Source organism: Solanum lycopersicum, chromosome 4 (genome assembly GCF_036512215.1).
Source record: "Solanum lycopersicum chromosome 4, SLM_r2.1".
Lineage (NCBI taxonomy): Eukaryota > Viridiplantae > Streptophyta > Magnoliopsida > Solanales > Solanaceae > Solanum > Solanum lycopersicum.
This window is the reverse complement of record NC_090803.1, coordinates 39,042,489-39,114,577: the sequence shown is the minus strand read 5'-3', so window position 1 is coordinate 39,114,577 and position 72,089 is coordinate 39,042,489. Positions and strand designations below refer to the sequence as shown.

General features: G+C 36.8%; 1 long non-coding RNA gene across 1 annotated transcript; it reads left to right on the top strand.

Moving 5' to 3' along the window:
* Window positions 1-29,451: 29,451 nt before the first annotated feature.
* Window positions 29,452-31,539, top strand: LOC112941274 (uncharacterized). Its single transcript, XR_003246361.2, has 2 exons — window positions 29,452-29,974; window positions 31,217-31,539. It is a non-coding gene; the product is annotated as an uncharacterized lncRNA (long non-coding RNA).
* Window positions 31,540-72,089: the final 40,550 nt, after the last annotated feature.

Genomic DNA, 72,089 nt, shown 5'->3' with positions numbered 1-72,089 from the left:
CAACCCACTTCATAAGAAAAAAGTTGATAATATGCATCAACATGGTTTCATTAGGGTTTTGACGTTAAAATCATCGAATAACACTAAAAACAATATATTTCAATCCTTAAAATATTTTCATGCAAAGACTCATGTTTATAGTCAAATACAGAAGAAGTTGGAGTTTAAAACCCTTTTTGAAATCTCTTTGGGATGGATCCTTGAATAAAAGAAGGTTCAAGGATGAACAACCATACCCCAATGTAAATAACCCACGAAATTTTGATGATGAAAACGTCCAAAAACATCACTTCTAACCCTTCCTTGAGTTCTAGCTTTTATGGAGTTTGAGAGAGATCTTTCTTGAGGGAGGGATTTTGATATTTCAAAAATGAAGTCTAACCTAGATCTAGGAGTATAAACTAACTTAATTACCCTAAAGAACCTAAAACTATAATCCATGATTCATAATAGTTTTAGGGTAAATTTACGAAAACACCCCAAGCCTAGTCTTGACCTTGACAATTTTTCAGAGGGACCATTGAAGGACCCCTAACTACGGGGCGTCGTTTGATCAACGGTCTGCCCTGCTGGGGCGTCAATTGATTCAGAGGTTGTCTCATGGGGGTTAAGATCCCACCACTAAGGGTGGTTCAATGACCTCAAGCGACGGGGCGTTAATAGGACTATAGTTCGTTGATAAGGGGTCGTAGATTGCATAGTTTTGACAGATTTTGCTTAACGTCGGGGTTCTCTTCTAGGGTCCCTTGTGGGTCATAGGTTGAGTATTACCTGGATGTTAAACCCCTATACATGGTCATCTATGTCTTATGTTCCTCCACATATATTTGGACTTAAAACAACTCACCAAAAATGCCAAGGCACATAAGAACTCACATAAGCACTTGGACTCTAGTCATCAAACGTCCCTTGACGTTTGACTTCAAAACTTAATCAAACTTTACACACTTCCTACTAACACCATATTTAACCATTTAAGGACTTTAAAACCTCATCACACAAATACTTGGTCCTAGTTTCACCTAGTTCGTTTTAGGGACGTTACAGTAATGCCCCCACAAGCTAGTATTTCTTTTTAAATTTACTAATTTCCAAAATCCTTTATTTTTCGTTATGTTACTATTGCGGTCACGCCTCAAGCTATCCTAGAGACACAGACACGGGACCTAGGACCACAAGTGATCCCAAGCCAACCCTACTGGCATGATCATGAGCATACTGAAGATAATAAACTAGATGTGGAAGCTAAATCATAATTTGAAATGATAAGATGGGGAATAACCATATTTTATAATTGATATAAATGAAATACTGATGAGGTTAATACAAAGAAGTTATTAGCTTAATAATAAGTTGAAACTAACTATGTCAGAAAATAGTCTCTAAACTGACTAGAAATGGTGGGATAGGCCCCAGCTAAGTCTGGTAAAAACTCAAACTAAAGAGTAAATACTAAAAAGAAACTCATGATTATTGTCCTCGGAGAATGAGAAACCACCACTAAATCTACAGACAGGTGATCAGAAATTGATCTAAGCGTGATCTGGATGCTTAGAACCTGAATCTACGTCACGAGAAGATGTAGCGCACACATGGGTGGGTACATGACGGTAATAAGAATGTAGGATACAGTAAACATGAAATAAAACATAACTGAACAAGAATAATAGCAAGGATAATAATAGGAACATGATATATATACTAAATTTGAGCTAATTGGATGCAATGCCATAATTTATAACATGCTGAAACTGGATACTAACTAATCTATAAATATGGTCAATGCCAGAGAGTCTGACAGAATTATGGGATCTAATAATAACCGATAATAAAACCTGATGAGCAAGAGGACCCAATATACACTGCCAGAGGTATAAAGACATGCTGGCGTGATCACTTAAATGATGCCCACAGACGTGAATTACAACCTACTTAGCTAGTAGTTTTGAGACTATGTGGGTTCGTTGAACCCTAGTCCAACTCGGTATTACTCTACTCTAAATGATTTATGTAGTTAAATTATTATGATTGAATTTCTATAAATACATGATAAGTCAAAAATAAATGTGCAAACTGAGAATGCAACAATTACTATGATAATGATACATTAATAACTCAGGATGTATGTCGGACAGCCTCATCTCATGAGAGTTAGGTGAACCTCCACCCTTCCCGAAAGAAGGCATCATATCTCATAGCTAGTCTATCGGTGCTCAGTATAAAGTTCCATTACATTCAACTCATACGTCATGGAAGTTGGCTTCTAGTATGAGGACATCATAGCTCAATAGATGATTTCCTATCTCATCATAAGTACCAAGTGTGTTAATCTTAATACTTTCATTAGAGTGTTCATAGAGACTAGTCTCTTCATTAACTTTACACTCTCATAGGTCAGTACGTTTTGGCAACATTTACTTAGACTCATTTGAGATTGCTCTCATATTTTACATTAGCCTTACATCATGTTGTCACCACATTCATTAACATTAGCACATTTTCTCTTCATAATTACTCACCCCATTTTAAGTAAATGTTCATTTCATCATATGCCAATGCACTTGGTCATTTAGTGTATTTCACACTCTTACTTAACTCTTATAAGGTTTCATCATTTCATTGTTCATTTCATCATTTCTTTGTTCATTTCATTATGTGTCAATGCACTTGGTCATTTAGAGTGTTTTACCCTCTTATGTAACCCTTCCAGGGTTACATCATTTCATTACATACATCTTAGGTTCACTTATTTTGAATGTACGCTAGACTTATGGGTCTATACATACAATCCATGAGTCTTCATTCATCATTTGTTTAAGTGATTCATATGTTCCTAAGATGATGTAGTACAAAACTTATGCATTTTGTATGTATTCCAAGATTTTGATTTCGATCTAAGTAGGCAGAATTATTCTTGAATATTTAATTCGCGTATCACTTATGTATCAATACAGAATTTGGGCAACTGAACCCAGTTTAAAATCTCTAGGACAAAACTTCACATTTTTCTTTTTATTTAATTCCAGTCCAAGTGACAGTGGGACCCTAGATCGATCCCCAACATGACCATTTCCTTTTTTAATCTATCCTTTGAAAATTCTCTTCCTTGGCCGAGGGGTTGTGGGATCAAACCCCCACAACCCCTTTTATTTTTTTATTTATTTCTCCTTGTCTATTTAGAGTTGACTATGAGGTTGTGGGATCAAACCCCCCACAACCTCTCTTTATTTTTCTTTTATTCTCCTCTTTAAATCTACCTAAGAGGTCGTGGATTCAATTTTCACATGCCTCGCCCTTTATTTTTCTTTTATTCTCCTCCATAAATCTTCCTAAGAGGTCGTGGGTTCGATTCCCACAAGCCTCCCCATTTATTTTTCTTTTATTCACCTCCTTTATCTTCCTAAAAGGTCGTGGGTTCGATTCCCACATTCCTCCCCCTTTAGTTTTCTTTTATTCTCCTCCTTAATATGCCTAAGAGGTCGTGGGTTCGATTCTCACATGCCTCCCCCTTTATTTTTCTTTTATTCTCCTCCTTATATCTGATTGAGAGGTGGTGGGTTCAAATCCCACTCCTCTCATTTTTTATTTTTTTATTCTAAGTTAAATTTTCCATCCAATACCATGGTTTGAATTCCCTTCACCATATTTCTTTATTTTCATGATTTTTAACATAGTGAGGTCACGGGTTCAATCCTCCATAACCTCACCTGTTTTAATCCATTTTTTCCAACATTTTGAAATCTCTTTGCTGACAGAAATTCATCACTAGAAGCTACAAATTTTATTTTAATTTTTCAGCATCCTTTCATCAAGTTAAACCTTAGTTCTTAGGAGAATTTCGTAGTGCATTTAGAACATTTTAGGTGTGTTTTCATGGATTCATTTAGACAAGAGAATATCCCTCAAATCAGCCACATTTCAACTCATATGAACATCACATTTCAATATGTGTACATGAAATATAAGAACTATCATGCAATTTCAAGTCCTAAACCATGAACAATAGCCACGGCAACACACGCATACACACGTAATTACATTTTCGGAAACACCAACATAATTCACATAATTCCAAAAATACATATAAACACATAATCATCACAAAACACGTTTCATCACTAGTTTTGTACCAGTAAACATAATTAACCTATGATTCTATAGGAGCTAGTAACAGGGACATGCAACGGGGAACAATTCTAGTTTTTTGGAATAGATTCTTCTGAACCTTAGTGGGTCTCTTAGGAAAGGGACTTAGAGGGAAGAGAACCCATACATTTTTTATTCTAAAATATTAACTTGATGCCAAAAAACTTCACCCAAGAACACGTCTAAGCCTCCTCAATATTAACTCGACTCGAATGAAAACCTCTCTTAGCCTAGTGTTCTATTAACGTTTGTTTTCTTGTGATTTCGTGTGAGTTCTTCAAGGGTGAAGAACTTGTTTTATCTTTATGATTTTGTATATTATTTTGGCAGAGAAAAAAACGTGAGAAATAATAAGAGAGATTAAGCGTGAGAGTGGAGAGATAAACGTGAGAGAGTCGGAGTTGTAGGAGACTTAGGAGTCTAGTTTTAGGAATTAGTCAATAAGGTTTTGTTTATTCAATAAAAATGTGATTGTTATTTTATTTTAAATCAGATAATTAATAATAATTTTTAATTAATTACATTAATTCAATAGCTTAAATAAAAAAATCACTTTAATTCATTGATTCCACCTAGGTTCGAATCCGGTGGAGCAAGACTTCACTTCAAGAGCCCGATTTCGACCCTCTCTCTCCAAAAAAACCCCTCCACCTTATTGATTAAACAATTAATTGTATATTTAAGGTAATTACGATAATACCCTTAGCCTAGAAAATGATCATTTTACCCCTAGACCCTCCAAACCTAAGATTTTCCCTTTTTAAGTCCGGTAAAGACTCCTTCAAATAAATCTTTATATTTGAAGGCCCTACATGGTTGGAACCAACCTTTCCAAGATCAAATAACTCCCCAAGTTAGCTTTCGTGGCTGTATCAAGGGTTCTGATGTTTACTTCTACGTGCATCGATCCGTGTGAACCCTAGTCTAATCATAGTCATTCTTGACACGTTAAGCATTTCTTATCTTATTCATTTTTAGGGTTGTTACAGTTTCCCCCCTCAGGAACATTCATCCCCGAATGAAGCTATTCTTTACTAACAATAAGTAAGTCATATATAGAACGTACACATGTATAGGTAATCCAATACTCCCCATTGGTGAATATCTGATTCACATATTAACATGATGGTGCACATCCCTGAAACCTACTAGTAGTTTCACATTAATAGACTAAGGAACTCTTTCCTAAACTAGTCTCATCAAAGCATACAACGTAAGGAAACATATAAATCATACAAATCAGCAACAAACATGATGTCTCAAACATACTTACCTCATACTAGTGCATACACAAAGTACAATACTTGAAGGACTAATTAAGGATACTCACCCGTGACTTCACCAAAGGTACCTTCCCCTGCATCCACACACTTTAGTGCAAAGAACAGTTTCCTCCTTGGAGACTCTTCACTTGGACCATTAGACTGAACTCTCTCCTCCCTTTGTTGTTGACTTCTCCTAATCGGACAATCCTTCACCATGTGACCTAGTTTTCCACAACTGTAACAAGCGTTAGTGCCATCATACAATCTCCTCCATGTAGCTTTCCACACTTCCTGCAAGGTGGTATCTCCTGAGTTGTAAAGTTTTACGAACTTCAGGAAGTTATCCTTGACTGACATCAAGCCCTGCTTAAGGCTGATGAATTCTTCAACCTTAGTCTCCTTCATTTATCTCGGAAATAACCGCTCTAGAAAATTCATCTTGAAAAGATCCCAAGTATTAGGACCTCCTTCTATGTCCCTGATATCCTGCCACACTTTTTTCCAGGATTGAGCTACATCCCTTAGCTAGTAGGATGCAAACTCAGACTTCTCCACTTCAATCAAACCAATAGCCTGAGCTTGTAAAGTGCTATCTTGGGCAATCTGTACCAACGTTGTCCTTACTTCTCCATCTGTCAACCCAGCTGGGTTAACATGCATCTCTATTCTAGCAGCTGGAGCCTAGGAAGGAACTTGAATTACCCCAGCAGTTGCTCCTCCAATCTCTCCTCCTACTTTTCTCCTTGTATTCATCTTTTGGGAACTTCAAGAGTTGATGTTAGATACGCTCTTAACACCGAGAAATCTTACATTAGAGAAGGCACGATAAGATTAGAAGAAGGAAAATTTTCCTACGCATCATGCATTCTCTAATCCAGGATAGTGGTGCACTTCACTAACATGACTTAGAAACTACTCAATAAGGTTGATGTGAACTTATTATCCTCAGAATTTAACCTAGTGCTCTGATACCAACTTGACGAAAAACCCTCTATTTTTCTAGCACGTTTGATTAGTTATTTGTTTATAATTTTGGAGAGATAAATGTGAGAGTGTGGGAGTTGTAGGAGGCTTAAGAGTTTAGTTTTGGGACTAAGTCAATAAGGTTTTGTTTATTTAATAAAAATTGATTTTTATTTAATTTTAGATCAGATAATTACTAATAATTATTAATTAATTACATTAATTCAATAGCTTAAATGAAAAATCACTTTAATTCATTGTCTCCACCTAGGTTCGAACCCAGGTGAAGCAATTCACTTCAAGAGCCCTATTTCGGCCCTCTCTCCCCAAACTACCCCTCCACATTATTAGTTATATAATTAATTGTATATTTAGGGTAATTACGATACTATCCTTATCCTAGAAAAAGACCATTTTACCCCTAGACCCTCCAAGCCTAAGATTTTCCCTTTTAAGTTTAGTAAAGACTCCTTAAAGTAAATCTTTGTATTCGAGAGCCATACATGGTTGTACCAAATCTTTCGAAGCTCAACTAACTCCACAAGTTGGTTTTCTTGGCTGTAGAAAGGGTTCTGAGGTCTGGTTTTATGCGCATGAATCTGTGTGACCCTAGTCTAATCATATGCATTCTTGACACACTAAGCATTTCCTATCTTATCCATTTTTAGGGTTGCTACAATAGTCTCCCTCTGATTAATTGTAGTGCACTTCAAACCAACGAAAAGGACTCTACTTAGTACGTCTTTTCAGACATCGTATGACACTTAAACCTAGTGCTCTGATACAAAGTTCGGCACGCCGCAAGCTACCTAGAGACGCGAACACGGGACCTAGGACCACAAGTGATCCCAAGCTAACCCTGTTGGCATGATCATCAGCTTAATAAATATAATAAACTGAATGTGGAAGCTAAATCATAATTTGAAATGATAAGATAGGGAATGCCCATATTCTATAACTAAAACAAATTAAATAGCGATCAGTTTAATACAAAGAAGTTATTAACTCAATACTAAGTTGAAACTACATATGTCTGGAAATGGCCTGTAAACTGACTAGAAATGCTGGGACAGGCCCTAGCTATGTCTAGAAAAAATTGAAACAAAAGGACTAAATACTGAAATGAAACTCATGATTATTGTTCTCGATGAATAAGGAAGCACCACTGAATAAGCTAACTGGAGATCAGAAATCAATTTAAGCGCGATTTGGATGCTGAGAACTTGAACGTATATCACGAGAAGATGTAGTGCATGCATGCGTCAATACTTAAAGGTACTGAGCATAAAGTTGAAATAAAACATAACTGAACAATCACAAAAGGAAGTATAATAATTGGAAAATGATATATATACTAAATTCTAAGCTAACTGGATGAAATGACCAAATTTATAACATGCTGAGACTGGATACTAAGTGATTTGTGAATATGGTCAATGCAAAAAAGTCTTAATTAACTGTGGGAGCTTCTAATAACCTATAATAAAATCACATGAGCTAAATGTGGAGTTCAATGTATACGACCCATCGAGAGGACCCAATATACCATGCTCGAGGTATGAAGACATGTTGGAGTGATCAGTAAACTGATGCCGACAGAGGGGACTTACAACCTACTTGGCTAGTAGTTCTGGGACTAAGTAGGTACGTTGAATCCTAGTCCAACTCGATATTATGCTACTTCCAATGATATATGTAGTTAACTGGTTATGACTGAATATTTATAAATACTGGATAGCGCAAAATGAATGTGCAAACTAAGAATGCAATAATTAATCTGATAATGATGCATTAATAATTGAGGCATGTATATCTGAAGTAACTGAAATACCTGACCTAGCATGTGTAACTCAAGAACTAAAGAAATACATAGCCAAGGTTCTGAAATCCATGTGATAAACTGAATAATAACTTTACAATCTAATTTGGAACATATATTTAACTAATTTATGACGGTTTGCTATAATTCTAGAAATCCTAGGTCCAATCATGATAAGAGAATCAAGAACTGACTGAAACTAGGGATCTTATGGATGAAAGGAACCCACTAGTGAAATCCCGCATACTTGGTGATGAAATTCATCGAAATATTTATATTTCGGGGCTTGAACTGATGAAACCTTTTTGCGTTCTTGAAATAGGGTTCTTGACCTTTTTCTCCTTTCTCTATTCCAATTTTGCTAAGTTTTGATTTATGATTTTGAATTAGGTAAGTTTTAGTTATGTTTCTAGGTTTAATCTTACTAAAATCTATTGATTAAGGATCAAAATGATGTATCTTAGGGTTTAAATGATGTAGGAAAAGATCAAAAGACCCCTGAGCTAATTATTGTCAAACCAAACAATGACCTAGACTGAGGGGTCGTCGTTCAATCGACGGTACGTCATTTGGGTCGGTAGGTTATGTCTCTTCGACAGACCTTTACTAATACGGACATAACATTTTACTGAGAGGTCTGATTATAGCAAACTCGGTGTCTATGGAAAGATAATTCAATTATCTATCATTTCATAGGTCATTTGACACCTAATTTATTTAGTGCGAAGGTTTCTAATCAATTAAAATTTATCCAACATAATTTCCCCCCAATTATCTACTAATTTAACCTATGGTCATACCTACGGACCGTAGGTCAAACGGCGGTCTGTGCTGGTCAATTGTGGCTCTTATCAAAGGCTGGTATAAATGGGTGTTGATCGACGGACACAGACTATGGATCGTAGTCTGACTTACGGACCGTAGGTCTATGGAACGACACTTGGTCAACTTTTTGGGGTTGCGTCATGGGAGAGTTTCAGTCACAAATGACGGATGTGCAGTATGGGCGTAGGTCAGACTACATTCCGTCGATAGGATCGTTGATTGTACCGCAGATTACTGAAAATCTTATTTTTTATTTGTTTTGGATACGGGGTGTTACATTTATAAAGAGTTGTGACTTTACAAAAGTTGCGACTTATATGAAGAATTGCGACTTTTATGAAAGGTTGTGCCCTTTCGAAAGGGTTGTAATTTTTTCAAAGAGTTGTGACCTTCCCCATAAGACACAATAATTATTTGTTCACATTATCCTTTGTTTTCTATAAATAGAGGGATTTCATCTCATTTTAAAACAATGAAAATTCTAAACTTCTTTTCTGCACAATTAATTATTATTTTTGTATCAACACACTGCTGAGTAGAATCGTTCTATCTTGAGGAAATTTATTCCTTTAAACCTCGGGTACTACAGGGAAGTAATTTCCTTAAGGGCCATTGTGAATTCAATGAGATAAATTTCTTTCTTTCTCTTATCATTATATTACATTTTATTGTATGTTTGTTTTATAGTTTATTGTTTATGTTTCTTTAAAGTTATTGTTATAAGTATTTGTTAGTACACATTAAATAACACAAACTAATTGAGTACTCCCACAGTTTTCACTACTAAAATTGCAGTTTCAAATTAAATTTCATCGCTCTGTTATGTTGATTTATAAAAGCTCCATAATAAACTTTTTTTTGCAATATTTTCCCTTTCAAGCATATATAATAAGTTGAATTATTGTCCTATATTGTACATTCTCCCGTTAATTCTTCATTTTAATAATTACTTATGATTCATTTAAATGGGAAAATTTAAAATGATATATGTAAAACAAAATGTATGGTTGAACATTCTACATGTCATAATTAGAATATTTGTTCATGTTTATCAGTCCTTTTAAATTTATTATCACTTCATTAATGATTACATATTTATTGTAAAATTTAATGACGCCGGTTGATGATCATTTGATTTCTCAAAAATAACAAATAGTAACATTTCTTGGAAGCAAAATGATAAAATATAAAATCATATTTAAGATGATTGATTGAAGTATAAATGCTAATATGTTATAATTATCATTTTGCTTAGCATTATTAATGTTTGTTAATACATAATCTTCTATGTAAGATAATATAATGTTTTAGTGTTAGTTATAGGTAGGTTTTAAGTATTATTTTATAAATTTCATGATATTAAATTTCCACGGTAGGCGGGGTTATTTTACTAGTTTCATATAAAGAAAAAGAGTTTGAGCTTCACTTAGCTCCGAACTGAAGATGTGTGTGCCACCCCTTTTCTAGTTATCCAACTTACTTCACATATTCCTTTTTTTTTATCTTTTTTTCTTTTCTAAGTTAAATCGATCATATATATTTATATAAAAGAGAACCCTAGGCTCGCTTATGTGGATCTACCACAGGCAAGAATTTTCTTTTAAATTAATTTATTTTCAAAACTAGCCTTCCTCTTTCATGAAAAAATGTGACTTTCATGAAAAATTGTGACTTTGATAAAGAGTTGCGACTTTTATTAAAAATTGTGACTTTAATGAAGAGTTGCGACTTTTATGAAAAGTTGTGACTTTTATGAAAACTTGGTACTTTAATGTAGAGTTGTGACTATATGAGATGTAATGAGTTTTACCAAAGGTTGTAAATTTCTCTAAAGGTTGCAACTTTACCATATAGTTGTAACCTTCTCGATAAACAATTCTTCACACTATCCTTTCTTGTCTATAAGTAGATTGATTTGTTTACAATAAAAGTTCTGATCTTCTTCTTCTATTGCAGCAAAATTGACTATTTTTGTACATTACTCCCGCACAGTGACTTACTGACACCATTACTTTATTATCAATAAGTTGGTGAATAAAATTGTGTCATCCTAAGAAGGTATCCCTGAAAACAAACCTCTGGCAGTGAGCATTTTCATCAGGCTACTAGCTACCACAAGGGTGTGGCCTATTGATAGAGGGGGCAAGACAAGTGGCCCATCCGAGTCTGCTATGTTATCATACCCTCTGTAGTATGCTTGGGGCTGTGGAACAGGATTTTGTCCCCTCTGTTGATGTTCACCCGGAGCATCGGGTAACATCTGACCATGAACATCAACCGGAGCTGGGATGTTCTGGTTCGGATCCTCATCATTTATTCCCAAGTTTCAATTCATATTGCGCAGTGTACGCTCTAACTCGTGATCGTAGGGAAACAAGGGGTCTCTTCCTCTCCGTGTATTTTGCATACAAGGAGGATAGTTCTGAAAAGAAATCAAAAACAATAGAACAAATAAAATCAAGAAAATATGAACTAAACTATAGTAATAAGTTCAAGTTAATCTAAAAGCTAGAATCCTCGGCAGCAGCGCCAAAATTTGATAAGCTCAAACTGACTTCTCAAATAAGAAGTAAAGCGGTCGTGTCAAGTAAATAACCCAACTAGTGAGGTTGGGATCGTTCCCATGAGGAAAATAGTCTAGACTTAACATCAACCTGTTATTACTATTGTTTGGTCAATGACTTCCTTGGAAAGTAAAAACAATAAAGGGGGGTTTCTATTTCTAAATGAGTAAAATTAATTAAAAACTTGACAGAGACACTTAACAACTTTGAATGTTGGATTTTAATCAATTAATCAAAGTAACTCGAGTTTACGTGTTCCCCACAGGTTCATAACTTGATAACTCTAACTATAACAATACTTTCCTAGTATCTTGCATGCAAAGTGATAAGCTATGTATTTCTAAATCCTTTGTCCGACATCTAGAAAATCTCACTCCGCACCTTGGTCTAGCTACGTGTGTTGCTATCCTAACCCTTATCCTTACCTCATATTAAGCATCGAATTCGATATTTGACTAAGTTATTACCTCGTACCAATTAATACTAGCCTATTAGATAGTATACACTAAATCTATGTTAATAATTCTTTTCCTATTATCTACCTCCTTGGTCCGGCAAGTAGTATTAAGGCGAGTTCTAACGTTGGTCATCCGTTAAAAAGACTTCTAAGCGAAAGAATTACTAATACATGCAAGACACTATTCTAGAATTGTTATTTTAGTTAGGGTTTATCTCATTATTTGCCTATGGTTCCCACAACCCTAGTTATGGAGTTTAGTTACTCATGGACATAAGCATAATATTCAAATATATTAAATAAGATTTCATGTACTTATTTCAATGAGAAAGAGTAAAATCCAAAAGTTTGCTTGATTAATCACCAATATTCACTTGCAAGAATCTCAAAGTAATCAATAATCTCACAAAAAGTCTAATGATTATCAAGAATCTCACAATATAATATTTACCAATAAGGAATTTTACAATCTAAGAGTCTAACCTCAATAACGAGGTCTTTCGAACTATTTATAAATTAATAAAAACCTAATTAAACAAGGACTCTGTTTGCTGGAAATCTGCCAAAATGAGGCTGGGTCGACGGACCACGCGACGGATCGTCGTGGTCACGACGGACCGTCATGGACTCCGTCGTCCCATACTTGTGCAATTTCTTCTGCTGCTCTCTTCACCACCCTCGACGGCAAGTATGACGGGCCGTCATAGGCACAACGTTCCATCGAGGGTCTTCGTTCCAAAACACTTCAACTCTTGGAATCTAGGTACTGGGATCACTTCTTTGAACTTCATGACGAACCAGCAGGACGGACCGTCATAGCCACGACGGACCGTCACATGCTTCGTAACCTCGCACTTGGTCAGACTTCCCCATCTTCCTTCAGCAGCATTACTACGCTGCCACCTACGGACCGTCACAAGCACGACGGATCGTCATAAGCTCTGTAGGTGGTCTCTTCTACATTTCTTCGCTCAAAATCTCTGAATTCAGCTTCGATCATATTTCCTGTAAAATAAAAAGAAACTTATATAAAAATTAGCACAAAAGGCTTTTGGACACACTAAACTTAAGGAAAAAGTATTAATAATACCGTGAAACCACGGTATATCACATATTTAGCATCTTCGTCTTCTACAGGATCATTGTCATTGACCGATATTTAACAACACGAGATAATATCTTCTACCTCTTCCTCAATCTTCTTTTGAGGCGAAGAAGCGTACTCATTTTGAATTGTAACATGAGATGAGGAACCTACACTTTCTTCAATTTTCTCGCGCTCTTTTGTGTAAAGCACAATATAAACCTTTGCCTTGATTTCCTCTTTACAAGAAACCTCAAGTTCCACTCATCGCCTCATCCTTGAAGGAATCAAACTTCTGAAATCCTTTCGAATCAAATGTGAAGTAGGCGTTGTAACTTTTAAATAACTTCTCAGGTTCTTGCTAATCTTCTTCAGAGGACCTAACCTATCAAACAGCGAAATTTTTGTTATCGCTTCACCAAGTCAATCAAAGACGGAAGGCCTTTTATTGGGAGCAGTGACGTCATCTTCAAAAGTTATATGATTATTACAGGCCTTTTTTATGGAAATGAGAATTGGTGGCGGTTGTCTATAATGTAGGCCTTCACGCGCTTTCCTAGTTGTATCTTTTGATGGGAGTTTCCCTAGCGCTGATGGCTCACTAGGGTTTTATCCTGCCTTCACAAATAACTTGTAGGCATTGGGATCAAAACCTTCGTTTGTGCGTTTTGTAGGGAGAGCCATATCTAGCACTTGATCTTGAGCGACTGACTTTTCTGGCAACTTTGAAGACAAGTTTATTGCATCAATCTATATGATAGGAAGAGTCAGCCCTCTCAATGCATTTTCTTTAAGGATAGATGGGTTGATCTTGTTCTTTCTTCTGTTTTGGAACATAACAAAGCCTAAAAGTCAGCTTCTTCTTTTAAGACATGATCTTCCCTTCATTAAGAATGGGACAAGAGTCTTTAATGTCAATTTTCACCTTTTAGATATCCGCATCAATTCTTTTGCTTATAATCTTATCAATCTTTATTGATTTGACGTCATTGGATTTGACCCCTTTAACAACATAACTTTTCAAATAAAATTTCGCATCTGCAAAGTATGTCTCCACTTCGGTGAAAGGATTATCATCTGCAACTATCTTTCTTTCAATTCCACCTTCTAGATATTTCAAACATAGATAGTAAGAAGATGAGATAATTCTACTCTCATGTACCCAATGCCTTCCAAGTAATATATTGTATGATGTCTTTGCGTCAATCAAATGCATCCATGCACTTGATCGCAAATCTTCCATGTGGACCTCTAATTTAATAGAGCCTATGGACATCTGCCCTCCTTGATTAAATCCTTGTATCAACATACGACTTTCACTAAGTTCCCAAGTCGTGAGGCCAAGTTCCTTCAATGTGTGGATAGGCAAATTGTTGACTCTAGATCCTTCATCTATTAATAGTGTGTTTGGTATAAAGGAAAATATTTTCTGGAAAATGTTTTCTAATTTTCTCATTTTTGGTTGGGGCAAAAGTTTTGGAAAATATTTTCCAAATCAACTCATTTTCCTCAAAATTAAGGAAAATAACTTCCCTTCAAAAATTAAGCAAAACATGTTCCAAAGCTCTCCTCCAATTTCAAATTATATTTTTTTTGGGAAAAACACAATTTTTAAAAAAATATTTTCAATTTCAAAATATTATTTTTTTAACCGATCCTAACCCTCCCTCCCCCAACCCCACCCCCTCCACAAAAAATTAATTTTGCTTTTTGAAAATATTTTCAACTTCAAAGTTTTTTTTTAAAACTCCTATCTCCCCCCTACACACCCCTACATGTCCCCCACCCCACCTCCAACCCCCCAAAAAAATAATTTTGCTTTTTAAAAATACTATGAACTACCAATTTTTATTTTTTCACTCCAACTCCCTCTCACTGCCCCCAACCCCCCAAACTCCCCCCCCCCAAAAAAAAATTGTTTTTAAAAAATATTTTTAATATCATAAATTATTTTTTACTCTATTAAAAATAAAAGATGTTCATCAAAAACATTTTCATTCATAAATCAAACACTAAAAATTATTTTCAGAAAATATTTTCTACTCACAATCCAAACATGAGAAAATAAGTCCAAAATCTACTTGTTTTCCAAGAAAACATTTTCTAGGAAAACATTTTCCATGAAAATTTTTTTCCTTCATACCAAATACACCCTAAGATTCTATTTATCTTCTTCTCTAGCACATGAGCCACCATATACAAAGGACGATCACGTAGTGTTTCACCAAATAGAAGATCGGTATCTGTAAATGTAATTTTAGTATCACAGACATGTGCTTCTTGGGAAGAAATTTCAATAGATTTTTCAAAAGATGAAAGAGACATCATTTCTGAGATTTCCCTTGTTTCTTTTTCTTCTTCCCTAGGAGATCCTTTTGTTGAGGATTCACTCGTTGTTCCTTCTTTTACAGTAGATGGAACCTTTATTGTTTGTTCTTTATCCGCATTGAAACATGATGGCTCGACATTGCCTTGAGTAGACTTTGTGTTGAACGAGCTTGTCAAGAATTCCTCTAGAGTCATAATTCGTTGAGGTTTTTGGTTTTATGATGCACTTCAACCTTTCCCCTTTTGGGGCGCTTGATTGATTTTTACTTCTCTGATTTCTTCACCATTTTTCCTCTAACCGGTTGCTCGGATAATTCTTTTTGTAAGCTTGACTTGTTGTGTCTTCACCTAGTTACAAAAATCTAACCCTAATCACCATCTATGTCAACGCCCTGGTCATCTGACTCTTCTTCATGCTTTTCAGAGATATATATTTGGACCGGATCTAGTGACCCAAAGATGATAGAGATCATGTTAGAACTAGACTTCTTATCATAAGGATAATTTTATTTTCGTTAGCTAATTGCATCACTCTATCCTTAAAGACAAATCATTTTTCAAGAGGATGACTCACAAGTCTGTGATACTTGCAATAATTTGGGTCATCAGTTTTTCCAGCTTCATCGGGTCGCTTCATCTCTGGCAAGTCAATGAGATTTAACTCAAGCAATTCATCAAAAATTTCAGAAACGTAAGAATCCAAGAAGGAATAATTTTTTCCTTGCATCTCCCTTAGCGTCGACTTTTGATTTGAACGAGCTTGGAAAGTCGTTCTCATATTTTGTTTTACGCCCTCGTTTGTGGTGAACTTTGCGGGTGACCCATTTACACTCATGGATTCTTTGTTATCATTTCTGGGCAGTGGCTTGCTCCATCTCTTGGGTTCCTTCTTGTCCCTTCCTTTGGGAGGATCATGGACAATAGTCATATCTTTTCTGGCAGATAACATTCTCAACTCCAAATCATGAGCGCTAGTAGCTAAATCCTCGAAAGATTTTGGTTTTATTTCTTGCAAGATGTAAAGAAGCTCCCAGTGCATTCCTTTTAATAAACATTTCGATTGCAGAAGCTTTACTAAGCCTGTCCTTGCAATTTAGGCTCGTATTCCTCCATCGATTTATGAAATCTATGAACGGTTCATCCTTCCTTTGGCGAGAATTCGTGAGTTCTACCATGCTCACCGTGCGCCTTGTGCTATAGAAGTGATTGAGAAACTAATGTTCTGGTTGCTCCCAACGATCAATAGAGTTAGGTTCGCGATTCGTGTACCAATTAAAGACATTTCCTTTTAGAGAGCCGCACAAACTGTTTAACAAGATAGTCTCTATACGTTCCAGCATTATTACATGTCTCCACGAAGTGCGCAACATGTTGTTTAGGATTTCCTTTTCCCTTAAATTGTTGAAATATGGGAGATTGATAACCAACAGACATTTTAAAGTTATTAATCCTAGCAGTGTATATCTTAGCATACATATGAGAAGACTTGGTGGAGATTTCATACTTATATTTGATAGTGCATTCAATAAACTTCTTCAAGCGATCGAGCGGGATCATTCCTTCAGAGAAAACTAGCATCTCTTTAATAAACGGGGCTTTCTTAGCAGGATCTTCGATTTTTTGAACTTCAATGCCCTTTCTAGATGCATGGCTCGCATCTCCATCTAAAAGTCCTTCTATTTTGTCCATCAACTTGTCAATTCGAGATTCTTGGTGTTGTACATGCTTCGTCAATCCTTCAACCAACTTCGTCAGATTTGCGAGTTGTTCCTCAAGAGAGGAAGCAACAGTCACCATCGTTTGCATGATCATCAAAGATGCGAGAGAGTAACATGGATTGCCGCGTAAGTTAATATTTTCAGTGGACTCACGTTACGCGATATATGTGGAGATGATTCATAAGTTGAATCACAGTTCTCCCTTGTGGTAGAGTTCTTGGAACCAGATTGCTCAAGTATAGCCAATGTCTTTTTGATCTTTTCAGCAACACTACTTCCTCCTTCTAGAGCATTTGTGGAGAAACTTGCTCCTTTTGGAGTAGAAGACCAAAAAACAGGAGTTGATGCAGACGACACTTGAAGCGTTTGTTGTCCTAGTGTAGCAGCTTTGCTTCTCGTAACAACTCCAAAACATCCAAAGGTAACACCTAGGATGTCTTCACCTTCAGTAGAGAATTTGGAGCTAGTGACCTTAGAGTTGGTTGATCAAGAGTTATTGTTCATGGAAGTCATATCGATATTCTTTGATGTTTGAAAAGTTGAGATGAGAGGTAGAGAAAATCCCACTGGACGTGCCAGAATTTGTAGACAATAAAACTCGTGTCGAGAAAAATAATAAACAAGAAAGGAAAATTATAGCAACAATCAATTTTATTATTTCAAATGCGAGTGTTACAATCTCTATAATTCCTCTGAATTCGCCTTTTCAAATGTATATTCAAGGGATTTAAAGCTTGTTCTTGAATCTATGATGAACTAGAACTTGAACTTTATCTTGATCTTGACTTTTATTTGAATTCAAGGGCTTCAATCTTGTTCTTGAATTCGGTGGTGTTGATCTTGATCGTTCTTGAACTTGAATGCTTGAATTCTTAAACTTGTATCTTTGTAGAGAATTAAATGGCGTTTGTACCACATTGTTTCTCTAGCTTCTTGTTTAGAATTTTCTGTCTCTTTTCTGAATTATGAGGACCCCTATTTATAGTTTTAGAATAGAGGAGTTGCGATTGTAATAGGATTCCGTTCAGCCAATCAGATTTTAGTGACATGACATATGGGCTTTATGGAGCGGCCTTGTCATCTTTGACACATGTCATGATTCTATTGGTTTTCTTATTTGACTTGGCATGCAAAATCATTTGCTCACGTGACGCCAAGATGGGCTCTAGAATGAAATGAAATTGAGTTTGACAAATTGAGTTCATCCAATGTAACCCAAATCAATTAATTTAGAATTTAATTATATTCGTATTTATTGGACTTAAATATATAAGTCAATTATATCAATCGACAATATTTATTTAAATTAATATATTTAGGAATTCAATATAATCCGAATTATTTTATAAATTTATATTTTATAAATTTTAAATGATTAACAATGACAATTCAAAATTTGATAAAGAGGTATAAAACTAAGGAAGTAATATAAAAGAGTACGACTGTGCCTTGATCGTATAGTAAGACTTATATGCACACATTTCAATAATTCCATCTTTCTTTCTTCCTTTTTGCTTTACTTTAAATGGCCATGGGTCAATTTATTGAATAAAAAGAAATGTAAGCAAAAAGTTGGAGGAAAAACATCAGGTCTTAGAAAATAATAAAAAGCAGAATGAAAAATTAAAAATATTAGATGTAGATTGTGGAAGGAGACCAAATATGCACAAATTAAAGTTTATTTTTGAAATTTAGACAGTGAGCTTCCACTGTAGATCGTTGCCGGTCAGAGCTATCACCGTCATCTCTAAGATCCTGTTTTATTTTCATCTCACTTAGAGTAATTTTAATTTGTTTTCTTTATATTCTTTTGTTACCCTTTCTCAATTGGGTTCATTGTTATTGTTAATTTTTTCAGATGTTGCCTTGTTAAGTATCTTGTAATAACGAAATCTCTAATTTTAATCTCATCACCATAACATTGGCAAAAAAAATCATTTCAACATTCGAAGATCCAAATTAGAACGAAGCCTAAGAAAGGTATCACACTGGAAATAAGATTTGTATTAAAATTGTATATAGATCTTCAGTCGTTAAAGCAACAATCGTATGTTTTTGTTGAATGGTGTGTTCATTTTTTTCTATATTTTCTTGAATTAACCTTTGCTTAATAAGAAATTTGCTTGAAGAGTATTAGCAAGAATCATCTTCTTGTCATTTTAGTACATGCATGCTATAACATAATTGAAATAAGCTTATATTGAAGCAGATTTTGTTATTTTGCTAGGTGATTGAAAGTTTATTCTGTGGTCGTATTAGTTTTTACGTTCTTTGCAATGTTTGGTTAGATCTCTATAATATTTTTTATGCTTAACATGTTATTGTAGATTGCGATTAATTATTGCTTCTTGCGGAAGCAGGAAACCTAATTATTTATTACGTCCTTCGTCCCTTTTTATGTGACATCATTTCTTTTTTGATCAGTCCCAAAATAAATGTCATATTTCTTTTTATGTTAAGTATTTAAATGTATAATTTATTTTTTATGCTTGTTGATCCCACTTATATTTTAAAATAGTACTTAAATACATTTATGAACAGAGAGAAAAGTGAATCTAATTTTGAAGGGCACTTTGATAAATATTTCAAAGTGTTTATTTATTTCTTAAACTTCGTGTCCGGTCAAATATTGCCACATAAAATGAGACGAAGGAAGTATTAAAAATTCGATAAGATGTTTAACATTTACAAATATTTAGTTAAGCTTTTATTTTCCACTCAATTTGTTTCTTTCTTTTTACATTAGTATCTATAATTTATTCTGATTTATATTGATATTTTCTGTACGTTCAATGTGCTTCTACCTATATTATGATTCATGATTCAGATGAAGAGCTTAATGATCTATAATTCATATGCTTGATAATTATAATTTAGTTTACTAAAATTAACATAATAAATATAATTGTGTGTTTACTTGTTTTAACTTATTGAAGTCAATTTTTAATGTGCTGTTTCTTTTGAATATCTGTAAGCATTTATGAACTCCTTTAAATACTTGGTACAGGATATCAACATTAAATCTAAAGTTAAAAGAGACTCTAGAACAAAGCCCTCCATGACAACATTGTCTAAAGCAATTTCTGTAGGACTTTCCTCATCCATTTTCTGTATTAGTGTTTCTAAAGTTGTAACGACCTGTTTAGTCGTTTTGAGCAGCAGATTTTATTTCTGGAAAACTGGCTGAGACGACGGACCCCACGACGGACCGTCATGGGCACGACGGACCGTCGCAGGGTCTCGTTTCAAAACACTTAGAAAATCTGAAATTGGGTACTGAAAATCGACTCTCTGAACTTCGTAACGAAATGACAGGACGGACCGTCACATGTGTGACGGACCGTCACAGACTCTTTGGTGGAAATTGAGTCTCTGAACCTTGCGACGACCTGCAGGACGGACCGTCGCAGGCACTACGGGCCGTCGCAGGTTGCGTAATCCCAGTCTGGGTCGGATTTCTTTATACGTTTTAAGGGACGTTTTGGACTATTCCTACTTTAATTATAAAGTAAAAGGGCTAAGGTTAATAAGTCCAATTACTTGGGGGTTAAAAGAGGTAACCTTAAGTTAATTAGTGGGTTATTATTGCCATCTTTTATTCTTAATTATATACTAATTAGGGTAAAAGAAAGAGGGTTGGAATAAAGAAAATAGAAAGAACAAAGAGAAGGAAAGAGAAACGATAGAGAGAGGATCGAACGAGAGGGAAAACACAAAGCTTGGGAAATTGCTTGCTTGATCACGAATCTTCGGTGGAGGTAGGTTATGGTTTTTCTCTTACGATATTCGTAGTAAACTCTTAATAGCGAATGATATGTATTGATAATATTGTAAACCCTGCTATGTGCTTAATTGTATGCTTGCATGAATGTAATTATATAATTGTTCTTATATAAGCATGATGAAGTTATTGAATCCCAAATCTTGCAAAACCCTAATCTCTTGTTAATGATGATGCCTTGGTATAAAAGAAGGCGTGATGAACTAAAATAATGAGATTGATGGTGCCTTGGTAAAAGAAAGAAGGCTTGATGAATTAATAGAAGGAGATTAGGGGATCGGGTGTCACAAACCGACATGTAGATTTAGGGAATCGGGTGTCACGAACCGACACGTAGATTTAGGGGATCGGGTGTCACGAACCGACACGTATATTTAGGGGATCGGGTGTCACGAACAGACACGTAGATTTAGGGGATCGGAGTGTCACGTTCCGACACATAGTAGTAGGGGATCGGAGTGTCACGTACCGGCACAAGAGGATTAATGAATATGAGGGAGCGGAGTGTCACGTACCGACACAAGAGAAATAAAGATAATGAATGTTGAAAGATGTTAATATACTCAATCTAATGAACATAACTCCCAAATGAGTATGGTATTTAGGCCTGAGTCCTCATGTATGAACTTGACGGTAATTGTTAATGATATAGTACTTACTGTTGCTACATGTTGAGTATCATAGTTGATTTTATGATATTACTTGGTATATATTGGTTTCTATTTTGAGTTGGCCGATGATATCTACTCAGTACCCGTGTTTTGTACTGACCCCTACTTTTATGTTTTCTTCTTGTTTATTTATGAAGTGCAGCAAACGTGCCGTCATCTTCGACTCAACAGTAATTCTAGCCAGTCTTCAATTATACCGGATTTCAGGGTGAGCTAAAGCTTCTAGCTTGGACTGGATCTTCTTCTTCATGTCTTGATGCCTTGAAGTTCCGACATGGACTAACTTTCTATTTATGTTTAGTTTCTTAGATACTCTTAGATTTAGTAATTTGAGATAGATGTTCTTGTGATGATGACTTCCAGATTTTGGGGATAATAATAGTTATTGGTTTTTATTAATGAGTTTAAGTCTTCCGCATTACTTTATGTTGATATTACATTGAAATGTTAAGGTTTAGATTGGTTGGTTCGCTCACATAGGAGGGTAAGTGTGGGTGCCAGTCGCGGCCCGGTTTTGGGTCGTGACAAACTTGGTATCAGAGCATTAGGTTCGTTGGTCTCATCACACAGGAACGAGTCTAGTAGAGTCTTAAGGAACGGTAGGGAGACGCCTTTACTTTTCTTTGAGAAGCTATAAGACTTTAGGAAAATTCCATTCTGTCATTCTTTCTTTCGTGCTATTACTTGGATCCAATTGGTATCTAGGTGATACAAATTGGTATCTGACCATCTTTACTCTATTTCGCAGATGGTTAGAACTAGAGCAACGACTGCGCCAACATCAACATCGGCAAGACAAGAAGCGTCTGAGCCAGCCACTGGGGCTGTGGCTCGAGGAAGAGTAACGGCAAGAGGCCGTGGTAGAGGTCGTGGGAGGGCGTCCTCTAGAGGAAGAGGACAAGCACCTAGCCCACCTGATGCTAGGGCGGTGACTCCTCCACCGACTCAGGAAGTAGTAAGAGAGGGTGAGGAAGGGGAGAATGAACAAGTGCAAAATGAGGAATTGCCACCCTAACCTACCCCAGAGATGATCAATCAGGTTCTCGCTTATCTTAGTGGGTTGTCTGATCAGGGTCAGGCACCTCCAGTGTTTTCTGCACCAACACCTCCGGTTTCAGAGGTACAACATGCAGTCACTATGGCTCCTCGTATGGATGCCTCATTGGACATAGGCACGTTTCCACGTCTGACTACTGGGCCTATAATGACAAATGATCAGCATGAACTTTTCAGTAAGTTCTTGAAATTGAAACCTCCAGTCTTCAAAGGTGCTGAATCTGAGGATGCTTACGATTTTCTAGTTGACTGTCATGTTTGGTGTTGAGTTCGTGAGTTATCAGTTTCAAGGGAACGCTAAAATGTGGTGGCGGTCACATGTTGAGTGTCAACCAACAGAGGCACCACCTATGACTTGGGCCTCGTTCTGTAGCTTGTTTATGGAGAAGTATATCCCCCGGACTTTGAGGGATAGGAAAAGGGATGAGTTCTTGAGCCTAGAGCAAGGTAGGATGTCGTTCAATGCATATGAGGCTAAGTTTCGTGCACTATCCAGATATGCCACCCAACTTTGTTTCAGTCCACAAGAGCGGATTCGTCATTTTGTGAAGGGGTTGAGGTCAGAGTTGCGGATTTCAGCCTTACAGGTAGCGGCTACGGCAAAATCCTTCCAAGAAGTGGTAGATTTCGTGGTAGAGGTGGAAGGAGTGAAGCCAGATGAATTCACCATGGCATCGACATCAAGGAGGTTTCGAAAGGGAGGTGAGTTCAACGGTTCTTACTCTAGAAGACAGGGTTCCGGAGGTTACTCAGTTCGACCTATTCAGTCTTCACTACAGACTGTAGTTGGGGGTCCACCTCAGACCGGTCAAAACTTCTCTGAGAGACCTATGCTTGACTCTAGAGAGTGTTGTGGATGTGGGGAGACTGGACATATTAGGAGGAATTGTCCCAAACAGAGTTATAGACCCCCAATAGCTAGAGGTAGAGGTGGTCATGGTAGAGGCCGTTATTCTGGAGGACGTGGTGGTCGAGGTAATGGTGGTCACCAAAACGGCCGAGGTGATGGGCAAACTGGAGCCACTACATCACAACATGGTAGGGGCAACGGACAAACAAACGAAAGGGCCCATTGTTATTCTTTCCCTGGGAGATCAGAGGCGGAGACATCTGATGCTGTCATCACAGGTAATCTTCTGGTTTGTGATTGCATGGCTTCTGTATTGTTTGATCCTGGATCCATATTTTCTTATGTATCTTCCTCATTTGCTAATGGTCTAAATTTACATTGTGAATTACTTGATATGCCTATTCGTGTTTCTACTCTGGTGGGTGAGTCTGTGGTAGTTGAAAAGGTATATAGGTCTTGTTTGGTGAACTTTGTGGGGAGAAACACTTATGTAGATTTGGTTATCTTAGAAATGGTTGATTTTGATGTAATTCTGGGTATGACTTGGCTTTCTCCGCATTTTGCGATCTTGGATTGTAATGCTAAAACGGTGACGTTAGCCAAGCCTGGGACAGATCCATTAGTGTGGGAGGGTGACTACACTTCCAATCCGGTGCGTATCATCTCCTTTCTTCGTGCTAAGAAAATGGTTAGTAAAGGGTGTTTAGCTTTCTTGGCACATCTCAAGGATGACACTACCCAAGTACCTTCAATTGAGTCGGTTTCGGTGGTCCGTGAGTTTCTGGATGTGTTCCCTGCAGATCTTCCTGGTATGCCACCAGATAGGGATATTGACTTCTGTATTGATCTTGAACCGGGTACTCGCCCCATTTCTATACCCTCTTATAGAATGGCTCCCGCGGAGTTAAGACAGTTAAAAGTCCAACTTCAAGAGTTGTTGAGCAAAGACTTCATTAGACCAAGTGCATCTCCTTGGGGTGCTCCGGTTTTGTTTGTGAAGAAGAAGGAAGGGAGTTTTCGGATGTGCATAGACTACCGGCAGTTGAACAAGGTAACCATAAAGAACAAGTATCCTCTTCCTCGCATTGATGACTTGTTCGATCAGTTACAAGGTGCTTGTGTCTTCTCTAAGATTGACTTGAGATCCGGTTATCATCAATTGAAAATACGGGCAACGAATGTGCCAAAGACTGCTTTTCGAACAAGGTATGGGCATTACGAATTTGTAGTGATGTCTTTTGGTCTTACGAATGCCCCTGCTGCGTTCATGAGTTTGATGAAAAGGATTTTTAAGCCATATTTGGATCTCTTTGTGATCGTATTTATTGATAATATACTGATATACTCTAAAAGTAAGAAGGAACATGAGGAGCATTTGAGAATTGTATTGGAAATGTTGAGGGAGAAAAAGCTTTATGCCAAGTTCTCTAAGTGTGAGTTTTGGCTAGATGCAGTGTCCTTCTTGGGGCACGTGGTTTCTAAGGATGGAGTGATGGTGGATCCTTCTAAGATTGAGACAGTGAAGAATTGGGTAAGACCTACTAATGTGTCAAAAATAAGGAGCTTTGTTGGGTTAGCTAGCTACTACCGCCGATTTGTCAAGGGATTCTCTTCTATTGCTTCCCAATTGACGAACTTGACTAAGCAAAATTTTCCATTTGTATGGTCGGACGAGTGTGAAGAAAGCTTTCAGAAGCTCAAGACTTTGTTGACTACCGCACCCATTCTCACCTTGCCCGTAGAGGGTAAGAACTTCATTGTTTATTGTGATGCATCCTATTCTGGTTTGGGTGCAATACTAATGCAAGAGAAGAATGTGATTGCTTATGCTTCGAGGCAATTGAAAGTGCATGAACGTAACTATCCAACTCATGATTTGGAATTGGCTGCGGTAGTTTTTGCATTAAAGCAATGGAGACACTATTTATATGGGGTTAAGTGTGAGGTCTACACGGATCATCGTAGCCTTCAGTATGTCTTTACTCAGAAAGATTTGAACTTGAGACAGAGGAGATGGATGGAGCTACTAAAGGACTACGATATCACTATCTTGTATCATCCGGGAAAGGCTAATGTTGTGGCAGACGCCTTAAGTAGAAAGGCAGGGAGCATGGGGAGCCTAGCTCACTTGCAAGTCTCCAGGCGTCCATTGGCTAGAGAGGTTCAGACTCTAGCTAACGACTTGATGAGATTAGAAGTAAATGAAAAGGGAGGATTGTTGGCTTGTGTGGAGGCAAGATCTTCCTTTCTTGACAAGATTAAGGGAAGACAGTTTGATGATGAGAAACTGCACAGAATCCAAGATAAGGTATTGCAAGGAGAGGCTAAGGAAGCACAAATCGATGAGGAAGGTGTTTTGAGGATCAAGGGAAGGGTATATGTACCCCGCGTCGATGATTTGATCAACACTATTCTGAAAGAGGCTCATAGTTCAAGGTATTTGATACATCCGGGTGCAACCAAGATGTACCGTGACCTAAAGCAACACTTTTGGTGGAGTAGAATGAAGCGTGATATTGTGGATTTTATTGCCAAATGTCCAAACTGTCAAGAAGTAAAGTATGAACACCAAAGGCCCGGAGGAACACTTCAGAGAATGCCCATTCCTGAATGGAAGTGGGAAAGGATTGCAATGGATTTCGTGGTTGGTCTTCCAAAGACATTGGGAAAGTTTGATTCCATTTGGGTAATTGTTGATAGGTTAACAAAGTCTGCTCACTTCATTCCGGTCAAGGTGACTTACAATGCAGAGAAGTTAGCCAAACTTTACATCTCGGAAGTGGTGCGATTGCATGGGGTTCCACTCTCCATTATATCAGATAGAGGTACGCAGTTTACTTCTATGTTTTGGAAAACAGTGCATGCCGAATTGGGTACTAGGTTGGACCTTAGTACTGCGTTCCATCCTCAGACCGATGGTCAGTCTGAGCGAACGATTCAAGTGTTGGAGGATATGCTTCGTGCATGTGTGATAGAATTTGGTGGCCATTGGGATAGCTTCTTACCCTTAGCAGAGTTCTCCTACAACAATAGCTATCACTCAAGCATTGATATGTCTCCATTTGAGGCACTGTATGGGAGAAAATGTAGGTCTCCCATTGGGTGGTTTGATGCATTTGAAGTTAGACCTTGGGGTACTGACCTTTTGAGGGATTCATTAGAGAAAGTGAAATCTATTCAAGAAAAGCTTCTAGCGGCGTAAAGTAGGCAAAAAGAATATGCAGATCGAAAGGTTAGAGACTTAGAGTTCATGGAGGGTGAACAAGTCTTGTTGAAAGTTTCGCCAATGAAAGGGGTGATGCGGTTTAGTAAAAGAGGTAAACTAAGCCAAAGGTATATTGGTTCCTTTGAAGTGCTTAAGCGAGTAGGGGAGGTGGCTTACGAATTAGCCTTGCCTCCAGGTCTGTCCGCAGTACATCCGGTATTTCATGTGTATATGTTGTAAAGATACCATGGGGATGGGAACTACATTATCCGTTGGGATTCAGTTTTGCTTGACGAAAATTTGTCTTATGAGGAGGAGCCTGTTGCTATTTTAGAGAGAGAAGTTCGCAAGTTGAGGTCAAGGGAGATTGCATCCATCAAGGTGCAATGGAAGAATCGGCCGGTTAAAGAAGCCACTTGGGAGAAGGAGGCCGATATGCGAGAAAGATACCCACACCTGTTTACAGATTCAGGTACTCCTTTTCGCCCTTTTTTCCTTCTTCTTGATCGTTCGAGGACGAACGATGGGTAAATTGGTATCTATTGTAACGACTGTTTAGTCGTTTTGAGCAGCAGATTTTATTTCTGGAAAATTGGCTGAGACGACGGACCCCACGACGGACCGTCATGGGCACGACAGACCATCGCAGGGTCTCGTTTCAAAACACTTAGAAAATCTGAAATTGGGTACTGAAAATCGACTCTCTGAACTTCGTAACAAAATGGCAGGACAGACCGTCACAGACTCTTTGGTGGAAATTGAGTCTCTGAACCTTGCGACGACCTGCAGGACGGACCATCGAAGGCACGACGGGCCGTCGCAGGTTGCGTAATCCCAGTCTGGGATGGATTTCTTTACACGTTTTGGACTATTCCTACTTTAATTATAAAGTTAGCGGGCTAAGGTTAATAAGTCCAATTACTTGGGGGTTAAAAGAGGTAACCTTAAGTTAATTAGTGGGTTATTATTGCCATATTTTATTCTTAATTATATACTAATTAAGGTAAAAGAAAGAGGGTTGAAATAAAGAAAATAGAAAGAACAAAGAGAAGGAAAGAGAAATGAAAGAGAGAGGATAGAACGAGAGGAAAAACACAAAGCTTGGGAAATTGCTTGCTTGATCACGAATCTTCGGTGGAGGTAGGTTATGGTTTTTCTCTTACGATATTCGTAGTAAACTCTTAATAGCGAATGATATGTATTGATAATATTGTAAACCCTGCTATGTGCTTAATTGTATGCTTGCATGAATGTAATTATATAATTGTTATTATATAAGCATGATGAAGTTATTGAATCCCTAATCTTGTAAACCCCTAATCTCTTGTTAATGATGATGCCTTGGTATAAAAGAAGGCGTGATGAACTAAAATAATGAGATTGATGGTGCCTTGGTAAAAGAAAGAAGGCTTGATGAATTGATAGAAGGAGATTAGGGGATCGGGTGTCACGAACCGACACGTAGATTTAGGGGAGCGGGTGTCACGAACCGACACGTAGATTTAGGGGATCGGGTGTCACGAACCAACACGTAGATTTAGGGAATCGGGTGTCACGAACCGACACGTAGATTTAGGGGATCGAGTGTCACGAACCGACATGTAGATTTAGGGGATCGGGTGTCACGAACCGACACGTAGATTTAGGGGATCGGAGTGTCACGTTCCGACACATAGTAGTAGGGGATCGGAGTGTCACGTACCGACACAAGAGGATTAATGAATATGAGGGAGTGGAGTGTCACGTACCGACACAAGAGAAATAAAGATAATGAATCTTGAAAGATGTTAATATACTCAATCTAATGAATATAATTCCCAAATGAGTATGGTATTGAGGCTTGAGTCCTCATGTGTGAACTTGACGGTAATTGTTAATGATATAGTACTTGCTGTTGCTACATGTTGAGTATCATAGTTGATTTTATGATATTACTTGGTATATATTGATTTCTATTTTGAGTTGGCCGATGATATCTACTCAGTACCCGTGATTTGTACTGACCCCTACTTTTATGTTTTCTTCTTGTTTATTTGTGGAGTGCAGCAAACGTGCTGTCATCTTTGACTCAACAGTAATTCTAGCCAGTCTTCAATTATACCGGATTTCAGGGTGAGCTAAAGCTTCTAGCTTGGACTGAATCTTCTTCTTCATGTTTTGATGCCTTGAAGTTCCGGCATGGACTAGCTTTCTATTTATGTTTAGTTTCTTAGATACTCTTAGATTTAGTAATTTGAGATAGATGTTCTTGTGATGATGACTTCCAGATTTTGGGGATAATAATAGTTATTGGTTTTTATTAATGAGTTTAAGTCTTCCGCATTACTTTATGTTGATATTACATTGAAATGTTAAGGTTTAGATTGGTTGGTTCGCTCACATAGGAGGGTAAGTGTAGGTGCCAGTCGCGGCCCGGTTTTGGGTCGTGACAAAAGTAGTTGAGGTAACTTGATTTGAGTTCTCTGGAACAATAGGTTCTCCTTTTGGGTCCTTTTCTACCTTATCGACTTAATTCACTTTATCATTTTCACTAACGGCCTCAATATCTTCAGGTCTTATATTTTCAGTAGCTTCCATTAGCTTTTCCTTTACAATGTAAACAGGTTTTGAAGCTTCTTCCTTGTGTTCTGCTTTTGGAAATTCTGCCGCTAGATCAACTTGCTCCTTCTTGTCCTGAACAGCCTTAATTGATGGTTCCTCGATGTCAACTAATGTTGGCTGCTGGTCATGTTTTTACTCCACACGGTCTATTTAAGATTCTTTGCTTAAAGTATAAATATTTTTCAGCCTCTGCTTGGACCTCTGGTTAACTTTTGGTAATAGCGACAACTTGATCAGGAATAATCTGAGTCAGGGGTTCCTTGGTTAGTTCTGCAATATATATGCTAGTGACATCCAATGCAGGTGTATCATCTTGTTTCTTAACTTCTTCAAACAGTAAGAGGCTCAATTTCCTTGATGCTATATTTTCTTCAGTTTCTGCTGAAGTTTCAGGTATGCTTTGCAGTTCCTCAGATTTTTGCTTTTATCTATCGTAAGTTGTGGCTGGTGAAGCAGGTGGTTCATCAACTTCTTTTACCTTTAACTTTTATGTGAGAACAATTACTTTAAAAATTTCATTATTTAATTAATTGTCTTTTATGCTTTGTAGATTACTTAGACACTGTTTATTTGAAGAAATATTTCCTACAAGTATATGTTTTGGGAGGATAACTGCTTTATATGGAATACTTAAGGTTAAGGTTAGTATGTAATTACTATTTCTTGCATCAGTCATAATATTATCTGTATTCAACACATTCTTATTTGAAGTTATTTGATAGATTTTGCTATTTGAAACTTGAGAAATTAACTTAATATATCACACAAAGAATGATACATCTTAAAAAGTGAAAAGACATGATAAGCATATATAGAAAGTAAAATAACAACAATCAGTAGTACTTAAAAAATTCAATACATTCTTAAAACTGAAGTAGATAGTTTAATATTCTAAAATAAGCTATCTTGAATAATTAAAACCTATCATTCTGACAAACTTATGTCTTCTTCTCATTCTTAGTAACATTCTGTAACTTGTTACGTGATAATTTGACATTTATTCTCTCATCATTTGCATTTGTTGACCGAACTCCAACGTTTTTGCCATTATTTGGATATTACTTTCCAGTAAAATCAATCACATCTTTTACAAAATCTTTTGTTTGTAAGGAACCATAATCTGAAATGCTATTGTGTAAACAATTTAAATGCATATAGAAAAATTTAATTTATGTGTGTTGCATAGTTAAACCCATAATTTAAGATAACATTCTATGTTTTATAATCTGAAAAGTTAAAATACGAAATATAGGTTGAATAAAATTATATACCTCAATTAGTTTATCTTCATCAATGATCTGTTCACAATCAAGGGATGCATCCTGTTTCAAAAATTATACTTATTTGATTTTTATGAAAATTAGAGTTAAATTAATTTTAATGCTTTGACACTTAACAGTCAAACTGTTTATAATAGAAGGATGACAATATTCCTTTAGTAATGCTTCATCATCAATGAACTTAACTACATTATAGACATTATCATTCTTGTTAATATTATAATCCTTAATCTAGACTTTAAGCATGAGCCTTGTCTCTAAAATACTTTATTGTGTAATTTTCAATAAATGCATGTATTCGATCATCCTATAGGCAAATAAAATTTTGTAAAACCATTAATCATTATCATCAATATATAATAAAATTTGAGGATAAAATTAAATTTAAAATCTGATTTAAATCGTACCTTTTCATTTTGCAAAATCAGCACCATCGGAATATCTGGCTTGTATTTGTTAGGCGTTGTCCGAAAATGAACAACGCCAACTTTTAAATTCCATTTCATTTTGTTTTTGGTAATTTCAGATATTGTGTTACATTGTAAAGCCATATTTTTTTGAAACTCGACAAAAACATTTGACACATATGATATCTTTATATAGGTATATTGCAAGTGAGTTAGGAAGCAGCTTAATAGGGCCAAGGATCTTTTTCTCAACGGTGCTTTTTGAGGCAAGTTTAAGAATTGTGGATAAGAAAGTGGGGAGATATGGAACCTCTTTATTAAAAAAACTGCTCTTAATTAAAATTGATTTTGATTTATTTTTATTACAGAATCACAATTTAATTCAGATGGAAACATATTGCTATTTGGTACTTGAGCAGATGACACATAATTATTTATTACGCAAATCATAGTAGTAAATTGTAATATTAATGTCTTCTATAGGGTTGTGGATATATCTATAGTCAAAGTTAACTTTTATATACATATATATATATATAAAATTAATTGTTAAAAATGTATTTGATTTTTTTTTATTATAGAATAACAGATTATATATTAGGCTACTGAACGATAGTAAATTAATATTTATGTCGAATACAGAAGTTACTTGAATAAATTTATGTCAGATACTTTAAACTTTAAGTAGTTGACATGTACATATATCCAAATCCTAACAAATGATAATATTTATTTTTTAATTAATTATTATTTTAAATATAAAAAATAGTGTATACCTAAGAAGATGACACATGTATATTTAGCAGTAACATGATTTTTTTTTTACGAAATTGAAATTTCTTTACGGATTGCTGTATATATAATTAATTATTAGTTGACTTTTAAAAGCATAAATGTGAGATTAATTGTGGCGCTGACACCTAAGCACTATCACCTTTCACTATTATATATATTGAGAGAGGGTCGATTTATTTTTACCAAACGTCATCCTACGCAGTCCTGCAAACGATTGCAACACTCAGCCTATCTTACTCACACAGATTTGACTAAGTATAGAATTACTTAAGCAACAAAGTTAAACAGCAAACAGAATATACAGGAATTCGTCCCAACCTTTATTAATCTTATAATTAATACAAAGGGAAGGCTTTACAAATTTATCTAAGGCCAGAATCACATCCATAGCCTTAAACGAAATTTTCAACCTAGGCCTAACCCTCAGAGTGCAGCAGCAGCCGAGCCTTTCAAGAGGAACATATTCTATGTTCTGAAGGGAAGGGAGGAGCAGAAGAAGTCCGCTGATGTGGTCACAGGTTTGCTGCAAGTATTCTCAACTTCTATATATGCTCTACTTCATCAAGGGTCTATGCTTTCCTTTCCGACTCTTCTGCTTGCCCTTACTTTTTAAATACTACCTGAAGTTCTGCGTGATCCTATAGTGGTTAATACGCCTTTAGGAGATAATGTAAGAACTGATAGGGTATACAAGGATTGCCCAATAGTTGTAAGTGGTAAGACTATGTGTGCAAACTTGATTGAGTTACCCATGCATGATTGATATTATTCTTGGCATGGACTTGCTTTACAGTTGTTATGCTCTCTTGGACTGTCGTAGTAGAGTGGTGAGATTTTGTTTCCCTGATGAAGAAGAGTTAGTCTGGGATGGGTACAATTCGAGTCGTCCTAATCCCTTGATTTCAAATCTTACAGATAATAAAATGATTTCCAAGGGGTTATTATGTCATCTTGTAAGTGTTAATGATTTATATCATGACATTCCTTCCATAGAATCAGTGCCCGTAGTGAATGAGTTCTTAGATGCATTTCCTGAAGATTTGCCTGAATTCCCTCCCTTTCGAGAGATTGACTTTTGTATCGACTTAGAACCCAACACTAAACCAATCTCAATTCCTCCTTATCGAATAACTCCAGTAGAATTCAAAGAGTTGAAGTTGCAGTAAAAAGATCTCACTGATAAGGGTTTCATTCAGCCGAGCATATCCCTTTGGGGCTCTCTAGTGTTGTTTGTAAAGAAGAAAGATGGGACCCTTCGAATGTGTATCGATTATTGGCAGCTCAACAAAGTCACTTTAAAGAATAAGTATCCCCTCCCCAGAATAGATGATTTGTTCGATCAACTTCAAGGGTCTAGTTTCTTCTCTAAGATTGATCTTCATTCAGCATACCATCAACTTAGGGTTAGGGATGGAGATATCCCAAAAATAGCCTTCCTTACCCTCTATGGTCACTATTAGTTTCTACTCATGTCATTTGATCTCACGAATGCACCTGCATCATTTATGGATCTCATGAACAGAGTTTTCCATGAATACCTTGACTCTTTTGTCATAGTATTCATTGATGACATTCTCATCTACTCTAAGATCAAGGAAGAGTATGAACATCAATTGAGACTAACCTTGCATGTATTTAGACAACATCAGTTGTATGTTAAATTCAGCAAGTGTGAATTCTGGCTGAGATCAGTGACCTTCCTGGGTCATGTTGTGTTTGATCAAGGTGTAGAGGTGGACCCCAGGAAGACTGAAGCTATTAAGAACCGGCAAAAGCCTCTTACTCCCACCGATATACCTAGATTTCTAGGATTGGCTGGTTACTACCACAGGTTTGTGGAGGGATTTTCTTCCATCGCTGCCCCACTTACAACTTTGACGAAGAAGAAAGCCAAGTTCGAATGGACGGAGACTTGTGAGAAGAGTTTGTAGGAGCTCAAGGATAGACTCACTTCAGCCCCGGTGCTTAATCTATCTAAGTGTGGTGAGAATTACACGGTTTATTGTTATTCATGTAGGGTTGGTCAGGAATCTGTTCTTATGCAGGCTAGTGAGGTGATAGCCTATGCTTCCAGACAGCTCAAGGTTCATGAAAAGAATTATCCCACTCATGACTTGGAGTTGACAGCTTTGGTGTTTGCATTGAAGCTGTGGAGGCATTATCTGTATGGAGTGCATGTGAATGCGTTCACAGATCATAAAAGTCTCCAGTATGTGTTCACACAAAGGGAGTTGAATCTACGTCAACACAGCTGGTTAGAGCTATTGAAGGATTATGACATGAATGTGCACTACCATCCAGGTAAGGCTAATGTTGTGGCTGATGCTTTGAGTAGGATGAGCATTCAGAGTACAATCCACATTGAGGACGATAAGAAGGAGTTAGCAAAAAAGGTACACAGACTGACCAAACTGGGTATGCTGTTTGTTGATTCTACTAGTGGGGGTGTTTCAGTTCACCCTAATTCTGAATCATACCTGATAGTTGAAGTAAAAAAGGGCCAGCATCTTGATCCTATGTTGATGGAGCTGAAGGACTCAGTGTTATTAAAAATGATTGAGTCTTTCACTTTGGGAGATGATGACATACTTAGATACAAGGACAAGTTGTGTGTACCAGATGTGGATGATTTACGGACAAGGATTGTGGCAGAGGCCCATGATTTCACATATTCCATACATCTAGGTTCCACCTAAATGTATCATGATCTTATGCAGATTTATAGGTGGGATGCCATGAAGAAGTACATTTCAGAATATGTGGCTAACTGTGCTAATCGTAAGTAGGTTAAGGCAGAGCATTTTAAGCCTGGTGGTCTGACTCAAATTATTGAGGTTTCGACTTGGAAGTGGGAGGCGATTAATATGGACTTCGTGGTTGGTCTTCCAAGGACTAGGAGACAACATGACTCTATATGGGTTATTGTGGACATATTGATTAAAAGTACCCATTTTTTCTCTGTGAAGTCTACTTACACAGCCAAGGATTATGCAATACTCTACATTGATGATATTGTGAGATAGCATGGGATTCCTTTGTCTATCGTTTAAGATAGAGGAGTTCAGTTTACTTCACATTTGTGGAGATCTTTCCAGAAAAGCTTGGGCATGCAGGTGAAACTTAGTACTGCCTTTCATCCTTAGCAAATGGGCAAGAAGAGTGCACCATTTAGACATTGGAGGCATGATGAGAGCATGTGTGTTTGACTTCAAAGTTAACTGGGATGACCATCTCCTTTGATAGATTTCTCGTATAATAATAACTATCACTTCACCATTAGGACGACACCATTTCAGGCATTGTATGGTAGGAGATGTAGATCTCCAGTTGGGTTGTTCGAGGTTAGAGAGTAATCCATTTTGGGTCCAGAGATCATTCATGAGGCCTTGGATAAAGCTAGAGTGATTAGAGACAAGTTGGGTACTACTTACAGCAGACAGAAATCATATGCCGATAATAGAAAGTGGTTCTTAGAATTTAATGTTGGTGACCAGGTTTACTTGAAGATATCACCTATGAAAAGGGTGATGATATTTGGTAAAAGAGGGAAGCTTAGTCCGAGGTATGTGGGGCCATATGAGATCTTACAACGTGTGGGTGAGGTTGCCTATGAGTTAGCATTGCCTGCGGAGCTAGCATCTATTCATCCAATCTTTCATGTCTCTATGTTGAAGAAGTGCCTAGGTGATCCAACATCAATCCTACCTGTTGAAGGTTTGGGGGTTGGTGAAGAATTGTCTTATGAGGAGGTACTGGTTGAGATTTTAGAAAGACAGGTCAAGTGGCTGAGGAACAAGGATATTGCCACAGTGAGGGTATTGTGGGGAAATCATCATGTTGAGGGTGCTATGTTAGAGGCTGAGGCCGACATGAGATCCCCTCTATCCTCCTCTTTTCAGCTATTGAGGTTAGACTTCCCACTCTTAAGCCTATGTTTCCTTATTTCTTCAAGTTTGTTGCTATTGGTTGACTATGCATAGCGACTAAGTTATGATCTAGTTGGCATTACTATATGTAATGGTAGTGTCATTCGGGGATGAATGTTCCTAAAGGGGAGGGGATAATGTAACAATCCTAAAAAAATTGAATAGATAAATACTTAAGGTGATCTAATTATTATTTGAAAATCTAAAATTTTAAGGGCATAATGGTCCTTTCACGTATTAATTAAAATAAATCAGATTTTTATAAGTTAATTAAAACCTACTTTGACTAAGTCTTGAATTTAGTCTCCTAATCCTAATAACTCTCTCTCCCTCACATTTCTCAACTCTCTCTCACGTTGTCAATCTCTCTCTCTCACCTTATTCTGCCAAACACAACAAAAACTAGAAAAACATCTCAAGAGTTTTTCACACTTGAAGAACTCACAAGATTTTTTAAGTAAAAGACAAAGTAATCAAAACGTCAAGGCTAAGAGAGGTTCGACAAGTGGGGTGTACGTTGAAGTGAATTGGGTGTAGTTTGGAGGAGATTCCGGGCAATAGCTTCACACTAGAACAACATCAAAAGGTATGGGTTTCTCTCCTTGAATGCTTTCTCCAAGCGTACTTTCCTTCGAACGTTTCTTAAGTTCTTGAAAACTAAATTTGTTCGCCTTTGTATGTCCTTGTCCTTAGCTCCCAAACAAATTCATAGGATGGGTATTTTGTGCTGCTAGACTTAGGCATGATTGATGTATTATATTAAGTGTGAAAATATTTTATGTGAGGAAAATTACGAAAACGTTATTCGAAGTGTACCAAAAAAATTGGTGTTGTGTGTGCATTGTGGGCAGTGGCTTTAGCCACTGTTTTGGGGTCGAATATTCATGTGTTTTTGGTGTATTTTGTGTGTGTAATGTGGTGTTCATTTTAATGAAAAATTTTGGGTTTAATAACACCCTTTTATCTAAGTAAACTCATAAAAGAGGGGATTAAAATGAGTGAAGAATGATAAGAAAAAAATTAAAAGTTTCCAGATTTCATACTCTCCCGTAAGGTTAAGTTCTGGGTTTTTAAAAAACGGAAATAAATAAGTGAGGTCAATGGGAATTGAACCCAAGACCTCACATGTTGAGAAGGCTGAAAATAAGAAAAAAAAGGGGGCTAAAGGGAATTGAACCCCTTAGCTGCTGGTTGTCTGGAGAGAGGAAGAAAAAAAAAGGGGGCATCGAACCCCTAGGCACTGTTTTCGCGAGAAAGGGGAGAAGAAAATGGGGCTGGAGGGGGGGGGGGGGAAATTGAACTCGTGACCTGGGGGAAAGAGGAGGAGGAAATTAATTTAGCAAATAAATGGTAGGCATGGTATTCGAACCCACGACATTCAAGTATGCGTGAGAGAAAGTAAAAATAATAAGAAAGAAAACGCGAGGCGTGGGAATCGAACCCACGACCTCAAGGGCTGAAGCAGCGAGCGAATTTAAAAAAATAAAAAATAAGGGGGGTGTGGGGGTTCGAACCCACAACCTCCCTTCCCCAGTGAAAATTAAAGGAAAAATGAAGAGGCTGTGGGGGTTTGAACCCACAACCTCTTGGTTTATGCAAGAATGGGCAACAAGAAACTAATAAAAAAACATAAAAAGGGATTGAGGAGGTTCGAACCCCCAACCCTTCGGTTAACTAAGAGTAAAATTAAAATTGAAAATTTATCCTTCCATAAAAATGTTGAGATTTAATTTAGAGTTCTAATTGAAATAGAAATTAATTCTTTCATGTAAATATTGAGATTGACTTTATAGTTCCAATTAAAATAGAAAATTAATCCTTTGATGCAAATGTTGAGATTTAATTTAGAGTTCTAATTAAAATAGAAAATTAATCCTTCAATGTAAAAGTTGAGATTTAATTAAGAGTTTTAATGATATGAATATTAGATATAAAATTAATGAAAAATATAAATGATATCCAAGTGATAAAAGATTTGGGTTCCCGTGCCCAAACTTCCGTATTGATTCATAAGTCTTACGTGAGTAAAATATCCAAGAGTAATGCCATCTTCTTAGATAAAAAATAAAGATCTTGGCATATATATACAAGATACATAAGAGTTGTGATACAGAATCTTAGGAAACTAAGAATCACTTAGCGAACTATGAATGAAGCCCCATGACTTGTATGTATAGACACATAAGTCTAACATACATTCAAAAGTAAGTGAACCTAAGAGGTACGTAATGAAATGCTGAAACCAAGGAGGGTTAACACTAACTGGCCAAGTGCATTGACATATTATTAGATGAACTATGAAATGAAGAAATGAACATTCACGTAATAAGAGGTGAGTAACTATGAAAAGCAAAGGTGCCAATAATGAAGAATGTGGTGACAACATGATATGAGGGTAATGTGTAAGATGAGAACAATCTCAAATGAGCCTAAATAAATGTTACCAACACGTAATCACCAATGAGAGTGTAAGATAATGAATAGACCAGTCTCTATTAACACTCTAATGAAAGTATTGAGTTTAACACACTTAATACTAATGATGAAATGTGAAATCATCTAATGAACTATGATGTCCTCATACTAGAAGCCAGCTTCCATGACGAATGAGTTGAATGTAATGGAACTTTATATTTATCACCAATAGGCTAGCTATGAGCAGTGATGCCTTCTTTCGAGAAGGGCGAAGGTTCACGTAACTCTCATTACATGAGATTGTCCGGCTTGCCGGGTATGTGTCTCCATACATCTCCTAGTCTTTGAACTTATGCTGTCAATATAGGGATCTGGTGGGGTTAAATTCCCATATACGCTAGCATGTTATTGAGTCACTTTTATCGGTGATTCCACCTCTTTTCGGTGTGGGAGAGACATTGGATTTCATGACGCTCACATGATCTATGTCGGTTAAAGTTAAAGTTCCCAATGAATGAATGAGGCCATCCTCAAATGAAGTATATAAAGAAATGAATAATACCGAATATGTTAGGATATGATAATCAAGAGGTGATCTAGACTCAGGTAATGACATTAGGTTACATGATCATTGCACACCAAACCCGATGATAGTCTAAAACTACATCCTAGGTACATATGGTGTTCACACTAGCCTATGAATGAAATGAAATAAAGTATGAATGGATGAAGCAAACTCTGTGTTTGCTAATGAAGACTCCGTAATTAAGGTCCCATGTGTTGAGCCCTCATTTTGGAATGTCTTAATGTCGAGTCCATGATTCCAATACCTCATGGCATATGAATGAATGATATAAAAGAAACTATCTATTATATGATGTATGCTATGATATGTACTATATGAAGATGTTATGTTCTGTGTGCAATACGATATTTATAATGATGCATGTTATTCTCATGGCATGACCTTCCTAACTCAATTTGAAAAGTTCACTAAATTTCCTAACCTCAATTTGGCAAGTCTACTGACTTGACTTCCAAAAATCATGTCATTGGGAAAGAGTTGTTCTTTCTCATGCAGGTCCTTTGTGTGTGCTTGCATACACCATACTTAGTACAAGTGTTTACTAACCCTATACATTTATACTAGTTTAGGTGCAGGCACATGTGGGAGATAGAGATACAAGTTCATTGTTGAAGCTATCCAGACGTCAGCATTCATCCGGAGTGTTGTAGGTCCTCATGCTTTCGAGGATGCTACTGTTTTACATTCTAGCGCAGTTTTAGAGTTGAGAATAGTGGAGCATGTTGCACTAGCGTTTCTTTCCTGTTCTGGTTTAGACTTTTTATTGATTCTATTTTGACAATTATACAATTACTACTTAATGAATTATTTCTTTCAGTTTCTTATCTCTTTAATGTAAGAGGTTTGACGATGAACGATTATGAAATGTTAAGAATTTTTAGCAAGTATGTTTAAAGAATCAAAAGTTTCAAATTTTCCGCTAAAATTAACCTATGTAAAGTAAGGATGACATAAGTAGGCTTGTTTGCGACCTCTGAGAGGTCAATGCCGTCGGTATCGTCTGGGGTCTAAATTCCAGTCGTATCACTCAAGTTGTTGAAAATCTAATCGAAAATCGAGTTCAACTAACCACCTTTGTAGAAAAATCAGCTAGTTGCTCTGTCATCAAATTTCTAGTGGAAATCTTTATTTCATGAATCTTGTCATCAATAAAGTGGCAATTACCTTCAATATTTTTATTTATTGCATGATACACTGAGTTTAAGGTAATATTAACACAATCTTGATTATCAAACTAAATTTTTTTTAGCGTATGTTGCTTCAACCCCATTTTAGTTAAAAGATGATAAATCCAAACAATTTCACATATCGACTATGGCATAACTTTATACTCAAATTCTGCATTGGATCGAGATACAAAAAATTGCTTTTTACTCAGCATGAGTAAAAGTGTCCACCAACTAAGATACAATATCATGAAGTGGATCTTTTGTTAATTATGGAACCAACCCAATCAATATTAACAAAACACTTAATACGAGCACAGTTGTAATTTCTATATAACATTCCAAGTCCACAAGCTCCTTTCATGTACCATTGAATGTGTTCCAACGTTACCCGATATTTGGACCGTAGGTGTAAGTATAAACTAACTTACAACACGACAAAGGAAAAATCTGGACGAGTCCTTATGAGGTAGTTTAACTAACTAACTATCCTCTTATACCTCTCTGTTTTAGCAAAAAGCCTCCATGATCTTTCATACGAAGCACATTGGGAACCACTGGAGTACGAAAAGGTTTGGCCACAAATTTTTTCTAGTTTCTACAAGTAGGTAATGAGTATACTTTATCTAAGTCAGAAGAAGAGTTTCCTTCTTGATTTATTAATTGCATTCTTGATTTCAACTAGCCGATGTCATTCGAATGAAGATGAGCATCCAAGTCCTACTTAAGGGAAGAGATCCTCGAAGAATCACCCCCTCTAATGACTGTGTAATCAACATATACAACAAGAAGGGTAGTGTCCATTTCATATTGTTGGTAGAAGACAGAGTGATCACATTTACTCATGTCAGTCCCAGCACTTAAACTACCTCGCTGAACTTTTGAAACCAAGCATGTTGACTCTTCTTCAAGCTATACACGAACTTTTTCAAATGATAAACATTCCTATTCTCTTCTAAATAAAAAAATCAGATGGTTGCTTCATATACACTTTCTCTTGAAGATCACTCTGTTGAAATGAATTCTTAATATCCAACTGATGTAAAGTAAGATTCCTAAAAGCAACTAGAGAAATGAACAAGAGTATATAAGTGAGTTTTGAAACTGTGGAGAAGTGTCCGAATATTCCACTCTGTTAGTCTAAGCATAGTAGCTACAATCCTGAACTTACTTTAACTGTAAGCACCCACTTACATCCTACTAGTTTCTTTATGTTGGGTAAATCCACCATATACCATATGTGGTTTTCATGCATTGCATGCATTGCCTGACGAATCGTGTTTGACAATCGAAGATGATGCGACATCTCCTAACTATTTTGGATACAAAAATATTCTAGATATGCAACCAAGGATTTAGATATAAGAGACAATCAATCATTGGAAACAAAATTAGAAATAGTACATATGGATTTAAGACCTTGTAGATTAACAAAGAGCAATAGAGAGGTTACAATTTTTTAGAGGATGAGCTGGTGCAGGGCATGTATGATGACTCTATCATCTCCTCGAATAAACATTAAAATTGGTGATCTTGTTGGAACAGATGCATAGATTCATTAGGAGAATGAGGAATAATATTACTTACATCCCCAACATTCAACAACAGAAGTAGGATTTAGGGGCAATTATTTAGCCGCAATAATATAATTGCCGCCAAATAGCCGCTGATTTAACATTAAAGTGATTAAAAATATAATATAATTGCCGCCAAATAGTAGCCGATTTAACATTAAAGTGATTAAAAATAGCCCTAATAACAATTACTTTTAAAAAGCCAATAGAAAGAAATATTCTCTTTTATCCCAAAGACCCAAACATTCTGTTCCTCAAATTTTATTTCATTCTCCAATTTTCAAAATACTCGATCTATCTTTTCCACTCCATCTGTGGATTGAGTTGATATGATGAATCCTTCCATGGCTAAAATTGATCTGAGCTGAAGCATATATCAGTTGTTTTTGCTAGAATTGAAGAATAATAAGCAATAATCTCCCTGTGTTTCTTTTCACTCTATGTCTCTTTCTCGATCTCTCAATATCTAAATCCAGTATGTAATCCTTCCTTTCTTAGTGTTTTTTCTTATAATGATTACATGCATATGGCAACAAGTTATGATTATGTTTTTTTTTAGTTTTCTTATAATTTTCATTAATTAACTTGGTAGAACTTTGAGGAAAACATAGCTGCAAAAACTATTTTTTGATACTTCAGGTTGTTATGGGAGTAATTGTCCCTTTTAGTATATAGCTATACGATAATTGTATAATCTGGCTCACTTTCCTAGATTTCGATCAATTATGAAATTATTAATTCATGCTTGATTTCTTCATGTCTATTGATTCAAAAAGATGCAAATGTAATTCATTTAGCACGATTTTACAGTTAAACCTAAATTAATCCAATAAGGTGCTCTGCACAACTAGAAATTTTGCTTGTTGTAATGAACTAAATTCATCAAAGTTACTGTAATAGTGGATGACGAGTCAAATTAAACATTTTTTGTACTGGAAGGTATCTGGTGGATTAATCGAGGTGCAAAAGCTGACACAGACACCATGGTCATAAAACATTAATCATTTTTGTTTATTTGACATGAGAAGGGGTAGTTTTGTAAAGGCCTTTTTGTGCGAGTGACATACTATCATGGCAAGGTATAGTTGGAAAGAAGTAGTTTGTTAGTTACTAAACTTATTTCTAAATTCGAGTGCATATACGCTTCTTATATAAATGTGGTTGGAGATGGAACTCTCTCTCTCTCTCCCTCATTTTAGTTATACGAGAAGTTAGTTGTAAAAAACATCAGGTATGAGAGGATTAATGTTAGGAAACTGTTGTTATGTTAATATATTTTTATATGAAGCAAAAAAATCTCCATATTAAATAAAACAAATGGTTTCTTATAAATTGTTTCAAAACATAACAAGAGCACTTGGTTGTAAGAAATAGTCAAAAGAATTTTGCCATCATATAACACTTGACTTTGTCATTGTCAGGTTTTTGAATTCTACTTTCAATAAGGATTGTATTTGTTCCCTGAATCTTTTCGACAAATCTATCATCTTGATTTACTTCTACAAGTTTCAAGAAAATAGATAAGTAGAATGAAAATGCAAAATATAGTTGGAAGTAAACCTCACAGATACTCCTACAAAACAATTGTGGAAGCAAATAGGTGAGTATCAAACCACACGGTACTTAGCAAGTAAACCTCTAAACAAGTTAAGGGGATGAAATACGGATAACCCTACCACCCTAACCGAACCTCCACAACTACAACCTGTATAAGAATCAGCCAAACCTAACAACTCACAGTTTACAGAGCACATAGCTCAACAACAACACTTATACAAATTGCATATCCTAAAAAACACTTAGAAAAAATATCCTTTACAACAACACTTTGACAAATTACATATCCTCAACAAAAACGCTTTAACAAATTACATATTCTCAACAACAGCACTTCAACATATTACATATCCTTAACATTAATCTTAGTATTCATCAATCACTAGTTCCATAGAAAGGCATTCACAAGATGACCAAAATACAATATCAAGTACCCTAGTGATAAGTATGTGCAACGCAAGGATTGCAATGTCAAGTATAATGATGCATTTCTTACCTAGTGATACACGCCCGCAGCCTCTCAGTCTGGAACCCATGGGGGACATATCTGTCCATGCATTCATCCCGGCGTGTGATATGACCCTCGATAATAGTAACCACTGCAGCGCACAATATGTTCCTCGATATATAGTATCCATCACGGATCCTTTTTAATTTTTCATTCGTTCTCAATGCGCATAACACTTGTCAAAACAATATTTATCAGAACAATGCAAATGACATGCTAATAAAAAAAACGATGAGATGACCATTTTCAAAACATTTCACAGTTCACAACATCAACAATGATTCAACAAGACTTTCAAACCATCTCCATTATAAAAACATCACACACAAGAAAGTATTCACATTGCCTTTTAGTACCATTTTTTTCCATCATTATAATAAAGCAATGAAAAGTCAACCTATCACCGTGTCCCATTACTCCAAAACGTATACCGCAAGGAAATACATGCATTTTATACACTTAACAAGGGTTCACAAATCTACTTGCCTCAAAAAGTCAAAAATAACTCCAGGACTTGAGTCTTCCTCGTTCACTGCATTTCCAAATAAATCCATTATATTCAAATAATTAAACACAATAAGGTTTCAAAGTTAACAACACACATATTACTTTGTGCCTACTTTAGACTCAATAACTCACTTCGAATTTATGATAAAATTCTTAAGTTTCAAACTTAGGGTTAAGTTTCAATTTTTTCGAATAACATATATTTAATAGTATCATATAATGTAATGCCTTAAATATTTAATTATCTATCTCAACATGCCAAAACTTGATTCAAAATATGAGATCTTAAGAATTCAAACCAAGCAAAACTAGTACGTCAGCAACAAACCTAACAGAAAACTTAACTAAATATGTGCCTCCATTATCCTACAATTTTTAATCACTGACAATCATTGTCTAAGAAAATGATTGGTCTAGCATTCAGTTTCTCCTCATCACCTTAATTATTAAAATAAACATAACATCACTCAAAATTCAACTACACATTCCTTATTTTCAAACTCCATAACATTATTATACTAATGTTACTTTTCAGTAAAAAAAATAAATTGTTGCCAATAGAAAAAAACAAAAGCTTGGCTACTAATTTTATTTACTTGACGACCGTGTCCATCTCTTTGGCTGTTACATGCCGAGTTTCAATCAGCGAGCCTTATTGTTACGATGAAAACTTAAAGAAACTTCTTTTAATCTCATACCATACATGAGTCAAGTGGTATAGGGTTTTAGTGATTTATAGATTTGGTCCATTAACCCTCAGTTAAATTAATTAGTTAATTAATTAATATCTTTTAATTAAACAAATATAGTTATTAAATTGTTAAAAATTATCAAATCAACTTCACCGACTGACCAAAAAAAATTCAGGGCACCTACAAAGATGGGTAAAATAGTAATTTTGTGAATATTTCTAAAAACCTATATTTCGGGTCATTACAAATTATTTTATCATCTTGTTTGCACGAAAAAAATACGAAAGGGATATACAGAAGCATGAAGATATTACCTAGTATTGGATGATCATTTACGAGACTTTAACATGTTCAAGAGATCTATTATTATAATTTATTTGTAAGGATATGTATTTTGACTCTTGAATTATGAAATTATTATTTATATTATTATTTTATACAACTTGAATGTTTTTAATGATGATTAATACATTACATTTATCATTTCTATTATATATATATACACACATATATACATACATACATATATACACACACACGAAATTATGTTGTTTATACTTGTTATCATGACCGGGGAGCAATCCCTAGAAGTAACATGTCGTACTTGACCTCTTGGAGGTATTGTACAAGCCCATGCCTATCATTCATCGCATTCTCATTGGTAAATTTAGCAAAAAATTTAAAACTTTCATAACAAATCATATGCTAGAACATTACTTCCAGTGAATATAAAATATCATATTTACATATTTAAAGACTCTAGTCTCTTTTTTCTATCCTAGACTCAACATCATTGCAGTATAATAGGGACACGACCCTTACAATACAAATCATAAGTAAACATATTACATAACTTCATAGTAAAATATGACTTAGGAAATCCTTGAACTTAATGATTCCTTTCCTTGAGCTTGGGAATCACATAACAAGCTCCTCACCATTAAAGACATCCTTTAAGCATACATAACCTACACTTTGTGTTAAAAGGAATGAAGCATGGAGTTAGTACAAGAATGCACGAAGTATGGCAACCATGCAAAAACATGCCTTTACTTGAAACCATACATCATTGCCTTTTTGTGAAAACTTTATAAAGCTTGATACATTAAGCATTATAAAATTTACATACTTTATTTACAACATGACATAGTCATAATATCACATAAAATTACACATATCATTTAAGGAATTTTAGGGACACTTTATAGTAACCTACACTGACCTATTGTCCACTTTACAGTGAACTCCTTTTTCTTTAACCCCTTTACGTCATAACTTCCCAAGTAACCCTTTAGTGATACTTGGTGCTATGCATCATCTTAAGGTCACAAGGTACTCACACGTTAACCCTACTAATCCAATACATATATTTATAGAAGTGTAACATACAATAAGATACATTTAGTCAAGACTTACAATACCATTACAGTAAGCTCTAGTCATCATGCATATATACTAACTTTACTTCACATAGAACATTATAAGACCTTACTCACAATCTCAATCTAAGTCTAGTAGTGCAATGTACATGTGAAGCCCCATAACCTCACACATACTTAGTAAACCTATCATGAGACCACAAGCCTTAACAATCACTCCATACATTATCATGTGAAGCATAGACAACTTCATTCATGCCAAGCAATACATTCATCATAAGCCACCAAAGACTAACATTATGCACATAAGAAGATACCACATCACATAGACCAATTTGGACTCATAGCAAGGCATATCATCACAACAAGTAGAGGACATTATAACTTCATGCATAATAACTATAAAAATAGTCATATACATTAGAACACCTTCCTTGGACTTTTTTAATAGATACTTGTGTATTTCATGGATGAAGTCCCTACGTCACCTACACTAAGAAACTACCCTTAGGTTATCCTAGTTAAGGTCCTTACTTTACTTTCATTGTCCACTTTACATTAGGGAAATTTTAGCCTTAACCGACACTAAGACCATGGGTTCTAAACATGGAATTTGGTGTTGTAGAGCCTTACACCAATGAAAGGTGATCTACCTAGCCAAGGTAGAACATTAACACATGCTAGCATACTAAGTGATATCCCTTGCTAGATCCTATGGGGAAGCATAATTTATGGAACTTTGAGGTATATATGGAAACCCTTTATTATGCCAAATGGGCATTGTAGTTATTCACTTATGGAAACATTCTTTATTCCTATTTAATCATTGTAGTTATCCATCTCGTGAGGACTATGGTGAAAAAGCCTTCCCACATTGGAAAAGGGCAACACTCATCTAAGTTCACTCGGTGCTACGCTAAGTTCACTTTATTGAAAAGTCGTTATTATCTTTACTTTATAAAATGTAGGCTTAAGAGAGTTAACTCCTCATATGCTTAGCTCATAGGTCATAGATGGGATCTCATCAAGCTATATCATGTGAGTAACCTTTTCACATGGACATAATATATGACAAGCACCATCTAGTTAGGGAACATTTAGGAACACCTTCCAAGCCCCCCTCTATTGAATAGATCATCATACATGTGTGTGTATATACATGTATGTGAACAACCCTTTCACATAACATATTCTAAACATACATGTTCATACATTCACATAATCATGCATTCATATTCATGTAATAGAAAATCAAACATAGGAACTATCCTATCAAGGCACACATGTGCAATGTATAGACAAGGTCCATACCCTTGACAATACTATTACACCTATCAAGTCATTCTAGTTAATGATACATCACATACATCATAGATACATATATGTAACAGGCATAGTAGTAGACATTAGTGCATATGGGAAAACCATTTCATTTAACACCATGAATCTATACTACTTTAAAGCATGCATGAAGTGTGAGTGTGTTTACAAAGGTCAACATGATCACCTAATGTCTATCAACAACACATTGAGGCAACCACCCTCTTAGGATCACAATGCAAAAACAAGCATAGGCCACACAACACATAATAATGTAGGAGACACGCTAACTTCATATTACACTTAAGACTACTAACCTTAGTTATTCACACATTCATATAGGAGTACATAGGTAAGGGTCACCAACCATTAGTACTTTATCAGATAAAGCACCTATATATAACCCTAGCATAACTATTCACATGCTCATCATATTAACATTACAACCTAGATCATAGCTAGAATAACAACTAGGCATAGGCTTCACATAAAGTGATCATCATAACCACATACTCATATAACATCAAGTTTCCTTGAAGTCCATAATCAACAAATATTTTTATTGAAAAGAAGTAAACACCGCGACCATAAGTGGACCATACAAGAGAATGCCATCCAAGGACTATTCTATCCACAATACTATAGAAAAGTAACTAAAGTAGGCAATCTTACCAATTCCTCAACCTTTGATCATCATTGATACATACTCATTTTCATCAACAATTCAAGTATAGGGACGTAGATAAATGTACTTTAACATAAAATAAACCATGCATAAGCCACTACAAGATCATGCTGCTAACAAGTACACTATATCACCAATTTAGTAGAAAGTAGAGAGACATAGATAACTCAACAATTTCCTTTGCCTTGATCATAAATCATAATTCATCAACAATATGCATGCCGGTCAGTAGCTTAAGAGATAACAACCTAAACTAAGCCATGATTCAACCACCGTAGAATTGAGATCACATCATGTACATTACATTATCAATCGATTGTATCTATTCACATTGGATAAATTACACCTAATTTTCATCACGTTACAATTTAGGAAGTAGTTAAGACAATTCACCATAATTAAATCTCATAACAATCATTCTATATTCAAGATCACAAGACACTACATACACTAATCTTATTCAAACCTTCAAACCATTATCAACATGGATCACTCATAAACAATTCACCGTCATTACAAATACTAGGTAGTAGATATAAGAATTTTAACATAATTGAATCACAGTTCGATATACATAAGATCAAGATCACAAAACCCATACTAGGCTAAATCATGTTTGAGAGAGATCATGGGTTCAACATGGAATTTGATTGAAAATTACATTCAAATCAGTAGCTAATCATCAATTATTAACATTATTTTTTTAAAATCAATTTGATAAAGAACCCATGGCTAGATTGAAGAAGAAGAACTTTGATCATGAATTCTCTTTGAAAATATTGCAAGGAACTCTACTTAGAGATGAAGGATCAACATACCTCATTGTAGAATAAAACCACTGAAACTTGATGAATAACCCATGGGAGTCCAAGCTCCAAGCTATTCTTGAGTTTCATCTCCAATGGAGGTTTCTATAGAAGTTTCTTTTTGAGACGGAAAAGTCTAATTTGAAGAATAAATTGGGAATGGGGTTTTAATGTTTACAACTAACTTAATATACCCAAAAATAGGTAAACACACCATCTAGGCTCAGGTTAGGATGAAGGGTTAATTTTCCATTCATTCCATGAATGAAACAGCGTGCATGGCAGTTGACACAACCTGCATCGACGGCCACCAAACGACTCCCCTTAGTCCCATCGATGGACCGTTAGTAGCCACCGTCGTTTGGGTCTGAGGCTGTTATTGGATGAGCCTTCATAAGGATAAGTTCCGATTAACGCCTAACCATCTACAGGGTGTAGGTGAACCTACTGGCCATCGATTTAGGGTCTTAGGTAGACACTGCCAAGGCAGTGTGTAGGCAGACTTTGGTTCCTCCTTGAAGGCCTTTTGCGGGCTCTTGGGAAATCCTACCCAGACATTTACAAAGTAAATACACATATTAAAATTTCAAGGACCTTCCATAAAAGATTAACCCAAAACAAACACTCGCAACACATCCAAACGTGCTAGGTACACTCAAGTTAAACATGCACGTCTCAAGGGCAAAGTTTAGAATGTCTTGATTAGAAACCCACTTCTTAAACTTAGGCTTGTCTTGTATCTCAAGCTTATTCCTTGAAGAACCACCATAAAAAGATCTTTCCCTCTTGGCATCTTTACTCTTCCTCTTAGAACTTGCCTCTTCTACATGTTGGGCTTACACCATAAGACGAGAAATTTTCATGTTGTAATGTAGCATAGCCGAATAACACTCCTCTTGCAAATAATCCAACACCCCCGTCACAAAATGGATTATTTTATCTCTAGGATCAGAAACTAAGGAAGGAGCATATTTTGAGAATTTAGTGAATTTCAAGGAGTATTCATGAACACTCATGCCTCCTTGGAGAAGGTTAATGAACTCCACCACTTTATATTCCCTCTTCTCCCTAGGAAAGAACCGAACTATAAAAGCCTTCTTGAACACTTCCCACATAATGGGTCCACCTCTAAAAGGCCTATTGTCCCTCCATTGGACATACCATGCTTGAGCCACATCGTTGAGTTAATAGGTGGCTAAAGCAGCCTTCTTACCAGTAGACAACCCCATAGCATAGAGGATCTTATTGATTTCATTGATGAACTCTTGAGGGTCTTCTTCAACCTTGGACTCATAGAAAGTAGGAGGATTCATCCTAGTGAAATCCCTTAGACGGAAGGACATGGTAGCAACTTGTTGATGAACTAAGGGTACAACCTCCTGATTAGCTTGAGCCGTCATGGCTTGGGCCTGAGTAGTGGCACCTTGTGCTTAGGTACTAATGGCTTCGGCCATTTGGAGGAGAGCGGCCATTATGTTCTCACTCATCAAAGGAAGAGGATTTATCAAAGCTTGGTCATCATTCACGTCTTCCTCAAGAGGATGAACTTGATCACCACGGGGAGGAACTCCCATATTTGCAATCTATTCTTCAAGTATTCGTGTCGCATTCCTTCGAGTATTCATTGCCTATAATCTCAATAAGAGGATTATATGTAAAGAACTTAAAGTTAACACTCTAAAGTCACGATATTTGACTTCCAAGAAAGTGAAAGTTTCCTAAGTATCTCATAGATTCCTATTCATAAGTGTGGCGCACTTCACAATTATGAATATGAACCTACATAGACATGGTTGAGAGAGACATCGCCTCAAAGATATTTAATCTTATGCTCTAATACCAAGTTTGTCACATCCGGGTTTGCCCCTAGACATAACCGGCGTCGTGTCCTCTTTGAATACTAAGACTAGCCTCTTAGTTTACATCATTACATTTATAGGTCAAATTTAGGAGAAAATTTATAACTTCTTACTACTACTACATGGAGGTATACATCGACCTCATCATACACCTAAAAGATATATAAATAGTATAGATAGACCCTTTGTATAGGAAAATTACTAATGCTTCTACTTTTATTGCCTGTAAATACATAGAAAATAAAATAGTCATAATAGTCGTCTAATCTCATAACGATCTACTAAGAGTATATAAAATTTTGTCCTAGCCCATACATCAATTCAACAAGACCACACAAAGGTCATACAAATTTTTAGTACTCAATTGAAAGGAAAGAAATATAAGAATCTTAAATCTTATAACAACTCCATTATCTAGATAGTGGCATCATCCTCGGAAAGTGAGGACCTACCCTATTTGGATGATCAAGAGATTCAAGTATTCTTCAAGTCGTCTTCAAAGCACTTTAATGACCGGAACCTAAAATGTTGGGTAAAAGGAAGAAATGGGGTTAGTATGCCACTTGTAGTAAGTATGGGACCATATAAACACATATTATCAAATCATGCTAAAAAGGGACCTTTGTTTAAAACATGCAATTTTACCCTTTTGAAAACCTTACGCATATTTAAGTAGACCATACTAAATCAATAAGAATATAGTAATTAAGTCATAAGCATGTACATCACAAGACCAACAACATCAAAACTAGTCAAGTCAACATGCATATACTATAATTGAACACATAGTAAAGTAACTCTATCATCAAGTCCTAATTGTAACTTGCATGAGTGAGAGTACATTTTAACATGACTAAAGTAAGACATCTACCCATAACCCATACTATGTAAACAAGTGCAATGAACAAGCAAAGACCCATAATCTTACTCAATCAAGTAACCTAATAAGAATCATGACCAATATCCCACTTCACATATCATAACATTTAAGATGTAGATAGCATCATACTTTAACAATATAGACCATCACATATTCATAAGTGAAACAACCAAACATATAGTATTAACAATGTTCAAGTTCATCATAAACATGTCATATAAGTATATTCATACATAAGAACATCCTCCTATGACTCCCTTTAGGTCTAACTAGTGCAATGTTTAGGTAGAGTCTCATACCCCTACCTAGACTAAGCTAAACCCCTTAGGTCATCTTAGTTAAAGTTCAATCCTTTAGTTCATTATATATTTTGGGAACATCTTTCCCTAACCGACATAGACCACATGAGGTAATGTGGAATCCGATTTCATAGAGCCCTACACCGAAAGAAGGCGGACTAGTTCCCAAGGTAGTACCAAAGCATAAACATAGCAACTACGTGGATCCATTAGCTAGTATTCCTATGGGGGCAACATAGTTCAAGAACTAGGAGGTATATTTGGGACCCTATTTATGCTACATGCATTGTAGTCATCAATTTCAATAGTACATTAGTGAGCCTACCTTCCCTATGTTGTAAGGGACACTCCTCACTCTAGTTCACTCGGTGCTGAGCTAGAGTCTCTTTTGAAATGTCTTTAATGTTTTTATTTATCGTCATAGATTAATGAAGGTCATAGGGTATAATCCTTGTATATTCATCATCATCATACCTCAATAAGAATTGTATGCGCATTGTTCTTTCATTACAATTCATATAGGTGAGGTTAGCGCATTAACATCTTCATATCATGATAAGACACATTGGTAAATCATTTACCATTCTTAAAACATTTAAATCTTAAGCAAACACCTCACAATCAATAATCAAGACATTTCAATTCAACATCATACCACCCTATTAATCCCAATACATGGCATACTCTAATGCAGAATCATGACTTAATTACAATTAACCACAATTTGAAGTAAAGAATAGGGAACATAAGACTTACCAAGTCTCCTTCATAGTTCATCATCAAGTTATTACACTACACTCTCAATTTAACCCAAATTTGATATACATTATCATAAATCAATAACTAACATGATAACAAGGGTAGAATAATCAATACATCATTATTCAATACTAGATCAAAGCTTAAAAAAGATTCTTAGGTCAATTCACAACATACTTCGTAACCTCGATCATCTTCTCTCAAGAAATCAGCATGAGCATACTAAAATTAACCATAATTAATTAATAATTAGTATAAAAACATCATCTAGTTGTAATTCAACCAATAAATCAGTCAATTGAACCAATATAACCTAACTCATATTAAGATCAAAACCTACGATTAAGGGGTAACGATCATCATCTACAAAACTAAATCAAAACATCAAGATATATCATAATTAGGATATATTAAATGTTAATATATTCATAATATCCAAAAGAAATCATAAACAAATCAATTCATAACATCAATCTCGTGTTGGATGAAAATCCACTTAAAAACTCAACTTTGTAAATCAATTTTGAAGTAACCCTTCGAGGAAAGAGGTCTCCAAGGTGAATTGGATCCCATACCTCACTAATTGATGAATATTTATGGATAAACCATTTTAATTTCTTCCCTATAACCCTCCCCTAGATTTTCCTTTAATGGAGTTTTCACTAGAGAGGGAAAGAAGAGACAAACAACAGAGTTTGGGTTTTGTGAGTTGTGATTAGTCTAATGGGGTTTGGGTCTGTATATGGGGGTTTAATTAACTTGATTAAACTTCCATTCACCACTAATTAATGACTTAACCCCGTAATTAATTTATTTGAGACATTTAAGAATGTGAAGAATATTGGACCCCTCACAGACGAGACCCTGATCGACGGTCCGTTTGTGAGTCGACCAGCCCTGCCTCCTTCCGTGCTGCACTTCGTCGATGAGTTCGATATAGTCAACCTACATATATTAATAGGATAATCATCATCATATATAGATATTTATCTTATAGCGTCAACAATTACCATCATATACATCATTATCACATTCTTACAAAATATCAACCTCCTAGAGATTCCATAAAGGTCAACTAGTGCAAAGCATAGGTAAAGTCCCATCCACATACCAAGGATAACTTTAACCTCTCAAGTCACATTAGTTAGTATATACTTCATTACTTTATATTAATTTAGGGAACACTTCCCTTAACCGACATACACCACATGAGCTAAGTGTGGAATCCAGTTTTGTAATCCCCTACACCGATAGAAGGTTGTCTACCAGCCAAAGTAGAACCAAACACAAAAGTAGATTTTTAGGTGGATCCACTAGCTAGTATTCCTATGGGGGCAACATATTTCAAGAACGAAGAGATAGTATACTCCCTCTTGATACCACTTGTTAGTTGGGGCCTTCTCTCATGGAAATTCATTGGATGAATATTCTTCTTTGGAAAGTCAAAATGTCATGTAGAACTATAGGGCGAACCTTTCTCTTTAGGAAGTCATCACCTTACATTGTCATGTTCACTATGTGCGAAGCTAAGTCCCTTTATCGAAATTTTTATAAATCTTTAATTATAGATCATAATCATAATCATCAATCGCTCAATAAGAATTAAATGGCCATAATTTCTTTCATCACAATTCATATAAATGAGGTTAACACATAAGCATTTCATAGCATATCAAGGCACATTGATAGGTTTCACCATCCTTATATCACATACACCCTAATCAACCTCACAACAGTAAAAAAATTTCAATTCAACATTGTACCACCCTATGATCCTAGTATAAGGCACAATCCAATATAATATCATGACTTAACAACAAATAATCACAATTCGAAATAAAAAGATTCTAAGACTTACCAAGTCTTTCTCATAGTATATCATCACAGTCTTACCATCAACCCATCACTCAACCCAAATTGGGGAGTAACATCGTCACACAATGATACCAATAGAATAACAAGGACAATTGAATCTCTATAACACAATTCATGTAACGACCCGTTTAGTCGTTTTGAGCAACAGACTTCAATTCTGGAAAAACTGGCAGAAGCGACGGACCCCACGACGGAACGTCATGGGCACGACGGACCGTCGCAGGGTCTCATTTCAAAACACTTAGAAAATCTGAAATTGGGTACTAAAAATCGACTCTCTGAACTTTGTGACGGAATGGCAGGACGGACCGTCACAGGTGTGACGGACCGTCACAGACCCTTGGTGGAAATTTGGGTCTCTGAACTCTGCGACGACCTGCAGGACGGACCGTCGCAGGCACGACGGCCCGTCACAGGTTGCGCAAATCCCAGGTAGAATCGGATTTCCTTACACGTTTTAAGGGATGTTTGGGACTATTTTTTCCTTAATTATAGATTTCGTGGGTTTATATTAATAACTCAAATTCTTGGGGGTTAAAAGAGGTAACCCTAAGTTAATTAGTGGGGTATTATTGCCAACTTTTATTCTTAATTATATGTTAATTTGGGGGTAAAAGAAAGAGGGTTTTGAATAAGAAAAGAGAAAATAAAAGCGAGAGATAGATTGATCGATTGAGAGAGAGAGAGTCGAACGAGGAAGAAGAATATCAAAGCTTGGGAGATTGCTTGTTGATTCCAATTCTTCGGTGGAGGTAGGTTATGGTTTTCATGCTTTCATAGTAAACTCTTAATAGAGAATGATATGTATTGGTAGTATTGTAAACCCTACTATAAGCTTAATTGTATGTTTGCGTGAATATGATTATGTGATTGTGATAAGATAAGCATGATGAAAATATTGAATCCCAAATCTTGAAAGGAAACTTTAATATACATTATTAATGATGATGCCTTGGTATAGAAGAAGGCTTGATGAATTAAAGTAATGGGATTGATGATGCCTTGGTATAGAGAAGGCCTGATGATTTACAGAATGATGTAGGGGATCGGGTGTCACGAACCGACACGTAGAATTAGGGGATCGGGTGTCACAAACCGACACGTCGAATTAGGGGATCGGGTGTCACGAACCGACACGTAGAATTAGGGGATCGGGTGTCACGAATCGACACGTAGAATTAGTGGATCGGGTGTCACGAACCGTTACGTAGAATTAGGGGATCGGGTGTCACGAACCGACACGTAGAATTAGGGGATCGGGTGTCACGAACTGACACGTAGAATTAGGGGATCGGGTGAAACGAACCGATACGTAAAATTAGAGGATCGGGTGTCACGAACCGACACGTAGAATTAGGGGATCGGGTGTCACGAACCGACATGTAGATATAGGGGATCGGGTGTCACGAACCGACACGTAGATATAGGGGATGAGAGTGTCACGTACCGACACAAGAGGAATAATGAATATGAGGGATCAGAGTGTCACGTACCGACACAAGAGAATTAAAGATAATGAATCTTGAAAGATGTTAATATACTCAATCTAACGAACATAATTCCCAAATGAGTATGGTGTTGAGGCTTGAGCCCTCATGGATGAACTTGATGGTACTTATTGATGATTATAATACTTGTTGTTGCTACATGTTGAGTTTTATAGTTGATTTACGATAATATTGATATATACTGTTCCCTATTTTGAGTTGGCCGATGATATCTACTCAGTACCCGTGTTTTGTACTGACCCTTACTTTTATGTTTTCTTCTTGTTTATTTGTGGAGTGCAGCAAACGTGCCATCGTCTTTAACTCAACAATAATTCAAGCCAGTCTTACTACATCGGAAATTCAGGGTGAGCTAATGCTTCTAGCTTGGACTGGATCTTCTTCTTCAAGTCTTGATGCCTTGAACTTCCGGCATGGACTAGTTTCTTATGTATTTTTAGCTTTTAGAATACTCTTAGTTTAGTCATTTGGTCGTAGATGTTCTTGTGATGATGACTTCCAGGTTTTGGGAATAATAGATGTTGATTATTGATAGTTATTGAATTTGTTATATTAATGAGTTAAGTCTTCCGCATTATTTTCTGTTGTTATTACATTGAAATGTTAAGGTTTATATTGGTTGGTTCGCTCACATAGGAGGGTAAGTATGGGTGCCAGTCGCAACCCAGTTTGGGTCGTGACAAACTTGGTATCAGAGCATTAGGTTCGTTGGTCTCATCACACAAGAACAGGTCTAGTAGAGTCATAAGGAACGGTAGGGGGACGCCTTTACTTTTCCTTGAGAGGCTATAAGACTTTAGGAAAAATTTTACTCTTTCATTCTTTCTTTCGTGCTACTACTTGAGTCCAATTGGTATCTAGGCGATACGAATTGGTACCTGACCATCTTCACTCTCTTTCGCAGATGGTTAGAACTAGAGCAACGACTACGCCAACACCAACATCGGCCAGATAAGAAACAACTGAGCCAGCCACTGGGCTGTAGCTCGAGGAAGAACAGCGGCAAGGGGCCGTGGAAGAGGTCGTGGGAGGACGTCCTCTAGAGGGAGAGGAGAAGCACCTAGCCCATCTAATACTAGGGCAGTGACTCCTCCACCGACCGAGGAAGTAATAAGAGAAGGGGAGGATGGGGAAACTGAACAAGTGCAAAATGAGGAAATGCCACCCCAACCTACCCCAGAGATGATCAATCAGATTCTGGCTTATCTTAGCGGGTTATCTGATCAAGGTCAGGCACCTCCAGTGTTTTCTGCGCCAATACCTCCGGTTTCAGAAGTACAACATGCGGCTACTATGGCTCCCCGCATGGATGTTCCATTGGACATAGGCACATTTCCACGTCTGACTACTGGGCCTATAATGACAAATGATCAGCATGAACTTTTCAGTAAGTTCTTGAAATTGAAACCTCCGGTCTTCAAGGGTGCTGAATCGGAGGATGCCTATGATTTTCTGGTTGACTGTCACGAGTTACTACACAAGATGGGTATAGTAGAACGGTTTGGTGTGGAGTTTGTGACTTATTAGTTTCAAGGGAACGCCAAAATGTGGTGGCGGTCACATATCGAGTGTCAACCAATAGAGGCACCACCTATGACTTGGGCCTCATTCTCTAGTTTGTTTATGGAGAAGTATATCCCCCGGACTTTGAGGGATAGGAAAAGGGATGAGTTCTTGAGCCTAGAGCAAGGTAGGATGTCGGTTAATGCTTATGAGGCTAAGTTTCGTGCACTATCCAGATATGCCACTCAACTCTGTTTCAGTCCTCAAGAGCGGATTCGCCGGTTTGTGAAGGGGTTGAGGTCAGAATTGCGGATCTCGGCCTTACAGATAGCGGCAACGGCAAAATCCTTCCAAGAGGTGGTAGACTTTGTGATAGAAGTGGAAGGAGTGAAGCCAGACGACTTCACCACAACATCGACATCAAAAAGTCTTCGAAAGGGAGGTGAGTTTAATGGTTCTTACACTAGAGGACAGGGTTCGGGAAGTTACTCAGTCCGACCAATTCAGCCTTCACTACAGACTGTAGTTGGGGGACCACCTCAGACCGGTCAACACTTCTCTGAGGGGCATATGATCGACTCCAAAGAATGTTATGGATGTGGGGAGATTGGACATATTAGGAGAAATTGTCCCAGATCAAGTTACAGACCCCCAATAGCTAGAGGTAGAGGTGGTCATGGTAGAGGCCGTTTTTTTGGAGGGCGTGGTGGTCGAGGTAATAGTGGTCACCAAAACGGCAGAGGTAATGGGAAAACTGGGGCCACTACATCACAACATGGTAGGGGCAACGGACAGAAGAACGATAGGGCCCATTGTTACGCTTTCCCTGGGCGGTCTGAAGCGGAGGCATCTGATGCTGTCATCACAGGTAATCTTCTGGTTTGTGATTGCATGGCTTCTGTATTGTTTGATCCTGGATCCACGTTTTCTTATGTATCTTCCTCATTTGCTAATGGTCTAAATTTACTTTGTGAATTACTTGATATGCCTATTCGTGTCTCTACTCCGGTGGGTGAGTCTGTGGTAGTTGAAAAGGTATATAGGTCTTGTTTGGTAAAATTTGTGGGGAGCAACACTTATGTATATTTGGTTATCTTAGAAATGGATGATTTTGACGTGATTCTAGGTATGACTTGGCTTTCTCTGCAATTTGCAATCTTGGATTGTAATGCTAAAATGGTGACGTTAGCCAAGCCTGGGACAGACCCGTTAGTATGGGAGGGTGACTACACTTCCAATCCAGTCCGCATCGTCTCCTTTCTTCGTGCTAAGAAAATGATTAGTAAAGGGTGTTTAGCTTTCTTGGCACATCTCAAGGATGACACTACCCAAGTACCTTCAATTGTGTCAGTTTTGGTAGTTCGTGAGTTTCTGGATGTGTTCCCAGCAGATCTTCCTGGTATGCCACCGGATAGGGATATTGACTTCTGTATTGATCTTGAACCCGATACTAGCCCCATTTCTATATCCCCTTATAGAATGGCTCCCGCGGAGTTAAGAGAGTTAAAAGCACAACTTCAAGAGTTATTGAACAAAGGCTTTATTAGACCAAGTGCATCTCCTTGGGGTGCTCCGGTTTTGTTTGTAAAGAAGAAGGATGAGAGTTTTCGAATGTGTATAGACTACAGACAACTAAACAAGGTAACCATAAAGAACAAGTATCCTCTTCCCCGCATTGATGATTTGTTCGATCAGTTACAAGGTGCTTGTGTCTTCTCTAAGATTGACTTGAGATCCGGTTATCATTAATTGAAAATACGGGAAACGGATGTGCCAAAGACTGCTTTTCGAACGAGGTATGGGCATTACGAATTTGTAGTGATGTCCTTTGGTCTTACGAATGCCCCTGCTGCGTTCATGAGCTTGATGAACGGGATTTTTAAGCCATATTTGGACCTCTTCGTGATCGTATTTATTGATGATATATTGGTATACTCAAAGAGCAAGAAGGAACATGAAGAGCATTTGAGAATGGTATTGAAAATGTTGAGGGAGAAAAAGCTTTATGCCAAGTTCTCTAAGTGTGAGTTTTGGCTAGATGCGGTGTCCTTCTTGGGGCACGTGGTTTCTAAGGATGGAGTGATGGTGGATCCTTCCAAGATTGAGACAGTGAAGAATTGGGAAAGACCCACTAATGTGTCAGAAATAAGGAGCTTTGTTGGGTTAGCTATGTACTACCGCCGATTTGGTAAGGGATTCTCTTCTATTGCTTCCCAATTGACGAACTTGACTAAGCAGAATGTCCCATTTGTATGGTCGGATGAATGTGAGGAAGGCTTTCAGAAGCTCAAAACTTTGTTGACTACCGCACCTATCCTTACCTTGCCAGTAGAGGGTAAGAACTTCATTGTTTATTGTGATGCATCCTATTCTGGTTTGGGTGCAGTACTAATGCAAGAGAAGAGTGTGATTGCTTATGCTTCAAGACAATTAAAAGTGCATGAACGTAACTATCCCACTCATGATTTGGAATTGGCCGCGGTAGTGTTTGCATTAAAACAATGGAGACACTATTTATATGGGGTTAAGTGTGAGATCTATACGGATCATCGTAGCCTTCAGTATGTCTTTACTCAGAAAGATTTGAACTTAAGACAGAGGAGATGGATGGAGTTACTAAAGGACTACGATATCACTATCTTGTATCATCCGGGGAAGCGAATGTTGTAGCGGATGCTTTAAGTAGGAAGGAAGGAAGCATGGGAAGTCTAGCTCACTTGCAAGCTTCTAGACGCCCATTGGCTAGAGAGGTTCAGACTCTAGCTAATGACTTGATGAGATTAGAAGTAAATGAGAGGGGAGGATTGTGGGCTTCTGTGGAGGCAAGATCTTCCTTTCTTGACAAGATTAAGAGAAGACAGTCTGATGATGAGAAACTGCGCAGAATTTAAGATAAAGTATTGCGAGGAGAGGCTAAGGAAGAACAAATCGATGAGGAAGGTGTTTTGAGAATCAAGGGAAGGGTATGTGTACCCCGCGTCGATGATTTGATCAATACTATTCTGACAGAGGCTCATAGTTCAAGGTATTCTATACATCCGGGCGCAACCAAGATGTATCGTGACCTAAAGCAACACTTTTGGTGGATTAGAATGAAGCGTGACATTGTGGATTTTATTGCCAAATGTCCAAACTGTCAACAAGTAAAGTATGAACACCAAAGGCCCGGAGGAACACTTCAGAGAATGCCCATTCCGGAATGGAAGTGGGAAAGAATTGCAATGGATTTTGTGGTTGGTCTTCCGAAGACAATGGGTAAGTATGACTTCATTTGGGTGATTGTTGATAGGTTAACTAAATCTGCTCATTTCATTCCGGTCAAGGTGACTAACAATGCAGAAAAGTTAGCCAAACTTTACATCTCGGAAGTGGTGCGATTGCATGGGGTTCCACTATCCATCATATCAGATAGAGGTACGCAGTTTACTTCTAAGTTTTGGAAAACATTGCATGCAGAATTGGGTACTAGGTTGGACCTTAGTACTGCGTTCAATCCCCAGACCGATGGTCAGTCTGAGCGAACGATTCAAGTATTGGAGGATATGCTTCGTGCGTGTGTGATAGAGTTTGGTGGTCATTGGGATAGCTTCTTACCCTTAGCGGAGTTTTCATACAATAATAGCTATCACTCAAGCATTGATATGGCCCCATTTGAAGCATTGTATGGTAGGAGATGTAGGTCTCCCATTGGTTGGTTTGATGCGTTCGAGGTCAGACCTTGGGGTACTGATCTCTTGAGGGATTCGATGGAAAAAGTGAGGTCTATTCAAGAAAAGCTTCTAGCGGCGCAAAGTAGACAAAAAGAATATGCAGATCGAAAGGTTAGAGACTTAGAGTTCATGGAAGGTGAACAAGTCTTGTTGAAAGTTTCACCAATGAAAGGGGTGACGCGGTTTGGAAAAAGGGGTAAACTAAGTCCAAGGTACATTGGACCATTTGAAGTACTTAAGCGAGTAGGAGAGGTGGCTTATGAGTTAGCCTTGCCTCCAGGGCTGTCCGGAGTACATCCGGTATTCCATGTGTCGATGTTGAAAAGATACCATGGGGATGGAAACTACATTATCCGTTGGGATTCAGTTTTGCTTGATGAGAACATGTCTTATGAAGAGGAGCCTGTTGCTATTTTAGATAGAGAAGTTCGCAAGTTGAGGTCAAGAGAGATTGCATCCATCAAGGTGCAATGGAAGAATCGACCGGTTGAAAAAGCCACTTGGGAGAAGGAGGCGGATATGCGAGAAAGATACCCACATCTGTTTAAAGATTCAGGTACTCCTTTTCGCCCTTGTTTTCCTTCTTTTGATCATTCGGGGACGAACGATGGGTAAATTGGTATCTAATGTAACGACCCGTTTAGTCATTTTGAGCAACAGACTTCAATTCTGGAAAAACTGGCAGAAGCGACGGACCCCACGACGGAACGTCATGGGCACGACGGACCGTCATGGGCACGACGGACCGTCGCAGGGTCTCGTTTCAAAACACTTAGAAAATCTGAAATTGGGTACTAAAAATCGACTCTCTGAACTTTGTGATGGAATGGCAGGACGGACCGTCACAGACCCTTGGTGGAAATTTGGGTCTCTGAACTCTGCGACGACCTGCAGGACGGACCATCGCAGGCACGACGACCCGTCACAGGTTGCGCAAATCCCAGGTAGAATCGGATTTCCTTACACGTTTTAAGGGACGTTTGGGACTATTCTTTCCTTAATTATAGATTTCGTGGGTTTATATTAATAACTCAAATTCTTGGGGGTTAAAAGAGGTAACCCTAAGTTAATTAGTGGGGTATTATTGCCAACTTTTATTCTTAATTATATTTTAACTTGGGGTAAAAGAAAGAGGGTTTTGAATAAGAAAAGAGAAAAGAAAAGCGAGAGATAGATTGATCGATTGAGAGAGAGAGAGTCGAACGAGGAAGAAGAATATCAAAGCTTGGGAGATTGCTTGTTGATTCCAATTCTTCGGTGGAGGTAGGTTATGGTTTTCATGCTTTCATAGTAAACTCTTAATCGAGAATGATATGTATTGGTAGTATTATAAAATCTACTATAAGCTTAATTGTATGTTTGCGTGAATATGATTATGTGATTGTGATAAGATAAGCATGATGACAATATTGAATCCCAAATCTTGAAAGGAAACTTTAATATACATTATTAATGATGATGCCTTGGTATAGAAGAAGGCTTGATGAATTAAAGTAATGGGATTGATGGTGCCTTGGTATAGAGAAGGCCTGATGATTTACAAAATGATGTAGGGGATCGGGTGTCACGAACCGACACGTAAAATTAGGGGATCGGGTGTCACGAACCGACACGTAGAATTAGGGGATCGGGTGTCACGAACCGACACGTAGAATTAGGGGATCGGGTGTCACGAACCGACACGTAGAATTAGGGGATCGGGTGTCACGAACCGACACGTAGAACTAGGGGATCGGGTGTCACGAACCGACACGTAAAATTAGGGGATCGGGTGTCACGAACCGACACGTAGAATTAGGCGATCGGGTGTCACGAATCGACACGTAGAATTAGGGGATCGGGTGTCACGAACCGACACGTAGATATAGGGGATCGGGGGTCACGAACCGACACGTAGATATAGGAGATCAGAGTGTCACGTACCGACACAAGAGGAATAATGAATATGAGGGATCGGAGTGTCACGTACCGACACAAGAGAATTAAAGATAATGAATCTTGAAAGATGTTAATATACTCAATATAACGAACATAATTCCCAAATGAGTATGGTGTTGAGGCTTGAGCCCTCATGGATGAACTTGATGGTACTTATTGATGATTATAATACTTGTTGTGGCTACATGTTGAGTTTTATAGTCGATTTACAATAATATTGATATATATTGTTCCCTATTTTGAGTTGGCCGATGATATCTACTCAGTACCCATGTTTTGTACTGACCCCTACTTTTATGTTTTCTTCTTGTTTATTTGTGGAGTGCATCAAACGTGCCATCGTCTTCAACTCAACAGTAATTCAAGCCAGTCTTACTACATCGGAAATTTAGGGTGAGCTAATGCTTCTAGCTTGGACTTGATCTTCTTCTTCAAGTCTTGATGCCTTGAACTTCCGGCATGGACTAGCTTCTTATGTATTTTAGCTTTTAGAATACTCTTAGTTTAGTCATTTGATCGTAGATGTTCTTGTGATGATGACTTCCTGGTTTTGGGAATAATAGATGTTGATTATTGATAGTTATTGAATTGGTTTTATTAATGAGTTAAGTCTTCCGCATTATTTTCTGTTGTTATTACATTGAAATGTTAAGGTTTAGATTGGTTGGTTCGCTCACATAGGAGGGTAAGTGTGGGTGTCAGTCGCAACCCGGTTTGGGTCGTGACAATTCAACTCTAGATCACAACTAGAGAGAAGCTACATAGGCTAATTTCACCTTTTCAATTCATAACCTAAACCACATCTCAAGAAATAGCATGATAGGACTATAATTTATTTTTATTTAATCACAATAAAACCATAGATTAGTAGTCTAATCAATAACCAACTCAACTGATTGATCACAACTTAGGGATAGGGACTGAGGATAATTCTTCAATTTAGACAAAACCATCAACAATTACCATAAACAAGTTGAATTACATGGTAATATACTCAATAGAACCTGAAGATATCATCAACAACTCCATAACTTCAATTTTTTAATTGGATGAAATCCATAATAAAACTCAACTTTTGAAATCTATTTTGTAGGAACCCTTTGAGGAAAGAGTCTCAAAGGTGAATAGAATTTATACCTTAATATTTTTCAACAATTTGATAGTGAATTCGTCCCTTTCAATTTCCCAAACCCTAATCCTTTCTAGTATTCAATGGTGAGTTAATGTATAGACTGTAGTAAGAGAGTTTATTTGTGAGTTATGTTTAGGTTAATGAGGGTTGACGGTATTTAAAGTGGGACTTTATAAACATAATTAGTCTCCCTTTAATCCCCAAAAAACCTCTAAACCATCTATTATTTAAATAAACTGAATTAATCCCCTTAATGTCCTATTATCCCTCCATTGCACATACAAAGTTTGAGCCACATCCTTGAGTAGGTATGTGGCCAACCCGGCCTTCTCACTTGAATACACACCCATTGTATATAGTATCTTATAGACCTTATCAATAAATCCTCGGGGGTCTTTATCAACTTTAGACCCATAAAAAGTAGGAGGTTCAATTTGAGTGAAGTCCTTTAGGAGGGAAACCATATTAGAGACTTGTTGGAGAGGACGGTGAGCAATCTACCAATTGGCTTGGGCCGTCATAGCTTGGGCTTGAACCATTGTGTCTTGTCCTTAAGTAGTAATGGTTTGGCTCATCTGATCCAGAATTTCCCTCATGTCAGCCTCCGTCATAGGTTGAGGTTTAGCCGCGGATTGATCAACATTAGCATTTTCCTCAAGTGGAGGAACTTTGCCACCATGGGGAGGATCTCCAGCATTAGCATCTTCTTCCTTAAGTCTTCGAGACGCATTCCTTCTACTATTCATACTTTCTTTAATTACGACAATAGGCTTCGATGTAAAAGCACACCATAAGAATACTCTATTGGCACGATATAAGATTTCCAAGAAAGAGAGTGATTCCTAAGACTCATACAGGTTCCTACTCATAAGTTTCTAGTGCTTCTCAATTATGAATACAAACCCACATCGACGTGGTTGATAGAGACACATAACTCAACGATATTCAACCTCATGCTCTGATATAAAGTTTGTCACATCTGTGTTACCCCCTATACATAAGCGTCATCGTTGTCCTTTTTAAGGACTAATACTAGCCTCTTAGTCTCATCTCATTACATTCATAGGTTGAAAAATGCGAAAAAATATAAAACTTCCATTATCACTAATTGAAGTATTACATAGACCTCTACATATACATAATATGTATTCCTATAGAGTATACTTAGGCCCTTCGTATAGAAAGGTTACGAAGCCTTCTTCTTTTATTGCACATACATATACGTAAATTATAGAAATAGTCTCAATGATTATCTCATCTCATACCATCTCAATGATATTCACAATATGGGCATAGCCCTTACATCAATCCGACAAAACCATGTATAGGTCATACAAAAGTAAATACTTAATTAAAAAGGAAAGGAATGAAAGAGTCAATAAGCTAATAACAAAAATTCTTAAGCTAGATGTAATGCTCCAATATGAACTAAGGTGAACTAGTCTTGAGTTGATTTTAAGTTAAAATGAATTACTTTTGTATTATTAGGAAGCATATAAATTATGGTTATGTTTGGAGGTCAAACGCCCGAAAACATCAATGAGTCCGGAGGGCATGCCTTAGATTGTACTTGTGTGTCTTGACGTCTTTGAGTGAGTTTTACGTATTCGTTTTGCTTGAAAATAAGTTAAGATGTTCCTATGACCTAGTAAACTTAATTTATAGGTTTAACTTACAGGAACGACCCTTCCTAGGACAAACAAGGGACCCTAGATGAAGTGCCCAAGAATTGGGCAAACGCTGCCAAGGACATTGCTCAATCGACGGAGAAGTCTACAGGGCATAAGCCAATCGACGCCCCGTCAATTGGGGGGAAGTTGTTCCATACTTTGTGAGAGTTTCATCCACTCCCTTATCCATTCTATGATGCAATCTAAGCCCAGTAGCATGGGCCATCGATCAATCGACACCAATAGCTTGGATCGTCGATTGGCACCTTCTAAGACTATTGCACGTGGCTGCCTACTTAGGACGTTTTATGTAAATTCACACCAAGTCTTTTAAAATCCTATGCTGATATTTTTAGTGATTTTAGGTTATATTAAGTTAATTTTAACCCTAGACCTAGACAAGAAACCCCACTTCAACTATTAAAACTCCTTCTCTAAAAAAAACTCTCCTAAAGTCACCACTGAAGATATGACTAAAGGAGGTAAAGAAGGGATTTTTTGTAAGTGTGTCTTAGTAAAAAATAAGTGGGTTTGCCTTCTCGAAATCTTTTGGAAATGACTCCTTCAATGGAAGGGTTCTCAAGGATGGATACCACATATAAAAGATAGGGAAAACCCTTATCTATGTGTCCACATAAGTGTATCCATTAAGAAAGCCATGTAAAATCTAAGAAGCATGACCTTACGCTAGGCAAGTGAGGATCCCTCATCCGATATGGGTTAATATCAGGATTTCATATCTAGATCTCATGGTCTATGTCCGTTAAGCTAATCCCACACAAAGAATTGATTGACCTAAGTCTTCTAAAAGAACGTACTACTTAGGGTAGGTGGTGGTATGGGATGCAATCTACTCATTTCACTATGTAGGACCTTCCAAAAGGGAAGACTTGGTGCCAAACCTTCTAAAAGAATGTACTACTTAGGGTAAGTGGTGTGTATGGGACTCTATATAGTCATTGCACTAAGTAGGCATTTCGAAAGGGAAGACTTTGGTGGCTTATTGGATGTCTTTTGATATCTTTCCATTGATTGAGGAGCTTGTTTCTCCCGAGTTGAGTAAGCCGAAAGGGGTAGTCTGGAGGATTTTTTTGGGTGTGTTTGAAGGAGGCATATGAATACTTACTTCATGTCTTACCTTAGTAAGTCTTAGGATAATTCTGAGGTAGGAAAACTCTTACGGAAAATGAGTTCACTTGTTCTTTCTCTGGCCTTGTAAGATCACTCATTCAAAATAGGATTGTTCATTGTAATTTCTCAAGTTGATTTCATTTTGAATGATTTTAATGATTCCTTTTTATTGTTCAAATGGATTTATTGTAAATCCTAAGGAGTTTCAGTGTATATGTCAAGTGAGTTTATTGTAATGTTTTGGTAAGTTTTCTGTAAATGTCCCTTTGGATAAAAATTATGGAATCTCTTATCTAAATATCGAACGATTGTTAGTATGATGTTTTTCCTTTGCATTCATGAATGTTTTACTTAAATTGCATGAAAATCTATTTTACTAAAATGTCCATTTTTGCATGTTTTTGCACATGCTATACTTAGTACATTGTTTTGTTCTAATCCCATACTTTTATATACTATATATGTATAAGTTGGAAAATTTTAAAGGTTTGAATGCTAGAAGGAAGAGCTTGGCAAAGTTTCTCTAAATCCAGAGTACGGTTTCATATATCCGAGGGCATAGTCCTTTTCTTATTTTTATCAAAAGACATATTATGTATTTGATTTCAATGTAAAGGTTCGTGTCTCTAAGATATTATATCTCGTGTCTTTAGTTTTTTCTTTTAACTATGAGATTTCTTAAGTATTTATGAAAGATTTACTTTTAATTAAATTATTCATGAAAAGTTTTAATTTCACACTACTTTTCATGTCATATGTAATGAATTCTATCTAAAGGGATTGTACAGGACCCCAAAGGGGTAAGTACACCTGGTCATGAAACGAGGGTTCCTCCTAATTTCTAGGGGGTACTTTCAGGTCGTGACACTAGAAGATGGCATTTCCCTCGAAGTTGAGGACCTACCCTACTTGGATTAAAGGAAGAATCCAAGACTTCAACAATGTCGCCTTCCAAACTCTTTAACGACCGGAACCTAAAATGTTCGGGAAAAGGAAAGAAAATAGAGATAGTACTCCAGATGTACTAAGTATGAGATCTTATGCACATACACAAGCAAAACATGCTAAAAAGGACTTTCTATCAATACATGACAAATTACCCCTTTAGGGTCCTAATGCAATGTCAGTAATACTTATCCCAACATACTTGAGACAATGATTTACTACAACCCTAACATCAAGGAATAATATCACGAGAATGAATGAGAGTCAATCATATCATAATAATCAAGACAACTACTCATGAATCCTTATTAAGTTAATAAGTGCAATGATCAAGCAAATCCCCATAACCTTTCCCAACCAAGTAAACTCAACAAGAAAACATAACCAATATCCAACTCAATCAATATAGTCCAACTACATATATCAAGAGCATAATCATCATCATATATAGACATTTAACTTGTAGCATAAACATATTATCATCATTTACATCTATATCATATGCTTACATAATATCAACCTCCTAAAGATTCTATCAAGGTCAACTAGTGCAAGGCATAGGTCAAGTCCCATACCCCTTCCATGACTAAGTTAAACCTCTCAAGTCACCTTAGTTAGTTTATACTTCATTACTTTATATTACTTTGGGGAATACTTGCCTTAACCAACATAGATCACATGAGCTAAGTGTGGAATACAGTTTTGTAATCCCTTACACCGATAGAAGGTGGTCAACCGGCCAAAGTAGAACCAAACACAAACGTAGCTTTCTAGGTGGATCCACTAGATAGTCTTTCCTACGGAGCGACATATTTCAAGAGCTAAGAGATAGTATATTCTATCTTGATACCACTTGGTAGTTGGGGCATCCTCTAATGGAAATCCATTGTATGAGTATTCGTCTTTGGGAAGTAAACATCTCATGTAGAACTATAGGGAGAATCTTCCTCTATGGGAAGTCATCACCTCCCATTGTCAAGTTAACTCGGTTCTTAGCTAAGTCCCTTTATTTAAATGTCTTTAAGCCTTTAATTGTCGATCATAACTTAGTTTAGGTCGTAGGTTTATCCCTTGTATAATTATCATTATCAATATCTCAAAAAGAATTGTATAAGTCTAAGTCTTTTCATCACAATTCATATAAGTGAGCTTAACACATTAGTATTTCATAGCGTATAAAGCCACATTGATATTTTTCACCATCCTTATATCACATATACCTTAATCAACCTCACAACATAGTAAAGACATTTCAATTCAACATCATACCACCCTATGATCCTATTATAAGGCACACTCCAATGTAATAGCATGACTTAACAATAATTAATTACAATTGGAAATAAAGATAGAGATTTTAAGACTTACCGAGTCTTCCTTATTGTCTGTTATCATGGTCTTACAATCAACCCATAACAAAAACCAACTTTGGGAGTAACATCGTCACACATTGATAACCAATATTATAACAAGGCCAATTGCATCTCTATAATACAATTCAATTCTAGATCACAACTGGAGACAATATACATTGGCGAATTTCACCTTTACAGTTCATAACAGAAACCACATCTCAAGAAATAGCATGGTAGGCCTATAATTCATCTTAATTTAATCATTATAACACCATAGTATTGTAGTCTTACAAATAACCAACTTAATTTAATGATCACAATACAATGTAGGTCAATATCACAACTTAGGGTTAGGGATGGAGGATCATATTCTTCAATTTATACCAAACCATCAACAATTACAATAAAAAAGTTGAAATACATGTTAATATACTCAATATGAGATAAAGAAATCATCTACAACTTAATTTATAACATTATTTTCGTAATTGGATTCTTTTGAAATCTTTTTAGAAGGAGCCCTTTGAGGAAAGACTCTCAAAGGTTAATAAAACCCATACCATAACGTTTTAGAACTATTATTTGGTGAATTCGTCAATTTCCATCCCCTAAACCTAATCCTTACTTGTCTTAAATGGTGAGCTCATGTAGAGACTGTAATAAGAGAGAAGCAAGAGAGTTTGTTTGTGAGTTGTCTTTAGATTAATAAGGGTTGACGACATTTATAGTGGGACTTAATCACATTAAATATTCTTATTTTAATCACCAACTAAACCATAAATCACCTTATTAATTAAATTAACTGAATTAAAAACATGCAGCAACTTAAAACCCTCATAGACGACACACCGCTTACGGGCCATCAGTGAGTCGACAGACATCCCCCTCCGTCGTGCACTCCTTCATCTTGGTCAAATAGTATGAATACAAGGGGATTCCTCCAATTTTCTTAGTGTGGGATGACAGTGGCAACGACGGCCCATCGATCCACAATTAGACCGTACCCTTCTCCTCTACACTTCGTCGATGACTTCATAGGTTGTGCAGGTGAAGGGGACTTCTCCACCAACCTAAGTGTGGGACTACAGTTGCATCGATGCCCCTTTGACCCAAACACATTCCTTCTTATGTCCCATCGATGCACACTGCCAGGAAGTGTTGCATCAAACTACAAGGGTCCTCCTCAAGGGACCTTGGTTGGTCCTTGGGGAGTGGTACTGGGACGTTTCAACCATGAATCAACTAAATCACCTAATTAAGTACCTTTCTGCCAATCTTCTTACATTTACAACTCATAAAAGTTAGTCAAACTGGCTAACACTAACAACCCTTCAAACCAACATCCCGGACATTACAGACATTCTTGGACGTTTTGGTTCTTAAAACTCATTAATGACCTATATTTATTAAAAATGGACTCATTAACAGTACTTAGACCTTATGACACCTATGTTATGCTTTACAATGTTACTTGGATTTTCAAGGTGTTACAAATAAAGACGGGATTTTTGGGGTGAACACTCTTTCTTAGCTTATATTAAGTATTTTGTTGCAACCTTACTATTACCAGAGCTTTCTAAGATAGGTATGAGGGTGGATACCCTTCGTAAGTTGAGATATGGTGTCTAATATTCATCCCTTAACCTTTTGTAATGAATGTTTAGGACTCCATAGGGGAATTATGCTTGGCATCGAGAGGATATGAAGACGGGATGGGTACATTTCGTAAGTTGAGAATTGTACCCATTGTACCTTTTGATATGAGTACGCCTCGTTAGTAGAAAATGAGTTACTTAGAAGAAATCTCCTTATCCTCTAACTATGCGCACACATAGGTTTAGCTATTGGAGATTCCATGCAAATTCTAAGAGAATTACCCTACCCTAGGCAAGTATGGATCCCTCATCCGGTAAGGGTTAATATCGGGATTCTATGTCTAGATCTCATTGTCTATGTCGGTTAAAGCTAGACCCCACAAAAAATGTGATTAACTAAGTCTTGCAAAGAGTGTACTACTTAGGGTAGGTGGTATTATGGGGCACTATCTATCCATTGCACGAGTAGGCATTTGAAAGGGGAGACTTAGTTTGTCTTTATATGCAATATATGAATGGTCATTGTGTGATGTAATTGAAATAAAAGGACGTGATGTCTAATGTTATAAAGCATGTGAAGGTTATGTTATGAATCATTAATGTGGTGTACTTAATCTAAGGGAATCCTCAATAAGAACTTGGTGGGAGTAGTAGTATGAGATGCTACTTTCACATGCACTTTATGTAACTTGCAAATTTTCTTGGAGAAGGTCACTATAACAACCCTCAAATGACTAAGGTGCATATAGAGCCTAACATGGTTGTAATAATTTTCTAACGTCCTAAAATTTTCTATAATGTGGTATTGAGGCAGTGTCTAGAGTTTTAGGTGCACGAGAAGTCAAACATCAAGGGACGACTAAGACATTCGATGACTAAATCACCTATGTGCCTCATATATGGTTTTATGTGTTTATGTATGATTCATGAGGTTATAAGGTTATTAAATAAGTATTATGGCGTTTATGGGCAGTGTGTCAACTTTCGTGATGTT